Source organism: Chelonoidis abingdonii, chromosome 3 (assembly GCF_003597395.2).
Source record: "Chelonoidis abingdonii isolate Lonesome George chromosome 3, CheloAbing_2.0, whole genome shotgun sequence".
Lineage (NCBI taxonomy): Eukaryota > Metazoa > Chordata > Testudines > Testudinidae > Chelonoidis > Chelonoidis abingdonii.
In genome coordinates, this window is record NC_133771.1 from 113,553,095 (window position 1) to 113,625,183 (window position 72,089).

The window sequence follows — 72,089 nt, forward strand, 5'->3', positions numbered from 1 at the left end:
TCTGTGCAGAGGGCCAGCACAGGCATCTGTCAACACTAGATACTTTTAATTTTTTAATTAAATAGGAATGTATGTTTTTGTAGATAGGGAGAAGGAAGTAATGAAAAATTATCACAAGCATATTTCTAGGGTGTTCTCCAGTTTTCTACTCCAGATTGGGCCTAAACATGTGGTCACTATTCACTAGGGGCTGGGTGTCACAAGATGCTGAGCACACTGGCCCCAATCGACTACACTTAGCACTTTGCAGGATCCAACTCTAATTGCAAAGAAGGTTGAAATGTTATTCCCCGATGTGCCAGAAACAAAATCACTATTGCAAGAACAGTGACAGCTATTCCAATTGATGCTCACACATGGTTTAACATTGACATTCGAATCCATGTGGCACACTAAAAGATGTGAAATTATTTCCTGCCTTTTGGGAAAAAAACACAAAGACAATTAAAGAACTTACTTTCAGGCTGGTCTTTACAGTCATATGCCACTCACTCTATATGAGCAAGGGACAAGTGCACATCAGGATCAATTGGAAATGGCTTTATAAAAGTATATTTAATCCATATATCACATACACACATAGCACAAGGACTGATCAGTCCAATCAAATTCTGTTACAGTTCCTTTCTTTCCATACATAACAATTACAATTATTTGGGGGGGAGGGGAGTGGCAGGGGGCAAGTGAGGAGGTTACCATTATCTAAAAAGTATTTGTCCTGTCCTATGCTAGTTAACTAGTCAGTTACATCAGCCATAGTTGTTTCCATCCCTTGGCTCTCTTATACATGCATCACCGTTTAAAGGTTCTTTCTGAATGACTCTTTACTGCAGAATTGATTTATATTGTAAATGAAGAATGGAATCTTGCACAGATTTCTGAGTCATAAACTTACTTACATAATTTAAAAGAATAAAACAAGCTCGTCCAGTGACTCAGCTGGATATCAGAGTGTTTCACACATGCACACACACCTGTAACCTGGAGTGGAGATCAGATTTAATTACAACATGAACCATTGCAGTGACGCATCTACTTCAGATATGCTCTTCTGTCCAAATTTCTGCTAAACGAGGCATGATTTATGACTTCAGGTACACAGTATGATCATGCAGTCAGGAAAATAGGACTTGTCATACTGGATCAGACCCATGGTCCTTTTTGTTTGGTTTCATGTCTCCAACAGTGACCAGCATTAGATGTTTCAGAGGAAGGTACAAGAAGCAACCCCATGCTCACAATGTCCCTAAATCTCCAACTGATAGAAGTTGGGACTGGATGACAGGAATAGATCATCTGAAGTTGCCCTGTCCTGTTCATTCCCTCTGAAGCATCTGGCACTGGCTACTGTTGGAGACAATACAGGGCTAGATGGACCATTGATCTGACTTAGTATGGCACCCAGATGTTCAGGAGGCAGGGGACCCCTGTGCGCAGGGGACCTCTGTGCGCCAAGTTCTCGCTCCTCCCCACACCCTCCTGCCTCCAAAACGCCGCAAGCCAGCTGATTGCTGCGGGGGGAGGAGGGGGAAGGTGTTGAAACACGGGGTCTACTGGAGGTGCTGTGTATGTGGGGGACGGCGTAGGAGAGCTGATAAGGGGGATGCCAGCTGTGGACAAATCAGGCAGCCAAACGACAGTTAGCAAAGCATTACACAACTTTAAATGGATCATGTTCTGTAACTGAGCAGGGATGTAAGATCAAAACAATGTTAAGCGAGAGGACCTTAAGTGGGGAGTTACTGTACACAGGAAACATCTACCACAAGACAAAATGCAATACAGTCTAAACTAACTGTACAGAGTCATGCAGAGTAATTCCAAACATATAGAGAATACAATAAAAGTGTTTTGTGACACATTGGTAGGAAAAAAGCTATACAAAGTTTGCAAAATAAACTTTACTCCTTATGGAATAATGCTTGTAAGGACTGACAAAAAAAACTAACAATTATTTCTTTGCAGTTATGGAAATATGCTCCTCTATACAAGATGTAGGAGTTTATGTAAATAATATTTTAATATACTATGTTCAAATTTAGCATGCGAACACCATTCCTAGAGTCAGAGTGGATGTGCTATATATTTTTCATAATTTGTCATGTCATCGGATGTATAATCCTTCACCGTAAAACATCACCTCCGCCCCCAAACACTTTTATAAAAGCATTCAGGAGCAGATAAACACAGTTCATTGATACGGAAACCCAAAACATGATTTCTTAGGGCTTATGTACACTTAAAAACACCATCGTGGTGCTCCTGTAGTGTTTCAGGATAGACACTACCTACACTGATAGGAGGCATTCGCCAGTCAGTGTAGGTAATCTGTCTCTCAGAGAGGCGGAAGGTAGGTCAACATAAGGATTCTTCCATTGACCTAGTACTCTCTACATGGGGACTTAGGTCATCTTAACTACATGACTCGGAATGTGGATTTTTCACACCCCTGAGTGACATAGTTATGCTAGTGTAGACCAGGCATTAATCTAAAATGTAAATGGAAAAGTGCTTTAAATGTTACTTTCATGAGTAAACAATGCTCACTATTCAGCTATAGATGGATTATTTTGAACAGGAGTAAGTATACACTTTTAGCATCAAATACTTGGATACCCAACAGACACATAGATCACCCCTTCATACACAGATCTTCCTTCTTCACCAAAGAATGAGGTTCAGCTGCCTTGGCAGCACTGCCTTCCCCCTCATTCTGACCCTGTGGAGGATATCAGGGAGAGAGACTGGACAGCGCTAGGGAAATCCTCACCTTCTCCCTTCCAGCTGTGTGGAGCCTATCCTAAGACTGTATTATCTTTTCTCCAGAGCCCCTCCATGGGGGCTGGAGCCTCTAGACAGAAAGAGGATTCCTGGGAATTCACCAGGTGGAGTAGGTTCACCTCTGAGTCAGAATTGCTCCACTGCTTCAACCTTATTTCTGAGGAAAAGTAATTTACTGCGGGGCTATACCTACTGCAGAATGGCTCAGCTACTCTGGCCACTGAGCGTGCGTATGCACATTGGGGAGAGGAAACAGGGGTGAAGCCACACTGTGCCCATTCTTTGGTCACCCCCACTCACTTGCTCTGGGGAGGGAGTAAGTAGCTGAGTAGCCTCCCTTACCCTAGATCGTTGCACCCACGGAGCATTTTAGAAGTTCACAGCCATATCTGAACGTTGTGGTTGGCGCCCGTATTTCATAACCAATGAAACCAAAATTCCGGCTCTAATGCACCCAAATTTTGAAGAAATTTCACTTCAGATCTGAATCCAAACTTAGTGACTCCCACCACTACCAGATAAACAAACACAGTACTAGTAGAATAAATAATAATATTTTGCACTTAAATAGCATCTACACCTAAGCAACTCAAAGCATTTCAGCATTCATCAGCACCAATGTACTCTTCAGTATTTTAAGATATACATGTGTTGTTTGTACAAGGTACATTGATGGTACTGCTTTAAAAGTGTATTCATATGGACTTGATGCTGACTAAGTGAGGTTCTGACAAGGAAGTGACAGTTTCTCATTTTGCTGTAGAAGTGTTAGATTTTACTGGGGTTAAACACTTGACTGGCTTTGCATACCTATCTTAGGTTACAAAGAAGTTGTAATGCTTAAAAGTGTGAAGGGTAAGAAATGTGTCAGTGACAGTGTGGGTTCAGCTTAATGACTACTTGAGAATGTAGGAGGAAACAGAATCTTAACTGATAATGAAATTTTCCATAGGGCTAATTTACAAACAGCAAGCAGTTATATCTTGTGGTCATGTTTTTGCTTGTAGTCATAAGCAAAGCTTATCTGGACATTATGTACTGTGCTTGGGCATTTAGCTTTTGTGACTCACAAGAAAATAGATGGGCTAGACTGGGGAAGCATAGTCAGATGTTTAGCACAGGAGAATGGGAATCAGAGGATCTGGGTTCTATGCTTGATCTATGCCTAACTCTCTTTGGGCAAATCACTTAAATGCTCTCTACCTCAGTTTCCTATTCTATAAAACAGGGCTAATAATACTTCCTTGCCTCACAAAGGGGTTGGGAGTGTTAATGAACTAATGTTTTTAAAGCATTTTGAGATCATTGGATGAAAAGTACTATTAAAAAGTTATTCATTTGCATTATAAGGAAGTGGTGTGATTGCCTGGCTGGTGGTTACCCTTCATATGTTTTTTGCCAGATGTAAGGCTCCATGACTCTTTAATCATACTTTAGTCGCTATTGTTTCTTTGTTTGGAGAAACATTCCACAGACTAATTTTCCTTAGTGTAAAGAAGTTTCTCCCTAATTTTCCTTTGCCCTCTAGACCTCCTGAATTAAAAGCTAAATTCTGCTTTCAGGTATTCATACCAGCTATCACATTTGGCTCTCGGTTTCCATTCCATCATTTAAAAACTTTACACCAACTCAGATATTCCATCCTATTTTCTAGATCTTACTTATAAGTGAACATATGATTCTGTCTGTGCCCTTTTCCATTTACTCTTTTCTAATGGAGTATAAGTTTAGTATTTCTACTCCTGTTCAGAAAGTCCAAAAATGCAGCAAACAAATGCAAGTGAGAGGTGGGTGGGTTTTATTAAAGACATTTTCCAATTACCATTTTATTTCTACAAAGAGTCACTATGAAAACATTAGTTTCTCAGCTACTTCTAAAATATGTAACGGTATCTTATTGAAAAAGCAAATGCTTAGGGTAGTCCAGTAATCACAATCTATATTTGATGGATTTGGGGGCCAGATTATCCCATATCTGCCTATTGCAAGTTTTAGAACATAAGAATGGCCATACTAAGTCAGATCAATGGTCCATCTAGCCCTGTATTGTCTCCAACAGTAGCCAGTGCCAGATGCTTCAGAGGGAATGAACAGGACAGGGCAACTTCAGATGATCTATTCCTGTCATCCAGCCTGCGCGCCATGTCTTGTTTGGTTTCATGCCTCCTGAACACTGCAAGCCTGAACATCGCAAACCAGCTGATTGCTGCGGGCAGGAGAGAGGAGGGAGGAACAAGGATGCGACACAACTTGCCCCTCCCTCCCCGCCTCCTGCCCACCGCAACCAGCTGGCTTGCAGTGTTCAGGACGCAGGGCAGGGAGGGGGAGCCTGCGCGCCATGTCTTCGCTTCTCCCTCCTGCCTCCTGAACGTTGCAAGCCAGCTGATTGCTGCGGGCAGGAGGCAGGGGAAGTAGGGGGGGAGGAGCGAAGACACTGCGTGCAGAGTAAAGGGGAGGGGGGGGAAGAAGAGGCAGGTTAATAGTGGGGGCTTGGGAAGGGGGGGCATGGGTGGACTGAGAGTTGAGCCCCCCCGCCCCTGGTGCTTGCAGAGTAGGGGAAGCTGCTGCTGCACAACATGCTTCTCCTAGCCTACAGCACCTTCAGCCTCCTTGCCTGCCTCACTGTCTGCAGTGTCCGGGGGCTGTGCCTGTGTGGGGTAAGGCGGAGACACCTCCCAACTATAGTACTGTACAGTATATGGCAAAAAAAAAATTCCCTGGAACCTAACCCCCCTATTTACATTCATTCTTATGGGGAAATTGGATTCGCTTAACATCGTTTCACTTAAAGTCGCATTTTTCAGGAACTTGACTACAATGTTAAGTGAGGAGTTACTGTATTATTTACACTATTGTAGTGCCTCGACCAAGAACGGATGCTCAGTGTGCTAGCCACTGACAGTTCCTGCCCCTAAGAGCTTCCTTTGAGTAAAGGAGAAAAGTAAGAGCAAAAAGATTGTACAAAAATACTCCCCAGAAACAAAGTTCAGTCATTTGAATTCTCTGTTGTAGCTCTAATATGTAGCTTTATATTAATAATGTGAAATTCATTGCTTCTAAAAATAGTCTTTTCTCGTCATACATATATAGTAGACGTTATCCCTTGCAGGTAAAAAAAAAAAAAAAATTCTGATCAACTCTGTGTGGATATTCTGGAATAAGCGAGTCCACACATGGAGATAATTAGGAATAACTCCATGTGTAGACAAGCCCACAGACCTTGGCCACATCCAGATTTTTTTTTTTTTTACCTGCAGTTCCCAATGGGTACAGATCCGTTGGTGGATGGTGTAATGTAGTCAAGGCTTAGATCGACTAAGGTATTTTTAAAAAGAACAGGAGTACTTGTGGCACCTTAGAGACTAACAAATTTATTTCAGCATAAGCTTTCATGGGCTACAGCCCACTTCTTTGGATGCATAGAATGGAACACACGGACAAGAGATATTTATACATACAGAGAACATGAAAAGGTGGAAGTACACATACCAACTGGAAGAGTCCAATCAATCGAGATGAGCTATCATCAGCAGGAGAAAAAAAACCTTTGAACTGATAATTAAGGTGACCCTGCTGACTAACTTTACTTTGAGCCACCACCTGTGGGATTGCGCTCACTAGAAATTACTGGTCCTTGTATTGATACCGTTATACAGTTGCCCTCCCCCTTGCCACCCTACTCATTTTCATTTATAAATGGTGAGCCAGTTCCCTAGCTGGTGTAAATCACTGACTTCAATGAAACTTTTAAAGGACATTTATAACTATTCAGTGCCAATAATTCTTCACTTTCTGTACTCTTGAGTGCTTGACTGTGGCTGAAAAACTATTCGCAGCATCTTTTAAATAGCCACAACTTTCTACAGCTAGGTTTCAAAAAATAAAACACAAATCCATGTTTTCCTCAGATCAGGTTCATGACTTGTTTGACATATATCCCTGCACCTCAATATGTACCATTGATTTTTATTTGTTTCCTTGCTAGAAAAGTCTAGGACACAGCTACCCCCATGGTACCTCTCCCTTCTGATCTGCCAGGCAATCTGCCCAATCACTTTCCTAAGGGTGACAATTGAGGGGGCTAGGGGCAGGGCATTCTTGGTAGCAGGAACTATCCTCTAGAATTCAGTACTGCCAGAAGTACACCTAAACCTGAGCCAGGCTGCGTTCAGAATTTGTTTGAGCTGCACTTCTCTGATCAGGATTTTTGCTATCTTCTGGCTCTGGTATTTCTAATATTGAGACCGTTGGCATGGTTTTTCCATCTCTACTCTTTAAAGCTGCAGTATCACAAAGGGCTGTGCTCCTTATGCTTTGAAAGTTTTATTGTTTGTAAAGTAAGCCATATTATGTGCATGCAGATATACTGTGATGCTAGTTATGGTAACTTACTTGTATTGTACTATGGTGATAGGTGGTGGATAAATACCTTTAATAAAAATAAAATGTTCACTCAAACAAAAGCTTATCCTTATCACACATATAAGGATTTTATTCTGCATCCAAAAGCTAATGAAAACAGTGCAAAAATCCAGCGGTTTATTACTAGCCCATTATCGGAAAATACTTTGAATTTCCATTTACTCAGCTACTAGGTTAGTCAAACATGCTGGCACATGCCATCTCTTCTATGTCAACACAAGACACAAAATTCATCCAATCTGGCATTTGATACAGTCTTAACTGGCTCTGCAGCTATTAAGAATCCATGTAGATGCAATGAACGTAAAAAGCCATGCATGGATGCCAAGTTGTGGTTCACAAGGAATTCAGAAGTTTGTTTCAAATGCTTTTCAGGTGTAATTGAAAAAGAATGCTACCCCCATTCCTAAATAAACAAGAGAAAAGTCTCTAACATTGGAGCATTATGTCTGTAGATCTTTCAACAGTCTATTCTTTTTCAACAGTTTCTCTTAGTCTAGTGGTCCTCAAACTTTTCAGGGTCATGCCCGACCCACCCCTTTCTGTGCCCCCAGGAGCTGGGCTGCAGCTCCCAAGAGGTGAGGCCACAGCCAGGAGTAAGGGGGCTACAACTAGGGGAGGGTCTGGGGCCAGGAATAGAGCTGTGGCCAGAAGCAGAGCCACAGCTGGGGGCTGAGGCCAGGTGTGGAGCCATGGCCTGGCTGCAGTTGGGAGCCAAGGTTGTGGGCTGGGCCAGGCATGGAGCTGGGGGGAAGCTGGGGGCAGAGTGGGGCTGGATGGGACTCCCTCCCTGCCCCCCATGGGGGTTGGCCCAGACCCCGCCACACCTCCCCAATGTTTCTCTGTGCCGCCCTAGGGGAGCATGTCCTACAGTTCAGGGACTACTGGCTTAGTCCATCTAATGAAGGACTGGAAAGTACGTAGAACACCATTCACTCGGCCAAATACTACTCTCATTTATTCCCTTGTAAATCCATGGGTTTCAACTGAATTAATCTGGATTTACACATGTTTAAAAGTATTTGGCTTCTGAGTTCTTTTCAGGAGAATTTATTTCACACAGAATGGTAAGATTTAAAAACCCAGCAGTTTGGTACATTTGACAGTCTCTGTCCAAGGCAGAAGACTAGTGCTGAAATAGTAGGTGTTGTAGGTTCAGATACAGATCCATTGGCAGACCAGTGTGGTGAGGAAGTTTCCAAAGCATCTACTCCACATCATATTCCACTACTCAACTCAGCAGTTAGTCAATGTTTCAGCTCCATGAACACTTAAATTCACCCAGAAGAATAAAAATATGGAAATTAATTAATCTAATGGTATGTGTTCAGGGGCTTGGAGTGCTAATATCTGTGATTATTTATATGGGCTAGATTACATTTTCTGAACCTCACTTAAACTAAGGTGACTTTACATTGCTCTGGCAGTATAAATGGGATTACAAGTAAGCGTAAATTGTGATGGGGCAAGGCCAGGTGGCTACAGTAAAGTACTGAGAAACAGGTGTGTTAGCCCCAGGCTAAACAAATCCCTAGTACCCTGGTAACCAAATGGCAGTTGCTCTAGGTTAATCAAAGCACCTGGGGCCAATTAAGATCTTTCTAGAAGGCAGTGGAGATAGCTACTTTAATTAGAACACCTGCAGCCGATCAAGGCAGGCTAATCAGGGCACTTGGGTTTAAAAAGGAGCTCACTCCAGTCAGGCAGGAGCCAGAGGAGAAGGAGTGTGTGTGAGGAGCTGGGAGCGTATTGCTGGAGGATTGAGGAGGACAAGCATTATCAGACACCAGAAGGAAGGTCCTGTGGTGAGGATAAAGAAGGTGTTTGGCAGGAGGCCATGGGGAAGTAGCTCAGGGAGTTGTAGCTGTCATGCAGCTGTTACAGGAGGCACTATAGACAGCTGCGATCCATAGGGCCCTGGGCTGGAACCCGGAGTAGAGGGTGGGCCTGGGTTCCCCCCAAACCTCCCAACTCCTGATCAGACACAGGAGGAGCTGATCCAGACTGTGGGTTCCACAAGAGGGGAAGATCACTGAGGTGAGCAAATCTGCCAATAAGCACAGGACCCACCAAGGTAGAGGAGGAACTTTGTCACAAAATGTAGTTTACACTCACTTTGCACTGCAGTGTACTGCCAGAGTGGTGAAAAGGAGTTTCACATAACTAAGAATTGGGCCCATTATGTAGTAGTTGATTGCTAGCAACCGATTATGTTTAAAATTAAAATTTACCCTGACCCAAAACAAACAAACCAAACAATTATAGATCCACAACACAGTAATTCACTATTTGAAATAGTTACAGGTGTGAGAAATGGAGTTTGATTTAGCATCTGATGATCCCTGCAAGCTGATCCATGCAAATGGCTGTTTAAGCTTCGGCACAATTCTAGTGAAGTCAGTAGGGCTCTACACAGGCTTAGACTATCTTGCAGAATTGGGGCCAGGCGTGTAACTACAGATAAGAGTTGGAGAAGATGTATCTGTCTTGTCTAATACTGCTTCAAAGGAAGGTGCCAGAAACCTCACAATTGAATTATGGAATATCTGCTTGTGAGAGAAGACTACAGAAAGAGAAATCTTCATGCTTCTAGGCATAAACCAACCATGAATATATATGATTTAGGAAGAAACTTCCCTATGTGCAGGGTATTCTATGTTGGAGTTTGTAAACCATCTATTGAAACAAGATACTGGACTAGAGGAACCACTGATCTGGCATAGCAATTCTTATTTCCATCCAGTGAAACATTCAAAGAGTACAGTCTATCTCAAGGAACTGAGGGTGATATTTTTCAACAGACATGGAACAGCAGTGATTTGGGATACAACTATGACTGTTTCCATTATCCATATAACAATACTTTATATGTTCAAAGCATTAGTAAAGAACATTAACTCATTCATCCTAACCACCTCTCTGTCAGATCTGAAGGTGGTCATTATTATTTCCACTTTACCAATGCAGAAACTGAACAAAAGTATAACTTGCCCAAGGCTACATAGTGAGTCAGGTCACAGAGCCAAGATTGGAATTAGGAATTTCCTCATTCTTCGAGACCACACTGCTCGTCATGTGTAACTTTAAAAAAAAAAAATCCTAGTATGATCTTGGTATAAGTGATACTCTTTGAAAATGAGTCACATAGTTGAACTATCCATTGTGTAAAAACGTTATCGCAAAGGGGACCCAAGATAATGTGGAATGTATAAATGGTGTAGGTATCAAAATAAGAACAAGCCCCTTTTTCCCAAAAGGGCAGTTTCACCCTCTGCTGTATCTGTCATCAGTGGACTGGTGCACATTTCCTCCCCTCTTTCCTTGTGTGGTGTACAATAAATAAAAACTGGCAAAGAAATAAGAATTAAATAACAGGTAAGTATATTAAGGGATAAACTACAGATAAGGGAAGGGATAAATGTGAACAAGCAATAACTATATAAACAACACAAAACCAGTGACACAGCAGCCCTTCCTATAAGCATAAAGCAAAATTGAAACCAAACCCATCCTGGCATTCAAGAAAATATAACCCCAATTAAGAAACGCTAATTATTTGTCTCACTATATTCCCAGCACTTCAGTGGCAGTGAAGTCCAGGACCTCTACTCTGTGGGTAATTGGAACCTGTGGAGCAAGAGCACTGGAGAGTCCCTTGATGACTGTTGGAACTGAAGGAGCAGACCGAGAACCCTCAGAATATTGTAAAAGCAGCAGAGAATCCTGTGGCACCTTATAGACTAACAGACGTTTTGGAGCGTGAGCTTTCGTGGGTGAATACCCACCTGCGTCTGACGAAGTGGGTATTCACCCACGAAAGCTCACGCTCCAAAACGTCTGTTAGTCTATAAGGTGCCACAGGATTCTCTGCTGCTTTTACAGATCCAGACTAACATGGCTAACCCTCTGATACTCAGAATATTGGTGTCTTCTTCTGTCTTCTGGTATTCTTTGGTAGTGTACTAGTGCCACGAAGACCTAAACCGCGCGCACACAGTTGCTGTGATGGACTGCCCCACTGGTCTGTGATTACCGTTCTTTTATAGAGTCTGTGGTGGGAAAACATGGTATGATCCTGGGAAAGGCGGGAAACAGTCTGAAGTGGTGTGACCTTGGGATCGCCTAGTGGAGGGAACAAATAGTTCAATCCAGTTACATCCAGGCCAGGCTGACAGTGCACAGAGGGGGTCACAAGATGATAGTTCAGACTCCATCTTGGATTGCTGCAATATCCTTAAAACTGATTATTGGGTCTGATACACACATGTAACTCAATAAACCATAACAGCTTATACCCAACATATCCCCTCCTTGGAGCCTTTTACTTAACTAAGTACAAAGGTCCCAAACAACCTTGGTACAATGTAGACAATTATAAAAAATGTAAGTATCAACATAACAATGCACATATTAAGATTCACAGATAATATAACAGGCAAGTATCTAACTGAATAACTATACCTAGGTATTAAGAATAGAGATGTCAAAGGGAACTTGCTTAGATATTTTCTTAACCTTTCTGAGCTCGCATAGATAAACATTTAGTACAACAACAAATGATTAAAAGAAATTGTATGATTAAGAATACCATAATTGGATGGAGCACGGTGATCCAAACAGCATGAGCTTCACCCGCATTGGTTGGAAAAATACCTTCCCATTGTTGGTGTCACTAGGCATAACCCTAGGTAACTCAAGAAGGTGGAAGATCATGAGTGCCGATGAAGCCCTCCTGCTCAGGCCTCAATGAACCATAGTTCCTCCATATTAAACACTTTGTGTAACCTAGTGTAACCTAATGTGTTAACAGCTGCAAAAGTGTAGTATCAGCAGCCAGTGATTTGTTTAACAGACTGGAGTTAGGCTGAAATGAACTCAAGGCCACTTTTAGATAAAATGTATATGTCTACAGCTGGACGGAAGAGGGAGGGGGGAACGCGGGATGAGCTAGTTAGCAGGTTTTGCAGTAAACAACTCGGGTATAAAAGAGAAAAGCCGCTTGTTTTAGGTGTGCTTGATTTGAGGTATCAGTCTCCTTGCACTGCTTTGAGATCTCAGATAAACTTGGTTTGCTTCTCCACCCCGATGTGTTTATTGGCGCTACGCACACCAGGCAACGGACCCCGCTGTTGCTTGCCTCGGACACCCTGTGCCGCAACACCACCAATGTAGAGATGTGGTTTCATCCTTTACTTTCTTAAGGATGTTTGATTTTATCCACCGAATGGTGGACAGTGAGAAGAGTCTTTAGACCTTGTTTTTAAGTTGTTGATATAATAGGTGAGCTGTTTCTCGTGCAGTAATTTCCTGATAGCCTCTAAGTCAGCTCCAATATGTATAGGCTCTATGTAGTCGTATAGTTGATATTCACACTGAATGACTTCTGACTCTAGTCTAAGGGGGTGTGATATAAATGTGATGTTGCATGACCTAGATACTTGACACAAACAAATATTTGCAGTAAAATTGTTGATTATATGGTAAAACCTTTTACAGTAAACATTGGACACAGACTTCTTACACAGACACAGTGTCTATCTACCTGCACTATGGCCAACTGGTGGTGCAGCTCGTAATTACATGTTCCTGACAAAGAGTTTAGGCACACATGGGCCTCCTCCCATATGCCTGAGGTGCAAGTGTATCCCAACCCTTTTTGCTTAGTACAGGGTTGTACATTAATGAGTTTATACTCTTTTTCTCTTTAAGATGCACCCATTTACTTTCTTCCACAAAGGCACCATTAGGGATTGGTTGGAAAAAATTCCTAGCGGAATGAGAGGATAGATATTTTCCTCAACAGCTGACCTTAAGGTGAGTACAAGGGCTATAATAGTCTCATTATGGGGATAGTACATAAAATTAACGAGTCTCCACCATTCATGATGCCTTTTCTCAAGTTCATTGGAGTTATTTCTGATTTTTTTTTTTTTTTTTTTAACTCCAAAGGCATGGTTCCATTTAGGCCATCTCTTACAATTGATTTTGCCACACTTAATAACCATTGCTGGGCTTCCATACAGGTAAGTGCCTCAGGCAGATTTGATTTCAGGATGTCAAGAGCTCCAATACCTGTAGATGATATTGTTCCTGAATATCCAACCAATAAGGGAAGATATTTACAATATTGAATTTGGTGGGTCTTAATCCCATCAGCGCTGACGATAGTGGCTTCAATAAGGTTGATGTGTCATGACCTAGATCACCTATTCTTTTGGCAAGGAAGTTTTGATCGATGGTATTAATTACCCTGTAAACAGGTTGGGACTCACCACCCACGGCGCCTCCTGCTGGTGATTTCGGGAATTAGCTCTGTCCAGCAGAGAGCCTCCTCCTGGTGGTGTCCCGTCCACCTTTCCACCTTCCGTTGGCGTCTCTGGACTCACGTTGCTCCCTGCTCAGCAGCATCCTGTTCGAGGCCACTGCCCTCTGGCAGTGTCCCTTAGTCCATCTGGACCCGCTTCCGGGGATTGGTGATCAGCAGTCCTCCACTCCAGCCACCATGTGCAACCACACACCCCAAAGTCTAATCCCTCTTGTCAGGGATTGGGCGTAGTCTATAATGGCCGCTCCCTACGGCCAATGGCTGGATGTACTGCAAGGAGGAAGGTGGGGACCCAGGCCCGCCCTCTACTCTGGGTCCCGGCCCAGGGACACTCTGGCATCAGCCTCGCTGTCCTTTCTTTCCCCTCCTCTGTCTGTTTTCCTGGGCTGCTTCCCCTATGGCCGTTGCACCCGCTAGGCCCTTCCCTTCAGGGCCTGCAGCCTGGCGGCTATGGGCTAGAGCCTTCTAGCCTCCCTGAGCCTGCCTGGCACTGCTCTGTCCACGGTGCTAGTCTCCCCCCTGGAGACTGACCTTCCCCTCTCGAAGACCTGGGACAGACTGACCGCTCCTGTTCTGGGCAGCCTTTAAATATGGGTGAGCCTGGCCCTGATTGGCTCCCCATAAGCCCTTTTTTGATTGGCTCCCGGGCTGCGCAGGCTCCCTGACCTGCCACAGCCCATCCTCCCAGGGAGTGGGGCAGTCCGCCCCACTACTTACCCCAAGTCCAGCTCCTACTCCTCCAAACACCTTTACTGTCACATCTCTTTTCTTCCTTTGTTGTAAGGAGGATGGCAAGATTCCTTGTAGCCATGCTCTCCATCCCATTAATAATGGCATCACAAAGGGTGCACACAGAAGATGTAGTGGAATGATAGAGATTTGAATAGGCATTATGATCTTCTTTAGGGCGAATTGAAGTTCAGTGATCATAATTCTTGATACATCCTTTTTGACAATAAAAGGTCCCACATACAGGGGCAGCTCTATGTATTTTGTTCCCCCAAGCACGGCAGTCAGGCGGCTTTCGGCGGCATGCCTGCGGGAGGTCCACCGGTCCCGCGCCTTCAGCGTACCCGCTGCCGAAGCCATGGGACTGGCAGTTTTCCCACAGGCGCACTGCCGAAAGTCGCCTGCCTGCTGCCCTCACAGCGACCGGCAGGCCGCCCTCCCATGGCTTGCCACTCAGGCATGCACTTGGTGTGCTGGTGCCTGGAGCAGCCCCCGCCCACGTAACTAGTTTGTGGTGGTGGAGCAATGGTCAATTTGAACAATGTTTTCAGTTCAAATGGGCCCTTAACAATCCACACCCCAGAGTGAAAAAATACTAGTATTAACCATGAGAATTCCTGTGCAAGTGAAGTTGTCATTTTACTGAGTCATCCAACTTGCAAAATTTAGGTGAAACATAATTAGTCAGAGAGAGAGAACACTGATTTCTGCATACTTGACAGGATAGATTCATGATTAAATGTTTGTTGGTATAAGGGAGTACACATGTAATTTAATTGAAGTGGATTGAAAAATTATGATGATGTAGGCTAGAAGTAATATTTATAAAGCCTGGTGTTGTGGTAGAAGGTGCACTGGTTTTAAAATTGATACACTTGGATGAGTCCCAGTCCTTTATGTCCTGTGAACAACCTGTGAAAGGGGAAAGGTCCAACATCCATGCACATCCATTAGATAACTTTTTAATATATTTTAGCTGTCCAGTTGGATTTAGCACTGGGTCATGTGTTCGATTGTCGTGTAGGGTGAATGACACCAGTGAGTTGTTGCCTTTATTCTCCTTTATAACTAAATAACAATACCCTTCCATTACGTAGGAGTAAATGCTGGATAATCCAGCCATACATCCTCAGCGACCACCCAATACGCAGGAGTGAGAGGGATTTGAGTTGCTGACAGATCTTGTTTTCCACATTTAAATCCAAAAGTGTGTATTTTAAATGGTGTCTTAGGCAGTGTTCTGCCCTAATTTCCTCCTGGAAAGGGTTTTGTAGGGGCTTTAGGTGGTGCCCTTGGCATCATTTGGATTCTAGTTCCTTTGTTTTCCTTCTCATAATTCTTGTCATACTCCTCATCATATTCCTCATTTTCAAAGTCCTCTTGTGTATATACCCCTTTCTGAATCCTCGTCCTGGTCATACTCAGAAACAGGAATCTTCCATTTGTAGAGTAGACTCTTATTCACTTTACAAAACCAATGCTCGTTTTCTTAAACTATTAGACTTTGGCAAATCCATAGGCATAACCATGCCATAACTATAGACATCAGATATTTTCCAAGAGTGTTCATGCTTTCTTCAGTACCCTATAAAAGAAAACATGAAAATATTAATTTTACCTAAGGTGGTTTATGATTATTTTTCCTCTCTTTTTCCTTTACAGTGTTGTCTGCGCAGATGTTTCCCTTCCACGCTCTGAGTTGTGCGCTGTGAAACCATTTGGTGACTCGTTTCTTCCTAGACTTTATTCCAGCTGGTAAGTAGTCAGACTTGCTTCGTTTATAATGGTAACAGGACCAACCCATCTAGGACTGAGTGGATGGTTTTATTCTGAATAATACTTGAACAGAACTTGATCACTCACATTCTATTCAATGAATTAAAGGTTATTATTGAGCCTTTGGTCCATCTTCCTACAATTGGCTTTTAGGGTGACAGCTACTGCCCTTTGCACATCAGTGATGACTCTTAGCATGGATTTTATATATTGGTCTGTTATTGCTCTTGGTCAATATTCATCAGGAGGTACCCCTCCTGGCACCCACCATTGTTCCAGCGTTACCATAGGTCGTCCGAATAACAACACTCGAGGAGTGGGATCCTATGGTGGATCTCATTGCCATGAGAATTAATGGGGGGTATCAATCCCAGTTTTTGCCTGAGAAATCAATGACTTTCCAGAGTGCAGTTTTCAGACGTCTATTTGATCTTTCTACAAGGCCAGATGCTTGAGGGTAGCCTACTACATGGTATCTTTGATGCACCCCAGGGCTATACAGAGTTGTTTGCTCATTTCCCCGGTGAAATGAGGACCCTGATCAGAATCAATGACTCTTGGTAGACCAAACCGGCTGAATGCATTTTCCGGCAATAACTTGACTGTAGTTTGAGCTGTACAATTACATGCTGAATAAGCCTTGATCCACTTTGAGAAGGGGTCAATGCACACTAAACAATATTGATTTCCCCTATTTGTTTGAGGTAGAGGACCAATATAATCAATTTGTACCTTAGCCATGGACCATCCACTGGTTGATAGAGAAGAGGTCCTTTGATGATTTTGGTGTCTGGGTTATTTTGAGCACATCTCAGACAGTTGTTGATATAATGCTCTGTATCTCTTGCAATCTCTGGCCACCAGGCCACAGTAGCCAACTTACATAGTGTTTTCTGGACTCCAAAATGACCCTCTCTATGTGCCAGTTGTATCAGTTCTTGTTGAAGCACATTTGGGATTACAAGCAATGGAATACCATCCTCTGTAGATTCCTGGTCTCCAACCTTGTTTTTAGTTGCCATAATTAAATCAGATGAATGATGTTTAATGGTATAGGATTTGTATTTGCCATCCTTTACTACTAGCTGCTTAATTTCTGGGTCTTGTGATTGTAACCTTATGATGTCCTGATGGTCAGTGGGGTCTGTTGATGTTAAGGCATCAATGGTTGCTTTTACCTTATCCCATCTGAACTCCGGTCCCAAACTTGCAGCTTGTTTTGACAGTCAATCCACCTTGCTATTCAGGAGAGTGATTTCTGATTGATTATTTCAATGGGCCTTAACCTTAAACAAGAAAGTGTCACCCCTCCTGGACTCAGCTAACTGCCATGCATATTGCAGATATCGGGCATAAGCAACTGGCTGGTTATCTGCTTTTCTCATTTCCCTCATTTTCCAAATAACCATCCAGTCCAGCAATGCCCTCATTGTCCAATCAGAATCTGTGCAGATGGTAATATCTGTGGAAGATTAAGCCTTTTCCAAGGCTACAATGATTGCCACTATTTCTGCAGCCTGGGCTGAGTTGTGTGCGATGGTTCCTTTTCTATGCTTTGTCAGATGCAACATGTAAATCCATAAACCCTGTGGCTGCTTTTCCATTGATGTACATGCTGCTTCCATCCACAACCCACAGGTCTCGGTTATAAGTTTTAGCTTCTTCAAGCACTGATTCTAACTTGAAAGGTGATATGATCTCAGGATTCATATTCTCAGGAAGAGGACACTCATGATTTATCAGGGGCTCTTTTGATGCAGGAATGCAAAGTGTGAATGGTGCCAGGCTGGGACGTGCAACCTTTTCTACCTGTACTTCTTTGTTGATCAAAGCTAAGGTCCACTTAGCTAGATGAGGATGGCTTACTTTTCCAGAGTTGGCTCTCTCAGTCAGCACATACTTCACAGGAGTGTGCGGGGTCTTTAACACTATAGGAGCCATGCCCACTATATACTCCCAATATATGCCCATACAAGAGCCAATACCTCTCATTCACATTCAGTGAATTGCTGTTCCACTGCTGATAACATTCTGGACCCATATGCTATGGGCTTCAAGGAAGTTCCATGATGTTGCAGTAGGATAGCAGTGATTGCTGTGTTAGTGGTTGCTAGTTAGAGGTGGAAGGGTTTGTTTACCTGCAGAAATGCCAGAGCAGATGCTTCCATCAAGGCTTGCTTCAGCTATTGTACAGATCTTTGCTCTTCCCTTCCCCTCTTCCATAGTTGGTCTTTCCTAAGTAGCTGGTAAAGTAGCCTTGCCTTCTCACTATAACCTTCCCGGGAAAAACCAACCAGGCCTAGGAAGGACCTGAGTGTGCTATCATCTGTTGGAGCAGGCTGTTTAGATATTAGCTCTATTCGACTGGTATCAGGTTTCCTCCTGGCAGGGCCCAGTTGCATCCCTAAGTAGACTAATTGTTGTTAAACTAGCTGGGCTTTGGTTGGGTTTTCTAGGAACCTGCTGTTTTCAGAATTCCTAGTACTTCATATAGAGCTTTGATGTTGTCTTGCTTGGTTTTGGTAGCTATCAGTATGTTGTCTACATAACTGACAATGTTGTCATGGTAGGAGGCAGGTTTCCATAATGCTGCTACGATGCAATGACGTAAACTTGGAGTATTGTGATACCTTTGGGGAACCCTTGTAAAGGTGACTTGTTCTTAAGAGAAGGCAAATTTATAGTAGTAGAAGGGATGGAGTTGTTTCGAGAAGAAGGCATTAGAGATGTCTAGGACACTGTACCAGCATGCACCTTCAGTGATTAAATTCATCACCTCTGGAAATTTAGCAACAACAGGGGCCAACCTGAATGTCACCTTGTTTAATCCCCTAGAGTCCACGGTTAACCTCCAGGAGCTTCCATCAGCCTTTCTGACCGGCCAGATAGGAGAGTTTCAGACACTTTGACAAGGTATCAGCACTTCTTGATTCAGTAATGTCTCTATTGTGGGTCGAATCCCCTCCTTCACCTCTGCAGAGTACCGGTATTGACGTATAGGCTTTGGATCAGGACCTTCTACCTTTATTGAGGCTTGAACCTTTCCACAAATTAGTTTGTTAGGAGCAAACACTTCCTTGTGGTTTTTTTGATAACTTGTTGGATTTCTGTCTCCCATACAGGAATCTGCAATTCTTCTGGAGCCTTGACAGCACAGATGTGGTATGTTGCAGGAATCAGAATACCTGCTTCTCCATGTTCGGCTTGAATCAACATCTTATCAGGTAAGTCAATAGTTATATCGAATTGTTGCAACAGATTTATTCCTAATATGCCTGTACCATCCAATTTTTGCAGTCCAAATGAGGCCTGTGTACATAGAGAGACAATATGGCATGTAACTTCATAAGTAAAAGGAATGACATTTTCTTTACCATTATATGAGACCAAAGATTTCAGTTCTCTTGCTGGCAAGTACTTTGCTGTAGGACTTCCCTTGAGACATGACATAAACTAGTGGAGTCCCTGTATCCACCAACATTGATTGTTCTATTTTTCTGAAGCTTCCCATTATTTTAATTTTTACTGTAGGCCTGCCCCATTCGTCGTTAACTGCAGTAAGTACTGCTAGTGGAGACAGACTCTACAGGAGCGTCAAAACTTGGCCCTCCAGCCTTTTGCCTAGATTCATATTTAGCCAATTTTAGAAACATGTCCTCTGCTGACAGTCTCTGTTTATTTAGCTTGTCCCATGGCTCATACTGAGACAATCTTTTTAGCATAAGCTTTTTAAAAATCCTTATTTCATCTCCAGTTCCTCTAAACATAATGTTTCTGTTGTCCAGGGGTTTCGTAGTGGCGGAACTTTGTACTATGTGGCCGCTTTTACCATTTGTTGTCTCCTTACTATTATATGCAGATACCTTCATTTTTGCTGATGTTCCTTGATGGACTAATTGCTGGAGTTCAAAAATCTCCCATGCTCTTGCTTCTAGTAAAGGCAGCTAACTGTTACGTGTATCTATTGGACCCATAGCTAGTCGTATGCTAGGAGATAAACCCTGCACATAAAGTTCTCTTAATTCTTGTGTATCATAAGTGATTACCCCATTTCAGTTCACCCTTAGTCTAGCCAACCAGAATAACAATTTTTTCCTCAGAAAATATTTTTCTGGCCTTTCATCTACACTCTGCTTTTCTGAATATGCCTTTCCCATTACATTGTCATGTGGATAAAACAATCAAAACACAAATGAATAGATAGCAGATGGTTCATTATTTGCATCAATTAATACATTATAAGGAAGAGTTGCAAAATCATCATTAGACATACATTCCCTTAGTATACATATCACATCATCTTGAGGTAAATGTGGTGTAACAGATAATTTGGCTAACCAGTTAAGCACTGTATCTCAGTCACAAGGCCCCATGTGCTTTCCCATGGCTCTAGCCTCCTCTGGTGTAAGAGTTTTACTTCCATGTTTTACCAAGGGGGGTTGTCCAGTGTTTTCAAATTGTGTAACTGTGGTCACCACAGGAGCCAATGGGCATCCTTTCTGTGCCACCTCCACCTCCTCGCAGCTTGAAGGTGCAGAGTGTAGCTGCTCTTTCCCACACCGATTTTCTGGTGGATGTTCTCACACTGACCATTCAGATTGTTTGTGTAGTTCCCTCTGAAATGCCACACATCGTCTTTAGTCTTAACTAATTTAAATTATTTTATTTTCTTCTAATTATGGCATCTCACTGTTCATTCCCTTTTCTAAAACATTAATTAGTAACAGTAATACAGCATTGCAGCAAATCTATTGAGGAGATAATAAAAATTGCATAGATCATGAGAGAGACAAGAGCCCAGGAGGAGCCTCAGTCCTGACCCATCTTATCTTTCATACCATATCTGTAAGGCTAAGGCCTTTATCTGCAGCCATATGGTAAGGCCTAAGGCCTTCGTCTGCGGCCAGATTAAAAGAGCAGCTGAGCAGCAGCTGTTACCTGAGAAGCAGGAAGTCACGTCCTCACATTCCATCTAAATTGCATTAAAACAATGTAATATCAGGCTGTTAAGAAGGAGACTCTATCCTAATAGCACCTACTATCACCAGATAAAGAAACAGATCTTAAGATGGCTAAAGAAAACTTAGTTTGATTGCATTCTGTCTGCAGGGGCGGCTCTAGACATTTCGCCGCCCCAAGCATCGCATCATGCCACGGGGGGCACTCTGCCGGTCGCTGGTCCCATGGGACCAGCGGACCCTCTGCAGGCATGCTGCCGAAGGCAGCCTGCCTGACGCCCTCCCAGCAACCGGCAGAGCACCCCCCGCGGCATGCCGCCCCAAGCATGCACTTGGTACGCTGGGGCTGGAGCCGCCCCTGGCTGGCTGGCAATAAATCACTTATCAATAGTTGTGGTTGTGAAATCCTCATTTCTTTATTGTTTTGTCATTATGGTCCCCACTTCCCTATTGTTTATCTGTATGGCCTTTGTAAGGTTTTTAAATTGTTTCTGTCTGTTACATAATTAATTTTTGCTAGGTGTAAATTAATGAAGGCGGTGGGGTACAGTTGATTAGAGAATTTTGTTCCACTGTGTTAGGATTGGTTAGATAGATTTCAGTATGATGATTGGTTAAGGTACAGCTAAGCAGAACTCAAGTTTCACTATAGAAACTGGGGTCCAAAAGGAAGTTCTACTCCAGGACACAACCCCAAAGTTCAGAGCTGCCAGACCTCAACACTCTGCTAATGACACCGTGCAGAAACTGGAGTCCCTCAGATGAACCTGATCCTGACTGAACATCAAAAAAAGTTCATCTGGCTTATTGAGAGTGGTGAGCACTGTATGTGTTGCATGTGCAGTCTGTTTTTGGTCATTGTTAATAAATAGAGGTTATGTAGTATATTATTGTGTAAGGCTTTCTCACCGGTAAAAGGTCCTGCAAACCTGCAGTAGTAGTATACGCCTAGAGCCCTACGAATTGGGAAAAGATGGGGGTACCTAAATTTACCGGGTTATGCTTGGAGCCCTAGGGCCTGGAAAAAGATGGGGTGCCCTAATGTGTGCAGGTAACAGTCTCCACCAATGAGGTTACAGGCAGCAAATGTTTCTGGACAAGCACCTCTTTCCTCGCTTGGTCAACTGGCCTGTCACAGAGTGCATTGTTCACTGCAGTTTTGCTGGAACACCCTACGGGTTTGCGTAATTCTCAATCAATGTTTTATGTTATACCAGCCAGAGTATATCCTTGATTACCCATGCAGTTACATTAACAAGCAGTTTTATTTCTAGATGTTTGCTATATTGGTTTTTATTTTCTAAATTGTTTCATTTAGTTTCTTCAGTGCAGTGTAAAGGAGAAAACTGTGTCCTTAAAGTCTTGTGATGTAGTCAGCCTTATGAAGGAACACTATGTTTGAAGAGAGAAGCAAGAAAGTATCCAATCCTGTGATCCTGCAGATACCCTTAAATGGATGCTGGGATCCAGGCCTAACTGATCAGTACTACCAAAGAGATGGATCTAGGTGGATGTGAAAAAGACAGGGAAGAGGAGGAACAAGTCCTGTATTCAGAAATGTAGGGTTTTCTTTTGTGGCTGCTTAATATTATTTATAGAATGCTTTTGAAGTGTACGCCTTGCTTCACATGCAATAAACCTATGGTCCCTCCCACTCTGATTCAGAAAAATATAATGGGTGAAATCCTGGCCCCTTTGAAGTCTTTGGAAGTTTTCTCATTGACCTCACTTGGACCAGGATTTCACCCAATAAATGGAATACTCTACCAGGGGTCCTCAAACTTCAACGCACTGCAATCTCTTCTGACAACAAAAATTACTACAGGACCCCAGGAGCAGGGGCCAAGCCTGAGCCCCACCATTCCAGACAGGGGGGACCGAAGCCCAGCAAGTCTAACACCAGCTGGTATCGCATTAAAACGGGGTTACGACCCACTTTGGAGTCCCAGCCCATAGTTTGAGAACTGCTGCAGAAAGATTTCATGAATAGGGAGGGAGATTAACATAGGAAGATTATATAAAAGCAGTAATTTTGGACAGAGATTTAGAGGATAAGAGAAGAGGTCATATAATGTATGAAATTACTTCTTTAATATAAACTTTTAAATAAATTTTAGTTAAAATGATTTGTTTGCAAAATCAGAACAAAGCCCCAACTACATCATGTCAAATGGAAAGTAATTCTCTCCAAGAGTGAATAATATATATAAAGTGTGTGTGAGAGAGAGTGAGCTTTAACTAGGCCTTTGAATATCTCTGGAAAAAGCCATAAAATGCTGTTTTGTTTCTTTCACAGCTTGATTCTGGCTTTGACTTCAAGTTGTTCTTATTGCACTTCATTCTTTCATCAGTTCCTTATCTGAAACTGTAACATGGTTTTGAGAACTAGATATTGAGTAAATGTACCAATTTAAATAGGGTCAGCATTGGAACATATTACATAAGATTACAGATGCAATATCAACACATTGTACTGTGAGTTATGTGACTGAGAGGGCCAAAGATCCAGTTCTATAGCTTGTACTCATATTGAATGTGAGTAAGGGCTGCAGGATCTGGTCCCAAATCTTTAAGTCTTTATTCAGTCAAAACTCCTGTTAACAATTTCTGTGTCTGTGAACTGACTTGGCTTTCAGTTCTGTTGGTAGGTAAGTGTGTCAAGGAATGAACAGTCAAGGTAAGATATTTAAATATTCAAATTCAGTCATAGAATCTGAAGATATAAACTATTACATACATCAAAAATATGACCTTCTTATTTACTATACAAGAAAGCATAAAAATATCAATTGTAAGCCTATATCAGTTATTATGCGCACAAAGTTACATTAAAAGAACACTAATGTTGCAAAATGAAGCACTCAGGCATTAGAAAATGATAGAACTAAGGTTGCCTGTTCAATCTTAATTTGGCCCCTGGTGGATAGCATAACAATAGTTTTTAATTACATGATCATGTAGTATTTCTTAGGGTTTTTTAAAAAGCTAACTGAAAAACAGAAATTCCATCATGTGGACACTCACATGGTGCAGCCATGTGTCTGGAACCTTTAGATCCACTGCACATACCTCAGTTACTTGAGCTAAGGTAGTAACGGATGATGACAATTTCCTCTGCTATGTGGACCAGCACTTAAGGGAGAGGAGACAAACACTTTGCCAGAGGGGTTTCTGACAGCAGAGGAAGGATGAATCTTGGGTTCCAGTCCAGGCTCCGCAAGGAGTGTGCTGCAGTGGGCACAGGCTCTTCTGCCTGTTTCCTCCTAAGCCTGACCCCTTCGGCCCACCCCTCAGATCTATTCCTCTCCCAGTCCTGTCTGTTCCCTACTCCAGCTCTTGTTGCAGTGTCATTGCCATTGCCTACTTCAGGGGTGGCCAACCTGAGCCTGAGAAGGAGCCAGGATCTACCAATGGACATTGCCAAAGAGCCACAGTAATAAATCAGCAGCCCCACTCCCAGTACCTCCTGATCAGCTGTTTTGAGGCAGGGGAGGGGGGAGTGGTGGAGTGGGGGCAGGGCCTGTGGCAGAGCCAGGGGTTGAGCAATGAGCCCTCCCCGGCACATTGAAAAGTTGGCGTCTGTAGCTCCAGTCCCAGAGTCAGTGCTTACACAAGGAGCCGCATATTAACTTCTGAAGAGCCACATGTGGCTCTAGAGCCACAGGTTGGCCACCCCTGGCCTACTGTGATAGGGTGCCTACCCACACAAGACTGGAAAGCGTTAAGATGGCCAGGCAGGCTAATTAACTCCACTGGCTGCACCTGGAGGAGGAGCCAGAGAGCAGGGAGTTTATTGGGAGCAGGCTCAGAGGGGTATGAACAAGCAGGACTTCCATAAAGCCAGGGAGCAGGCAGCAGTCACTCCCTGGGAGGAGGGTGGTGTGTTAAGACTACAGAGGGTTGCAGACAAGTGCTTCGTTGCTTGTGGTACAAATTCATTGGAGACCACACTTTCACCAGTGCCCTTTTATTTCCCAGTATTTTCCCACCACCACATATATACAGTAAAATACCAGTCATGTAGCCCCTTAGGGAACAGCTTGCTCTTCCAGCAGCTGGGAGCAACAGGCCCTCACTTTCCTGTTTCCCCCCTCCTACTTCCTGCCTGCAGACTTTCTAGGCCTTCTTCTCAGCAGGCTCACACGTGATTGCTCTCAGGCTCCTTTAATGAGCCACATCCTGCCAGCTCCAACCAGTTCCCCTTGATGGGAGCTATGCTAGCAGCTTCTGAGCTAACAGGGGCTGGTTCAGTGCCTCTTAGGCCAGCACCCATGGTTAGCAAGTTTGTAGAAATTTTGGTGGTGCCCAGAACCTGCCCCCCAAACATCCACCCCCCACTTGCCTAAGGCTCTGGGAGGGGTTTTGGGTGGGGGGAGGAGGTCTGGGGTGCAGGTCCTGGGCTGGGGATTAGGGTGCAGGCTTTGGGATGGAGTTTGGGTGCTGGGTTAAGGCTCCAGGCTGGGGTGGGTGTGCAGGCTCTAGGAGGGAGTTTGGGGGTGGGAAGGGGTGCAGAGGGAAGGGATGCAGGCTCTGGGAGAGAGTTTGGGGGCCTGAGCGCCACAAAAGTATATAACCTGCCGCCTATGCCAGCACCCTGTTAAGAGGGTGATCCACAGTTTCTCCCTGGGAGGAGGGAGTTGGGCCCAGTGAATAGGGAGACACAAAGGTAGGAGAAGGCTTGGGGCATAGCAGCAAAGAATAGCAGTGCAGGCCTTGGCTGTTAACTGGAAGGCCCCTGAGCTGGAACCCAAAGTAAAGGATGGGCCCAGGTTCCCCTACCAGTCACTGAAGACATGGCAAATACCAACAGTGTTTAGCTTAAAGAGTTTTTAAAACTGGTTAGAATTTGGGGGAAGTTTTCTTCAGTAAAGACCCAATTTAAGGCAGAGTATGTTAGTACAACTTCTCTGACTGAGTAAACTATGCTAATCAACTCACAACTGAATTTGGCCCCAAAGAGTTGGGGCACTGTCCATGTAATACTTTTTCATCTTTATTTGATAAATGGTTACAAGTAATGGGGTACAGTTTGTATTCCCAGCAGTTTTTCTGCCATCATACTGTGTTTGCATATCTGCCCTACCATGTTTGTATTAGTGAATTCTGGGAAAATCTGGACAACTCTCCCATAGTGCCTCAGGCCCCTGGTCAGTAAGGTATTCAAGCACATCTGGTGTTAATTACCCAAGTTGTCCCATTGAAGCCAATGACACTATTCACATTTAAATACCTTTCTGAATCAGGATGTCACTAAGGGAAAAAGCAATTAGAGGACATGCACACTGACGGATTAGTATCAGCAACATATGGGGCAATGTGTGGGCTTTGTACTTCACACAGAGCAGTGAAGGAGGACTAGCCAAACTGGTTATACACATTTAGTTAGGGTGTCCACTCCACACTGCAAAAAAGCTGAACTTGTTACAACATGATGCTTTGTCTACCCCTAGGCCTCTGGTACAGCAAAATACAGTTAGCTCAACACAGTTAGTATACTTACCACAGACACAGAGTTTTAACCTTGTTGTATTCAGACACAAGCCATGTGTACAGCCAAACATGCCAGCAACTGATTACAAGTTATAACATGAACAGGGCCCAAAAAACTGCAGTCTGACTTTCTGCACTTCTGTTGCTACTGGTGGTTGTTCACATTCACTGAGGCAGCATCTGTTCCATCCACAATTCTCAGTCTATCACTTACCTCTTTTCTCCTGTATCATTCTGCGTAGTGCCACCTACTGCCCATCAGGGGCATAGCCACCCCCCAGCCCTGGCTCTGCTTCAGCTCCAGCTTTATCCCACTCTGTCCACCCAGTGCTCAAGCTGGGGAGCAGGGTTGGGGGCTTGCCTAGTTCTGCCCACCTGGTGCTTCAGCTGGGGAGCATGGTTGTGACGTGGGGGTTTTCTCCACCTGCCTGGTGCTCCAGCTGGGGAGCAGAGTCAGGGCATGGGGGCTTGCCCTGCTCTCCAGCCAGGAAGCAGGTGGAGCAAGGCAAGGTCTCGTGCCCTGATCCCCAGCAGGAGCACCAGGCGGACAGGTAGAGCAGGCAGGATGTCCATTTGTCCCCCAGGCCCACAATTGGCTCGGGGCCCTGGGCACGCCCCTTTAGCCCAGTGACTAATCTGCCACTGGGAGGAGGGTAAGCTTCAGGCAAACCAGTGGTGGCAGAGGAATCCTCAAAAAAGGTAGTCCTGCCACTTGGGAAGCCAGGACCGGTGCGGGACTGGGATGAAAGCCATTGCTGCTGGAGAGCGGCTTCTCCTCCCAGAGCGGGGTGCATGCATGGGGCCCCAGAAGGCCCTGGCCAGAGCATCCATTGCCCCCTGCAAGGCTGGCTAGAGGGAGTGTGGCCCCCCCCCCCCATCATTGCCTGCCCACCCAAATGTCCCAGCCTACCTATGTCATTGCTTCTGATATCCCATGCTCTGATCCATCTCCACCCACTCTGGTCCCCAGGAACTCCTGTGCTTCTACCCTTCCCACAACTTTACTCTTCACCCCCTCACTCCTTCATAGCTCCCCCTACTCACCCAGCTGCTTCCTGCTCTGATACTCCCGTCTCAATCACCTGCCCTTTCATTCCTCTCCCCCACATTGTTATTTAGCTCCCCCACCTGCTCTAACTGCACTAACAATGAGGAGTCCCTGTGCTACCTTAGAGACTAACAAATTTATTTGGACATAAACTTTCATGGGCTAGAACTCACTTCATCACATGAATGGAGTGGAACATACAGTAGGCAGGTATAATTTACACAGCACATAAAAGATGAGAGTTGCCTTACCAAGTGTGGGGGGGGGGGGGAGGGTATCAGTGCTAATAAGACCATTCAGTTAAGGTGGAAGTGGCCTATCCTCAACAGTTGCCAACAAGGGGTGAATACCGAGGGAGGGGAAATCACTTTTGTAGCGCTAATGAGGCTAAAGCAATCAAGGTGGCCCATTGCAAACAGCTGACAAGAAGGTGTGAGTATCAGCAGAACACAGAAGGTTTAAAAGAGCCGCTTAAGAGAGGTTGTGCTGACCCGTTGCACTAGGCACCCACTTACGGCAAAAGGCCCCTTCTGAGCTAGCTCACCAGGAAGGGAGCAGCAAAGCACAGGCGGGCTCAGCAACCCCAGCAGCTGGCTACAGCCAGAGCCACCCACGCTTCCTAGCAGCTGGGGAAACCCCCTCGGCCTGTTCTCGGCTGTGACCCACCGCCAACTCTCCCCTGAAGCAGGCCTGGGGGGAGTAGGAGGGGACTGCACCTGTCGCTCCCCGAGTCATCCGCGGCTTTCGCAGCAGAGCCTGGGCGAGCCCGGCGCACCTCCGACCCCCGGGCTTCCCTCCATGCCGCGGCAGCCACTGGAAGACCCCTCCCTCGGCGGGCTCCCAGACTCTGGAAACCCCCAGCGCCCCGCAGGGCTGCGTCCCGCGGCTGGTCACTGCCTCGACCTCGAACTGCGGCTAATGGACCCGGACGGGGGAGGAGCCTGGGCGGGGCGCATGAGGGGCTGGGGAAACTCCCCGCGCCCAGCCCGGCTTGACAGGCTCCGTAGAGGCAGCGGCAAGTTTCTCCGGGAGGACGCGGCTGAAGCAAGCAGCGGGGACTCTGCCTCTCGCCCAGCTTCCTGGAGCGGTGAGTTCCGCCGGGGTCCTCTGGGGCTGGAGGGTTTGGCGGCATGCGCCCCTCTTCGCTATAAAGCCATCGTCTCTTTCGGCTGCTCGTGGTAGCCCGGAGTCTGCCTTTCTCCTCTCAGCCTCCCGGGTCGGGACGCGCTCCTCTCTCGGCTGGGTGGGGTGGGCGTGAGCCGCGCCGCCCGCCGCTCGCCTCGGGGGAAGTTGTAGCATCTGAACTTTGCCGAACAGGCCAATGCGGTACCTGCTGGGAAGGGGTGGGTGGCAGGGGACTAAGGGAACAGTCCTCACACCGGGCTAGGAAGGGGGCTTGGGGCGCCCGGGACGGATGATGGTTTTAATTGGAAGATCATCAGCCAGTAAGAAACTACACACGTTCAGGTTCCCTTCAAATTGTGCCACATTCGGAAACCTCCGGGGAAACTAATTTCTTTCTATCTTGCCGGAGAAGTGCTTGAGACGCAGGTAAAGTACCATGGCCCGTTCAAATAGAAGTAAAAGAGAGAACAATATTAGGGTATAGAAACCAGCTAGTGTTGTGAATGTGGGTGTGCTCTGAAATAGTCGTTTTGTTTTTTTTAAAAAAAAACAACAGAACACATTTTGGAAAAAGAGATGCAGTGTGTCTGTTTTTCAAGAGAGTACAAGGTTTAGAAGGTGGAAGGTGAATTTATGATATGTCTGAAAGCTCTTTTCAATCATATATATTCAGCTGTAATTTCTTAATCTTGTCACTAAGAACAAAATCAGGATCTCCCTACTCCTCCAGTTTATGTAACCTAACATGCTAACTTTATTAACAATTCAAACCCAGCTAATATGTGTATTACAGTCCAAACCCAGCTAATATGTGTATTTGCCTTTAGATCCAGAACATAAGTCATTTTGCTCTCCCCTTAGCCACCCCAGAATTACCTGAGTGAACAAGTTTAACTGACTGAACAAGTTAGCTTTCTTTGGCTCTTCCTACTAACTGATTGGAATTGATGTTCTTGCTAAAATGGATAAAGTACTTCCATATATTTGGGATAGACTTTTGTAATACAAACAGTATGATAGTGGGACAGGAAGTGACTAGAGGACTGGCATTGGCCTGAAAATTGTAACTTAAACTTCCTGTTCCTACTCTTGAATTGTGATAGTAGGAATTAGAATTGTGAGGCTTCCTTTTTTTTTTAAAGTCTTCAGACATTGAAGAAGGAAAATCAGTGGATTTTGTATGTGGGTGAATAATTTGAGGAGAACTTAAACTGGGGCATGATTTTTCTGATAATACTGTTACTTGCACCTTAAATTTTCAAAGGGCTGTGCAAGTGCGATGCTCCTGTATGATAGGTAACACAGTATTCTTATGCAAAACTGAGGCTGAGCCTTTGGTTACTCTTTCTTATGGTTCCCTCCACCTGTGAATAATTCACTTTTCTTCTGCTTAAAGCTTGAGATTAGCTACTGCTCACAGACTAAATATGGCAGGTGTGTTTATGAACCAAACAATGGATTTAGCCAGCTGGTCTCTCTGGCTTTTTTTTTTTCTCCTTTAGTCTAAAATGGTAAGGTAACAAGTGGTGTTAGGGTTACGTTTTGATTAATAGAGTGGTGAGACACAACATCTTCTTGTGGATAATGTGTCTAATGTTTCAGATTATCATTTTCTGTGGTAATAGTAGCTTCTGATAATTGCAAATAACTGCAACACAATAGCATACAAAATCACATGCCATACCATGCTGTCATGAAGGTTAACCATCTAATTTGGTTAGATTTAATGCTATAGTTTTAATGGTAAATAATAAACTGCTGCTATTTTTATAGTGCTGCGAAGTCTAGACCTATACTTCTATGTCTGGGGGGGCAGAATGTGAGAAGGAGAGGACTTCTATTTGACAGAAATGTAACAGTAATTTAACATTAGTCAAAGTCACTAATTGCTTTACTGTAGTAGTTTCTTTGCATGTTTATGGGGCAAACTAGTGTGGGGGGGACAGTACAGTAGTACATTACAATTTCCTGTGGGTTTGTGGTGTTGGAGCAGCAGGAATAGAGTTCCACACTGCAGGCAGGATCTAGTAGGAGATTTAAAGCCATGTTCTATATCAGGATACAGAGTAATAGAGTGGCAGCCTGGTAATTTACATGCTTAAGTTCACTACAACTTTCCATCAGAAACATTTTCAATTATTAAAAAAAAAATGCAGTGTCTCCTTTCCTCAACTTCTTTTTTTAATTGAAAATGGTTGCCTAAAAATGAGAATATTTTCATTTGCAATTTCCAAACTTTTTTTATGAAAAGTCAAAATGCTTGCAGGATGATTCCAGCCATCTCTCACTACTACTGAGTATTGGATTGTTTCACTGAATGTTTGTATTTGAAAGAAGTTTTCAAACTGAGACCACACACAGAGGGAGAGGGAGGGGAGGAGCCCTGGTCACTAATGGTATTTGATTGTCTGAAATCATCTGGAAATCTGACCAGCTCCTCAATTTGTGAACTTCTTTTAACAAACAGACCCGTGGCCTGCCTGAATGAATGAAAGCAGAACTAATAGTTACTTTTCCCCCCTCCACCATAATCATCTGAGTCATATTTGGCTCAAGTCTGAACCAGATCACTGTTATCCATTCCTCAGGGCTTGGCTACACTTGAGTTAAAGCACTGTAACTTACTCCCTGTCCACACTGGCAAGGCGCATACAGTGCTGTATCTCCCTGGCTACAGTGCTATCTGTACTCCACCTCGGCCTGGGGAATAATGACTATAGCGCTGCTCTTGCAGCGTTGGGGTGCCAGTGTAAACAGTGATTAATCTTACTACTGTAACTGACCTCCAGAACCTTCCCATAATGCTTTTTAAGTAAAGATAACACTTTGTTTTGTTGTGAATGCTCCTGGACCTGCTTATCTAAAAAACAAACACAGCTACTGTTTGCTCCAGCAGTGGCAGGCAAGGGGCTGAATGTCCACAGCTAGTGTTTGTTTGAGGAGAGAAGCAGCCCTGAGATGGGAAGGAGGGAGTCCATTTTGGAGCAGCTGCTTATCTGGCCTGAAGGCTATTTGCATTTAGTGAAGGAGAGGGGTGGGGGAAGGGTCAAAATTTTTAAAATGATTGAAGGTTGGTGCTGTATATCTTCCAGTCCTTAGAACTTGCAAGGCAGGGAGCTGACACAATGTCAGCTCCAAAAATCCACACTCTCTTCTGTCTCCCCCACGCTTTCTGTCACACTCCACCCCACCCCCTCTTTTGAAAAGCAAGTTGCAGCCACTTGAATGCTGGGATAGCTGCCCATAATGCACCACTCCCAACAATGCTGCAAATGTGGCCACACTGGTAGCTGTCAGTGTGGCCACACTGCAGCGCTTTCCCTGCACAACTGTACAAAGACAGCTTTAACTCCCAGCGCTGTACAGCTGCAAGTGTAGCCAATCTCACCTAAACCACAAGACACTCAGCTACACTCTCCAGGCCCGCAATAAAGCTGATGAATGTTGCAGTCATTCTGAGAACAGTTCAGTCCATGCCTCCTTGCTAAGTCTTTCGTACATCTAGAACAGGAAAGTACCCAAAATAACCCTCTAGAATCTATTGGAAGGAAGGAAACAGAGAAACAAAAATTACCAGGGGCAGCCCCATGTAATTCTGCAAATCAGCACCTCATTATCCATAGATCAATGGCTACTAATAGATCTAACAATATCAGCACTGCAGAGCCTTTTAAGATACTGACTTGTGTGGCTGCAGTTGTGCATTAGAAGTCAATTTGTAAATACAAGCAAGAAAATCCACCTTAAGAGTGTCCCTTCCTGATCAAGCATATAACCTCACAAGTGCCATATGCCATAATATTCCTAGTTAGGCTTTTGCACCATTTTCAATGTTGCTGGTGTCCACGAATATATAACAAAGAATACATTTCCCCCTCTCTATTTAGGGAAATCTTTCTTTTGAAGGATGATCTCATTAATCAGTGCTGGTGATTTTAATCTTTGATTTGCCTTTACACAACTCTGTATGTGATAAGTGGCCAAGGCAGATTACAAGCTACTGCTTAAACCTCTACATCTTCTTGTACATTTAACTTCCTTATGGTGGTGGCTTTCTGTTTTAACTCAAATTGCAGGCTGGGAGGATAAAGTGGGGTGACTATGGGTCTTGAACATGGCTGGACTGAAATGAACTAGAATGCAAGATCGACCCTCTGCTTCAAATTAGTTTCAGTTTACTTCTCAAAAAATATCTGCTCTAGAAGAGTATATATGCATTGAAGACACAAATGAGATAGGGACAACATGCTCCTGCCACAGAAAGAGAACAATTTATGAACCCACTCCTGGGCTCTCAGGCATGCTTCCCATTAACTTTAGTCAGGGGCTTGCCTTGGGAAGAAGTGCAGAATTAGACCCAGTGTCACAAAGCAGGAGTGGTTACATTTTCTGTATTTGGAGTGGAATGCTTGTCAATATTTTGCCACTCTAGACTAAAGGTCAGGATCTTTGCTCTCTGAGTGTAATAGGGCATGTGTAGAAAAATGCGTGGTGGGAAGGGAAGGTTAGCATTGCAAAAGTGGATTTTCACTTCCAGGATTCATTCTTGTTACAGGGGCTGGCATGGATTGGTATGCACTACAGAATAATAAGTACAAAGCATTCCAGCTATTGGCATGTCCCTGCGCTGAGTTCACAGGGTGTGAGTGTAATTGCTGGGGGTATCTCCTGCGGCCAGTTAAGCTGGCTTTTTGGACCCTTTGTAGCTCTTGAGCTGCTGTAGAGGTTGCAGTAAACTCCAAAATTGGTCCCTAACTGTGTCAAAGCACTAATTTAGATTAATACTATTGAACAATAATCTGTTGTAACACAATATGTTGGTTGGAGGTAGTTTTAAAAAATGCTGTCAGATCAGCAGCATAACTGTATGAGAATACAAACCTCCCCATTGTGCGCCCCCCCCATGATATTCCAATATGTGCATTCTAAAGTGTGTTGATTTTATTTGAAACTTAAAAATTTCCTCCACTCTTATCCTCAAACTTGCATCCTGGTGTAATGTGTGGTCTATGGGCTTAGACTGTTCAGAATTGTCTATCTTTAGAATGCTTAGTACAAATGGGTTTATCTAACTCGTAACCACTGACAACCTCATTTTACTACTCCGCTGTATGTTTAATGTCCCCTTGCTTGTTTATACATTCTATTTCATAATAGAAATAGCATTTCTATGATCATATTGTACTTATGTGGTGCGATGTTTTGGGGGATCACCCAGACCAATAAATGGTTCTGTCACATCTGCTTTGTAAATTTGAGTATCTTAATACTGTGCTGTTATGGCTCAGGGCTCTGACAGTAGCTAACTTACAAGCATAAGGTCCCACTCTGGCTTCCACCAGCCTTGTTACTACTTGCATAGCAACCTCAACAATCCCTTTTGGTCCAAGTTCCTCCCCTCCAAATCCATCTCCCCAAGTTGTCAACTATCAGACACTCAGCATTTTCCCCTCTAGTTCATCACCCTCAAGACATGAAACCTGTCACCAATTATTAGTGCACTTTTTGGCACACACTCCATACAGTTTGCCCAATAGAGATCTGCTTGGGGTAAAAATAAACAAAGTTTATTTAGTAGAAAAATCCTTGGATTCAAAGATGAAATAATAAGGAAAAGCAAATGCATCTGAGTTGCACAGAAAATAAAGATGTAATCTCAGGCTTTACACTTCTGTATTAGAAAAGGGAATATAGGTTACCTATTGCCTTAGAACAGTTTCCCATATGCCCTTGGTCCTAGAGGGGATCTAGTGCTTTCCAGACAGTAACCTACTTTCTTGTTGGCTCTCAGTTTCTGGATAGCCTTCACTTCAAATCCCTTCCCTTTTAACAGGGTTTGCGGTTCATTTGTTCTTCTCCCCCCCGCCCCTTCCCTTTTTCTCAGAGGGCTTGGCTACACTTGAGAGTTACAGTGCTGGTGGTGCCTTTACAGCGCTGTAGCTTACTCCCTGTCCACACTGGCAAGGCACATACAGCACTGTATCTCCCTGGCTACAGCGCTGCATGTCCTTCACATCGATGAGAGGAATAAAGAGAACAGCGCTGCTCTTGCAGTGCTGGGATGCTAGTGTAAACAATGTTTAATCTTACTACGCTGTAACTGACCTCTGGAACCTTCCCATAATGCTTTTAAGTAAAGATAACACTTTGTTTTGTTGTGAACTCAGGGCTCCTGGAGCTGTTTATCTAAAAAACAAACACAGCTACTGTTTGCTCAAGCAGAGGGGGATGAATGTCCACAGCTAGTGTTTGCTTGAGGAGAGAAGCAGCTGGGGGCGGGGGTCTGCTTTGGAGCAGCTGCTTATCTGGTCTGAAGACTATTTGCATTTAGTGAATGAGTGAGGGGTGGGGGAAGGGGTTGAAACTTTTAAAATGATTGAAGGTTGGTGCTGTGTATCTTCCAGTCCTTCGAACTTGCAAGGCAGGGAGCTGACACAGCGTCAGCTCCAAAAATCCACTCTGTCTCCCCCACACTCCCTGTCACACTCCACCCCAACCCCCTCTTTTGAAAACCACGTTGCAGCCACTTGAACACTGGGATAGCTGCCCATAATGCACCATTCCCAACACCGCTGCAAATGTGGCCACACTGCAGCACTGGTAGCTGTCAGTGTGGCCACACTGCAGCGCTTTCCCTACACAACTGTACGAAGACAGCTGTAACTCCCAGTGCTGCATGCCTGCAAGTGTAGCCAAACCCAGAGTGTGGTAATTCATGGTGACACAGAGCAGGGGGTTTCCCAGACTGGGATTTTCTTTGCAGGTTTCAAATTGTTTTCCCACAATGGTCCACCATTGTCTCTTACTGGGTGGACAATGTAGGTGCTTGGAGCTGGTTTTGTATAAACACCTGGCCTGGGAGAGAGCTTTTCTGCCTTATTGTCTCACCACGCTTCTGTGAGATGATGCTCTAGATGGGCTATAGTTACAACTTTCTGCATACGTTTATAACAATAACCTGTGTGTGAGGATGTATCCTAATGGCCATTGAGTTCAGGACATTACAAGCTTTCATAAAAGATCTTACTTGACTTTCTTTTTTATATACACAGTAACAGTATGTACAAACAGCTGATTCAATTGCTTATTCTTTGGGATTCATTTTCTCCTTGGTGTGTCAGGGCCCTGATTCTTATACATGGGTACAGTCACTTGATCCTGTCTTCCATACAGGGATATCATGGTGACTATATGTTCTAAGCATTGCAGCAACATTTCATTATGTGCATTACAGTATGAGTAAGTGCTTAGTATTATTAATACCTTGCCTACTGAGTCATAGTGAGCCCAAGAAGTATAGTAGTTGCCCAGAAATGCATGGATGGCTGTCTTACTGCTTGTATTAGTGGTATGTATGTAAGTGTTACTGTATGATTTGCATAATGTATGATTTCTGTGACTCTATTCAAGTCACTTAACTCCTCTGCTCTATTTTACATAATTGCCAAAATGGATATAAAGATAAATATATTTTGTGAGATTATTTAAAAAAAAAAGTCTACAGTAAGATCCCAGAACACTGCATGAGTAGCTATAGTTGTATTTTTAAAACATGGAAGAAATATTTTTTTCAGGAGTTCTGTGATGAATAGCTGTTTATAAAGTGCTGTGCAAATGCTAAACATTTTACTAGAATGGGTCCACTAGCCCCAAGCCTTCAGTGTTTCTGATAATTGCCTCTTGCAAAACCATTTTAAAAGTTGGTAGACGTGCACAGTCTCCAGTACAAGCCTGTAGAATTACTTTCCTGTACATCCAAGGGCAACCAATTAATTTATCCTCTCCCCAATCCTCACCCAAATCCTTAGAATGCTTTTGGCATAGACATATTATCTTCAGTCGAAAGAATCAGCAATATGGGGAGGGAAGAGGACAAATGCTAAGGGTAACTCTGTTTCATGGGCCTTATAGTGAGGGTGAATAAAACTTTTTTTTTTCCTCAATCACCGCAGCCCTGGTGTAAGACACTCAAAAACCAAACTTACTTAGCTGTAATCAGTCAAATTCAGAGTGACTTCCAGCATGCTAGACTCCACTATTCATACCCTCTTTCCCATATTAGTATACCAAGATGACCAAGGAACTCTTACTACTAATACAGGTCAGAAGACTGTCAGAGGATGCTGGAAACTGGTCAGTAGTGATGCATGAACTGCACAGAATTCTCCCACAGAACTTGGAAAAATGAGTTTTATGGTCTCATTAACTCTTGAAGAGATTTGAATCTTTAGCTGAGTGCCGTAAAACAGGCTTTCTACTCTGACTAGCTGGAAACCGACTCTGTGGGTGCTCCAGGGCTGGAGCACAACGGGGAAAAAAATTGGTGGGTGTGGCAGCTTCCCACCCTGCTCCATCTTACCTCTACTTCCTCCATGAGTGCACCGCTACATTCTGCTTCTCCCCCTCCATCCCAGTGCTTGCACTGTGAAACAGCTGGTTTGCGGGGCAGGGAAGGAGGGGGAACATGGCATGCTGGGGGAAGAGGTGGGGCCAGGGGGGATTTGGGGAAGGGATCCAATAGGGACAGGAGGCGGAGTTAGGGCTGGGACTTTGGGGATGGGGTTGGAATGGGGGCAGGGCCAGGAGCAGGAGGCACAGGCACCCACCAGTGCCAGATAAAGTTGGTGCCTATGTCAGGAACTATGTTAACTTTCATGTTGTGGTGCTACTAGAAAACAAACAATAAATACTTTTAATTTCAAATTCTTGCCCACTGCTGGCATATAAATACATCAAGGAAGGAAACAAAGCAATTATACATGTAGCTATATCCTCGCCTGTTCCTGGCCCCCATTTACCACAAGCCTTCTGGATAAAAAGTCCAATAAAACTTTTTCCTTGCAAAAGATGGCTGGTACCACCTGTAAGGGACTCATTAATACTGGCATCCAGATAACATGATAAATGGTATGTTGGAAATATCAAGATAGGCGGGGTCATGGAATAAGCCTGGAAAATATGAGAGATGAATAGAAAGACCTGGAAAATGTTACTCAGGAAGTGCAATTCAACCTTACTCTGAAGTTGTTGAACACTATTACAGAAATGTGGACTAGTCAAACAGGACACTCAAAGGCAATTAACATTCAAGTGGTTAGTGCTTCATTTCATAGTGCTAGAGGCACCAACCGTTTGAACGTTTGTTTTTGATTCCTAATTCTTCTTGTCACCTGGGGAAGACCTAGACATCCTGAAGATGGATTACTGGATAAACAAAGCCATCAAAAGTTGGAAGCACCATTGAAAGCTAACATGTCCAGGGAATTAGATATGGCATTTAGACATGGGTAATTAACTTGTCTGGGATGACATCATGCTCTGAGATGGGACTCAGTATTCAAGAACTTCACTATTTAGCTATTCCATTGGGTGAAGGGAAGCAAGCTTATCCTGAAAAACTTAATTAAATGTTGTTAGGAAATGGAAAAGAGAAGTGTGTGAGCAAGTCTTTAAAAGAGAATTGGCCTATGACCTTGTCAACTGGACACACTCCTAGGTAGAGTAACTTAAAACATAGTGGTGGATAGGATGATCTCTCTCTCTCTCTGCCTATCAGAGAGGAAAGGAAGCAGGTCTTAGCTGTAACATGAAATGGATAACCAATATTCTGGTTTTTTTTGATAGTTGTATGAGATTTCTGTAGGTCTCTAAATGTTAGTGTTAAAGGATGACTTTACTTACACTTACATCTCTAAATTTGGGGAGAAATGAGATGATTAAGGTTTCCTTAATTCTCAATGTTTAGATAAAATGCTCCACTTCCTGGTTTTGGAGACTGTATGTTCTACTCTGTTATGAGCAAGAGATCTTAGAACCGCTCCAGGGCAGACAGGCAGAGTCCCAATTACTAGGGTATGACTTTGCCTATGTATATGTAGCATTGTCCAGAGCTAGTTTTGGGGGGAGAGGAAAAACAGCTAAGTGGCTTGAGGGATGAGAGGCTCCACAAGCCTGCTGGCTGTGGTGGAGAAATGGCTTCTCTAGGCTGTCAGGTAGTGATGTTTTGGGAGCTGACAGAGTTGTGATAATTTCAGAAGTACAGGATGCTTTCCCTACGCAGCCTTTGCTTCCCTGCTTACATCCCCTTCTTTTCCCTGCTACTGTTAAGTTCTAAAAATGCTAAAGAAATAGTTAAATAGCTAGTGATCTTCTTTTATTCTTATAATTCAAAGGCCATAATTTCAAAACATTTGATTTAGAGTGTACTGTGATCTCAAGAACTAACTTCAATATCAACTACTACTTGCTGTGCACAGTGACTTTTTAAAATATACAATATGCACTCTACTCAGCATTGTGATACCTTTGGAGAGATGATCATCGTTTTCCTGTGAAAGCCTTCTTAGCTTTTACAACATGGATTTGTTATCTGTTCTCCCAAGTTTGTGTTGTATCGCACTTTTGCATTAACATCCACCAGACAAATTATTTAAATCTACTGTACAAATAAGTACTAATTTCATAACAGAAATATTTCATTAGAAAATTGTCACAAGGTCAATGTCAACATCTTTTAAAATGAGCGTTTCAGTTATATTGTTTCTCTTATGTAAAATCAAAATAATTTAAGGAACAGTGAGAGACTGTTGACATGTGACTGCATTCTAATCTACTGCCAGACAAAGGAAAGCTCATCTCCCCTCACCAACAGAAGCTGGTCCAATAAAAGATACTACTTCACCCACCTTGTCTCTCTAATATTCTGGGACCAACACAGCTACAACAACAGTGCATATATACATAAAGGAATGCTTGGACAATCAAATTATCTAGCTGGGTGAAAGCCCATCAGCACTGAATTGTCCACAAACAGTGTGGGAAAACTACTGAGATGGATTATAAAACAAATAATCTGGTCACAAGGGAAGTTCATAATTGTCCACTGCAGGGTTTCTTGTATCTTACTCTGACACATTGGGTACTGGCTATTGCTGGAGACAGGATACTAGAGTAAACAGACCACTGGTCTGATCTAATATGGCAATTCTTATGTTACAATGTGTATTAGCTCTTAGCTTCGTGGAAGAAGTTACAGATGAAAGAAGAATGTATATTGTTTCAATGCATTTTACAAATGTTTGTATTTTATCTTCTTAGATGGCAACTGACACTGTTTCCATATATCAGGTTGCTATATCCACATCCATTTTAGTATTATGATTTTCACCAGTACTTGAGGAAGTAAATGCAATTAACCAATTCTCATTAATACTACTCCTGTGGATTAATTTATTAATGCTACAAAAAAGGAACAAACATACACTGAATTTCCCCAGTGCTGTTTTTGATCTTTGGAGCATTGAAGGCTCTGGAAATTTCACTAATCTTTCTTCTCAAAAGTCAAGGGCACTGGACATGTACATCTTAAAATTTAAACAAAGGTGTGGTTTGTTTGCATGTGTAAGTTCCTTTATCAATTAACTTTTTTGTGCTATGTACCATCCAAGATCTGGCCTGCTGTGATACGCATCAGAGTTTAGTTGACTGCCTGAATTAAGCAGTAATAACTCTGCCTAAACTGAAACTAGTCCTTTGCCGTTTCAGAGACAATTGTTTTGGTTTTTGCCTCTTTAAATTTGGAGGGTGAATGCTGCTTGGAGTTAGGATAATTAGTGAAGCAGCATGTGTAACACTGGAGCAATAGTAGAAATGAATGCTTGCAGCACTGTGAATAATAAGTCACCTGTGCCACTGAATTCCATTGTTTAAAATTCCTGTCTATACAAGATATTTGCAACTGCATCAGTTCAGAGCCCTCATTATCTGACACGCTTTTGCTTGTATGTAAAGTGTGCTCTGCTCAAGCCACTCAGTAACCAGGCATTTCGGAGTGCTAAATGTAGTTGCAATCTTATTGCAACACATACCACATCAAGAATTTGTAACCCTTCTGTGCATCATGGGAAAACTGTTTGTGGTTGCTAATAGACAGAAGTTTCATTCTGTCATGGGAAGATCACTATGGGACAGATTCTCAGCTCGCTAAATTTAAAATTTACACCAGGAGAGGATCTAGCTTCAGTCACCTAACCTGATTGTTGCAGACATTAGGTAGCCTACTGTGTGTGTGTGTGTGTGTGTGTGTGTGTGTGTGTGTGTGTGAACAGTTGAATTGCAAAAGGAAAATACTCTTTACAGGGACAGACTTGCTGAAAGTGTACATTTCAAAATGAATATTAAAAATTGCATATGAAATAAATGAAGGCTAAACCAGGACATTGAGTCAGCTTTTTCTATAGAATCATAGAATTGGAAGGGACCTCAAGAGGTCATCTAGTCCAGTCCTCTGCACTCATGGCAGGACTTAGTGTTATCTAGACCATTCCTGACAAGTGTTTGTCTAACCTGCTCTTAATCTCCAATGATGGAGATTCCACCACCTCCTTAGGCAATTTATTCCTGTGCTTAACCACCCTCCCAGTTAGGAAACTTTTCCTAATGTCCAACCTAAACCTCCCTTGCTGTGATTAAGCCCATTGCTTCTTGTCGTGTCTTCAGAGATTAAGAACATTTTCCTTCCTTCTCCTTGTAACAACCTTTTATGTACTTAAACTGTCATGTCCCTCCACAGTCTTCTCTTTTCCAGACTAAACCCCAATTTTTTCAATCTTCCCTCATAGGTCATGTTTTCTAGACCTCTAATAATTTTTGTTGCTCTTATCTGGACTGCAGTTTGTCCACATCCTTTCTGAAATGTGGCTCCCAGAACTGAACACAATACTCCAGTTGAGGCTTGAGTAGAGCGAAAGAATTACTACTTGTGTCTTGCTTACAACTCGCCTGCTAATACATTCAGAAGGATGTTCGCTGTTTTGGAACAGCGTTACACAGACTCATATTTAGCTTGTGGTCCACTGTGACACTCAGATCCCTTTCCACGGTACTCCTTCCTGGGCAGTCATTTTCCATTTTGTATGTGTGCAACTGATTGTTCCTTCCTAAATGGATTACTTTGCATTTGTCCTTATTGAATTTCATCCTATTTACAGTACTTCAGACCACTTCTCTGATTTGTCCAGATAATTTTGAATTTTAATTTTATCCTCCAAAACACTTGCAACCCCTCCCAGCTTGGTATTGTCCACAAACTTTATAAAAGTACTCTGTATGTATGCCATTATCTAAATCATTGAAGATATTGAACAGAACCAGACCCAGAACTGATCCCTGTGGAACCCCACTCATTATGTCTTTCCAGCATGACTGTGAACCACTGATGATTACTCTCTGGGAATGATTTTCCAGCCAGTTTTGCACCCACCTTATAGTAGCTCCATCTAGGTTGGGTTTTCCTAGTTTGTTTATGTGAGAGCCATGCAAGACAGTATCAAAACTTTACTAAAGTCAAGATATACCATATCTACCACTTCTTCCTCATCCACAAGGCTCATTACCCTGTCAAAGAAAGCTATCAGGGTTGGTTTGATGTGATTTGTTTTTAACAAATCCATGCTGACTGTTACTTCTCACCTTATCTTCTAGATGTTTGCAGATTGATTATTTGCTTCACTATCTTTCCAGGTACAGAAGTTAAGCTGGTCTGTAATTCCCTGGGTTGTCCTTATTTCCCTTTTTATAGATTGGCACTATATTTGCCCATTTCCAGTCTTCTGGAATCTCTCCCCCATTGTGCTTGATCCTCACAATATCACAGCATTGGACAGTACTGCATATCCCTAAGTGAACCTTTTATGCTAGTGTACAAAATATTCACACCAGTTCACATAGGGCTAAATGAAATCAGTTGGAGTATTACCACTGATTTCAAAGGGTGAATGTTTAGGCCAATACTTATGTATGCAGTGTGACTGTAGTTCTGTTGGTCCCAGGATATTAAAGAGACAAGCTGGGTGAGATAACATCTTTTACTGGACCAAATTCTATTGCTTGTACTTATCAAAGAATAATATTTTATGCCCTAGTGCTAGTTAGTTATAATGCCACCCATAGCTAAGGTTGCCCGATACTCTCCATTTTAAGACCCTGCTTTCAGTTGCTTATAATTAGATAAAATGGTTCGGCTGTTTCTGAGAGTAAGATTGGGGAAAATGCATTGGTAAAACAATGCTAAAAGCATTTATACCCATTTTGCTGAGATACTCTAGTGTGTCTGTGCCTTGGAGCAGGAATTTGAAATATGGCAGCTGGGTTGCCTTGGTGTTGGGGATGTGCCTTTTGCAATTGATGTGAAAATCTACCCAACTTTGACCAAGTTACAAGCCTTTGAAAATAGTAATTTACACATACATGCGCAATAGAGATTTGTATGCTGGTGGCAAAATTTCCTCAATTCCAGCTGCAGTGTGCATGCTCCAGCCTGACAACTCTTGTGTGCTGATTAGACTCTGCATGTGCCAGCCATACAGAGTGACTGAGAATGTTCCATCCCAGAGCTGTTGGGGGGCCAAGAAGGACTTTTCCTGCAACTGCTGCTCCTTATAGCTACAGTCTGGTGTGCTTTCAGGTACCAGAACTGAGAGCAGGAATACTGTATCTGTCTTGTGCTCTGCATACCTCCTGGTGGTGCCCAGGTAGTGTGGTGAAAGGGGAACATCCTGACATGCTTGAACGTATAAGGGTGTAGTGGGGGAGACAGGCAGCATGGAGGATGCGTTCTGGGAATAGAGGGAGAAAGGAGAGGGCTCTGGGAGGATTGGAGCAGAGGAAGGTGAGTGGACAGAAGGGCTCAGATGGGGAAGGAATGGCAGGGTCAGACTGGGTGATATGGGGCAGCAATCTGCAACCAATAAAACATGCTCTTTCAGAATCTGGAGTAGAACCCAGAATTCCCTAGTCCCAACAGTTCTTTGTCAGTCAGTAGCAGTAAAGTGGTGAAGTGTGTGTCGTCCTCCTCTAGTGGCCTGCCCAAACAGCACATAACAGCCTTTTAATGCTACCAGATGACCCATTAACTGAAGTGGGAGAGGGTCTGTTCTGTGGATCTGCTGATGACCTACAAAATTGCACCAAAACAAAAACTATATTCAAAGAACATTATGGTTGCTAAGTCAAGCAGTCAAAAGTTAGGAAATGCCAGGATTGAAGTTGCCTGTGCAGCCTTAATTCAGCTCCTTTGTGCGTATGTATTATGATCCAGTTTTTAATTACATGATCACATACTTTTCAGAACTGAATTCTGTTCCTGCCTCTGCCACAGAGTTGCTCTGAGATGCTGGGCAAATCTCTTAAACTAAACTTTGTGTGTAACCACTAATTGTGTGTTCCTCATTAACTTGTGGCCTACTTGAGACCTTTGGGGGTCAGATTCACAGAAATATTGAACAGTCACTGCTGCATCTGAAGTCAGTGGGAGCTGTGCTTCAAATATGTGAAGTACCACAAAAGCAGTTATCTGAAAAATCAAGCCCTAGGCATCTCAAATTGGGCACCCAAAACTAGTGCACCAATGACAGTTTTGCCCTTAATCTTTGCCTTATTGCCCTTTTATAGATGAGGATTAACACCTTTCCCCACAGAGTTATTCTGAAGATAAACTATTAATGTTTTTGAACACTCAGCTATTGCAGTGAGTACCATGGAAAAGCCCATGAGGAAATTAATACTATATTCAGTGCATGGCTCAAATGATGTGCAATAAATAAAACTTGGGGTCATACATGGAGTATAAATATCAAACAGCTGCTCATTCAGTGAGCACTGTCCGTCCTGTTCAGTGAATGTGGCAGGGGCACTGTGTGGTGGGTGGGGGGGGAGAGGAGGGAATATTATGTGATAGTATAATTACAGACTGGATCACAATGCTATATGCACAAGAGGGGAGCAAATGAAGGTTGCACAGACAATCATCTTGGCACTTCCCAGGTTTTTTTAATGCTTGACTTTGCAACTTTAACATATATCTGAATGTAGTTTTTTCTGTATGTTAACGTGACAATGGCACTTTAACCAGGATTCTACAAGCTTGCCAGGAAGGAATTTTGGTGCAATAGTTTCATATTACATGTTGTCTCCATAAGTGTGAATTGGCATCAACCTCTCTGACATGATATTCCAAGTCATTTTCAGTCGACTGTGGCATTACAATAAGTGTAGAATTATGAACTATATCTCTTGTTTGCTCAGCTGTTTGCAAAAAGTTGAGTGTGAAAATTTTTTCCGCTTCTTAAATTGACAACACTAGTTACTGGGCTGTAACAGGAGGTTTTGACCACCACCAGGTAGGGTTTGTTTGGTTTTTTGTTTTTCTTTGTTGGTCTGTTAAATCCGATGTTCACATGCTGATTAGGGAAGTTAGGTGCCTAGTGAGATTTTTTTTAAAAGTATCTATCTGCATCTTTAGGCACCTAAATAAGCACTGAACATCTTGCCCTAGACTAATTGTTGAGCTGTACAATTATGATGATCAGCCTGTGCATATAGACCCATATCCAGTTCTCTTTCCCTCTGTCTAGAATTTGGGTTTGATTAGCTTTACTCTTGTTTACCTAATTTATGGAGCACTCACTATATGGACCAGAACTGCAACCCTCTATCAAATACTCTGTGTGACAGAGAGAGAGAGAAGAGTTGGCTAGTCACATAGTGCAGGCTTTCCTAACCTCCAACTGCTGAATCATATTAAGACTACTAAAAATACACTCCTTGCTTGACTTCGTTTTTTAATGTAAGTACAGTAACTTCTCTAGTTACTACAGGGATGTCATGATGACTGACTGAATGGGAAGGAGATGATCCTCAAGACAGTCTCTAAAATTGTGGTCCACACTATAAACAAACGTGAGAATCTCAATGTAAATAAATCTAGCTATGTAATTCTCTTTGCTCTCTTTTGAAGGAATTAAATCTTGGAGCATTTCTTGAAGATACTTTGATAGCAATGCTGGAGCCGTGTTGATGGTTGTGAAGTGAATAACTTTCAAAAACCAGTGCCCTTGTAGAGGAGGTGTGTGTATTAGCTTTATAATATATAAAATCATGACCCCTCCTTATCTCAAAAGGGTGTTAAGCTAATTCATTAAAGTTGGAGCAGTGCTCCGATGGAAGCCACTATGTCTGCATGTGCTTCATATTGCCTCTTATTCACTAAGGGATTTTAAATGAGAACATCTTTCTCAGCTGACACTGTTTTTAATACTTTTGCATCTCACCCAGAGAATTAGCTTACCATTAATAGTGATTTTATTTATTTTAGATCTAGTGAAAGCAAATCAGCATCACTATATATTTGACATTTGAAATTGAGTATGGACTAGATGATCGGCAGTACAAGATTTTTGCATCACTGAACTCCAGTGTACAACCGTACTGGAATTATTGCTGCTAAAGTGACAGCATAGTTAATAGATTACAGTGGTGACACTCGATTGAGATGAATGTGGTTCATTTTCACTCTTTACATTTTGCAAGAACAGCTTATATTAAACGCAAATCCAATTACATTTTAATTAAAATAATCATTCCCCAGCAATATTGGGAATGCAACTATTACAGCATGGAGGACCCAAAAGTGAGAATCTAAACAAACATGAAACTGACCTCATTGTAGTCAAGTTCTCTGTTTTGACAATGAAAATCATACATACACACATGCATGCACACGTGCGTGTACACACACACACACCTTCCAACAAGCAGTAAGAAACACTTCTAGTGATTTTAGATATTAGTAACATAGGTAAAGAAGTGTGGTCATAAGTTGACAATGTTCCTTTAAGTCCATTCTACATACTAAGGTGTGAAACTAGTGGTGAAGGCTGTAGGCGAGCTGTAGTTGGCCAAAATGACATCTCTGGACTTTTATTTAAAGTTAGTTGGTGGTACTTAAGGGTTCAAAGGTAATCTGACAAAACCCAAAGCTATTCTGTCTTATTGAGTGCGCAGACAACCTTTAAAGAGACACACATTTTTTTAAGGGTTAGTTCTCACTAAAGAGAGAAGTGGGTATAGCTATTTATATTTCTCTAACATGTTTTTTTTTTTACTTTTTATGTATTTTATTTTTAACTTCAGTTGCTGTTTGTGGGTTTTTTGTCAAATAGTCTCCTGTGGTGGCTATCCCCAAACACTTTAGCATTGTGCTAGTGCATGATAACTGAAAAAGGAAACAAATTTGTAAGCAAAACTATAAACTGTCCTGTTTGTGTTTCCTCTAAACTGAATGAAATATAGAAAATAAACAAATGGTGCACAGAGTGAAGCATAGTTTAGATTCTCTAAAAATGCTCTTGCAGTTTAAAAAAAATCTTCAGATCCTTTTAAGAGTAAGGAATTAATTTTTCTGTTTTTTATCTTGGATTTATACTACTGTAATACTCCATGGGCAGTTTGATCCTTTCGTGTGGCTCAATCCGTAGTCTGCCTCTCCAGTACTTCACAACAGTGCCCAAGTCAATTTCATATTTCATGTTTTCCATTTCATTAAGGGTGGCATGTAGAACTTGGCTATAAAACCTGACCATGAGAACAGGAAGACAAACTTCTTCTTCTTTTAAAATCATTAGGAGTAAATCATTCTGTTTCATGAGAAGGTGCTCTGGGCCTGCTTTTAAAGCAGAAAGAGGCAAAAAAATATCCTAGCAACAAAATCTTACGCTAGGTCCCCATTTTTACTTTGTCACAAGCTTTTTGTGGAAGACTGAATTCTGTGTCTTAACAGGACCAAAAATATCTTTTCCTTTTTCTTTTTGGTGTTGGGAGGGGATGTCTCATGCAACACTGCATTTAAATTAACAAATTAAAAACTGTTTTGGCCTCAGAAAATGAGGTTTATGTGCCTTAGCTCATTTCTGCTACTGTAGTGTGTATTTTTAAATCACCACAAACACCTTGATGCTATTAGCTATCTGTAGTGTAGAAAAGTTGTGCTGTGTAACCACTGTTTGTCAGTTCTCCTGCTGACAAAAAAAAAAACTTCCACCCCCAAAGAGTGACGTTTGCGGTGTCAACAGGATAGCGCTCCTGCCAACAATGCGCTGTTCACATTGGTGCTTATCGTGGCAAAACTTTTGCCTTGGGGAGCAGGGAGGGTTAATACTTCTGAAAGACAGAAGTTTTGTCGTTCAATTGCCAGTGTAGACATAGCATTATACAGATGTAAAGAATGTGGTTTTGTTTTTGTTTTGGTGTGGTTTTTTTGTTTTGTTTTTGTTTAGCTTATTGCCTGGAAGGGAATAAAGCTAAACTCAAAAAGCCACTATTATGCCAAAGTAAGAGTGTCTACCCTGGAGCTATACTACTATAATTTATATATAATCCTGCAAACACTTGCATGTGTCTAGCGTCTTTAAATAGTTGTTCATGTTCCATGAGTAAGTGTATGCATGAGCATTTGCAGAATTGTGGCTTAAAAGCTCTTTAAAATCCCTAGCAAGAGTCCTGCTAAGCCGGTTCTACAAACCTTTAAGATGTGTGTCAGAGGGTAGTAACTGTGTGAGGGGGCTGCAATTAGGGTTTTGTTTTTGTTCCTTAACTTTTTAAAAACTATGCAACAGATCATAAATCTGCATTTTTTGACTGTCACTGTCTTCACTGGATCCACACGTATACCCTTTGGCTGTGTCTGCACTAAGTTTTGTGTTTTTTTTTAAACCTTCTTAAATAGCTGACACTAAAGTAATTCATGGTAGTTAACACCTTTGTAAAGGCTAGTGTGGACATGCCCTTGAAAAATAAAAATGTAATATTCGGTTTAGTGTCAAAACATAGAACATAAGACATAGCATGCCTTTTGTATTATTCATGTACGTATCTAATTCAGTAGTCACTCTTTAATCTAAATGGCTTTGTCATGGAATTCCAGCTTCTAAATTGCAGTGCCACAGAAACCTTGCTTTAGTAAACTTAATCTCTTGTATTTGCTTTTGATTTGTCTCAAGTACCAAGAATTTGAAAATAAACATACAGTGCTGCAATAATGGAAGAGACGTGCCACTAGGATAATCTGATGTTTAGTTTTAGTTTTTATTCAGCTCTATGAAGAGTTGGTTCTGCGTCTTCTCCACATTTAGTGCTCACTATATTTAACAGAAATTCAGTGCATTGAGTGATGCCAGAATTGGGCTTTAACTGACATAGATTCCCTTAGGAACTCTACTTCTTTCCTAAAATTCCAGCCTGAACTTCTCCATATCAATCCTTGTAACTAGAAGCATAGAATATCAGGGTTGGAAGGGACCTCAGGAGGTCATCTAGTCCTACCCCCTGCTCAAAGCAGGACCAGTTCTTTCCTTTTGTGCATGTGTTTGTACTCTGCAAACATGTTGACAGGTTTTAGTGAGGCAAAAACAGCAAAGGCAGAAATTCTAAGGTTTCTGATCATTGGAGTTAGTGATTCAGTAAAGGGTCAGGGTACAGAAGGCATCTAGATGCAAAGAAATCTTGAGGGTTTTTTCCAGTTAGATGTGTACTGCTGTGTGTAGAACAGCAATGACTGCAAGCTTCTTATTAAACCTTAATTATTTGTTTACAAGAATCATAGCAATGTTTTTTTATTTTATCTATTGAAAGCTGAACATCCAAAAACTTGTCAATAATGCATGATTTAAGTGTGTGTGTGGGGGGTGTGTATTACTGAGCCCTATTGCCACCACAAGGGGACTCGGGTGTCAATGTCTTAGCACCTCTATTCCAGTGACCCGTGTCAAGCAATGCAGGGAAGTTGAGAGGATGGTATTCTGTGATGTGTTTTATGCAAAGATACTTTAAATGTGAAACTTAAAAAAAATTATTTAATATATTCTTTAATTTTTTTGTTTTTTCTTCCCCCTTCTCCCCAACCCTCTTTGCTTACAGGCAGGATGAAAGACCGGTTAGGTGAATTGTATGAGTTAGCTAGGCTTTATAACCAACAGTTTCCTAACAATGAGGATGATGAGAGTTTACCTCATGAAACCCTCCTGTTTGAGACTGATTATGCCCTCGCAGCTCTTTACAAAGATATCCAGAGTATCAGAACAGACAACGTCCACCTGAAAGAGGACGTCAAACGGCTAGGTAAACAAAATAATCGCTTTCTTACCTCCATGCGGCGTCTTAGTAGTATCAAACGAGATACCAACAGCATCGCCAAAGACATCAAGGCCCGTGGAGAAGGCATCCACAGGAAACTCCAGACAATGAAAGACTTCAATGAAGATGCAGAAACAAAACATGGCACGATGTCTGTCATAACCCGTGTATCGAAGAATCACTATGTTGACCTCATGCATGCCTTTCAGGAAGCCATGTTTGAGTACAATGAGGCAGAGATGAACCAGCGGGAAAACTGCAAGATTCGGATCCAGAGACAGCTGGAGATCATGGGCAAGGATGTTTCCGGAAACCAGATTGAAGACATGATCGAGCAAGGCAAGTGGGACGTTTTCTCTGAGAATCTCCTGTCTGATGTCAGAGGGGCTCGTGCAGCATTGAATGAGATAGAGACGCGACACAAGGAGTTGATGAAGTTGGAGAGTCGCATCAGGGAGGTTCATGAGCTCTTTCTGCAGGTGGCACTACTGGTGGAGCAACAGGCTGACACCTTTGACATCATTCAACTGAATGTGGAAAAAGTTGAGGACTATGTCGGAGAGGCTAAATGTCAGGTGAGGAAAGCTCTGGAATACAGGAGGAAACACCCATGTCGAACGCTCCTCTGCTGTTGCCTTTCATGCTGCAAAAGATGATTCTCCTACTCAAGCCATTACAGACCAACTTGAATGTGCCCTAAGAATGTACAGTTTAAATAGGGCTTTTAAAATGGGCTTCTCCTTGGAACAGGGTTGTTTTTGGTTTTAGGAGGTTGGGGTGGTTACCCCTTGTCTTAGACGGAGATGCCTTAAGCACATTTATGTGCTAATAAAAGCCGAATGTTGCTTTCAAATCACTTTTATTATCTTAAAAAAAAAAAAAAAATCAAGCCTAACCTATTTGACTGTAATCAAGGCTAGAGTGCTTAAGAGAGCCTCATAAAATGATACATGCTCCAATCTGACACCACTTAATTTAAAGAATGAATGAAAGGCTCATAGCTTCCTCAATGAAGGATGAGTGTTGGTATACCACACGGTGGCTATTTTCTATCTTCCACAGTGAGACTGCATGGGTGTACAGCTCTACTGCTATAGTGAAGTAATTCTGTGGTGCTTTGCAAGTTTGCCTACCTTTAGGAAACTTGGAGCATACATGATGCAATCCTTAACAATTCATTGCCACATTCATTTGAAGAAACAGTAAGTCTGTTAAACTATTAACAGAAAATATAGAATTAGTTTCTTAAACCTTTTTACACAAGGAGCTTGATTCTGATCTCACACTGGTTTTACACCAGTGGAACTCACTTGAAATGAATGAAGTGAATTTTGATCTATTCCAGTGTAGATAAGATCAAACTCGGTCCCAAAAAGTGGTCATTCCTTCCTGCCCCCCCTCCCCCCAATCCCTTTCATTGTGAACACACCAGAATTTTGACCAGGTCACAGGAAACACTGAAAAATTAAGACCTCTCTCTTCAACTGATTCTTTACTTTAGTCATTTAAAGAACAACATTACAAATTTTAAATACTCTATTTAAATGTAGTCTGCTGGAGGACTGAAAATGGTCATGGCAAACTTTTCAAAGATTTTTAGCCCTGTGAATAAAATTAATACAACTATCTCCTCTCAAATGTGACTTTTAACACCTATAAATGGACACTTGTCTGGAGGGCAAATGCAACATTTTAGAGATTCACATACACACATTTGAAGTTGTAGTGACAGATTTACCTTGTAAATAGATGCTTATTTTTGTAAGAATGTATTGCTATTATGTTTGTATATGTTAACATGAAGGTATTAACAATGTTTACTCTGGTTAGTATATGAAGACTGATGGGGCTGTCTTGTGCCTCTGGGACAACTGCACAAATAGACCCCTTTATTCAATACTTCTGTATGAGCCAACATTTTGGAGTCAAAATGACGCTTCCTTTTATTAGGTTTGAAAAGTTTTCCCTTCTCCCTCTAAAACCTTCTCTGATTGACCATATTAGGTTTGGACAAAAAGGGAGGAAGATAAATTTAAGGCCAAATTTTGCAGTCCTTAATTGATTACAGTTCCCATTGGTTTCACTTGATAGAGAGAATTTGGCTCTTCCTTTTGAATATGCACAATATTCCAACTACAGTATTTCTAAGCAGCTTTCTGCTACATTGTGATTTTATTGGTACTTTGAACTCATAAGACTTTTTTTTTCCAGAAGTTAGTGACTTCAAAGGTCTTCTGTTTGGTTAACTTATCCCCCTTTTGTCCTTTTTAATATATATTTTAACATTTCACATTTGTATTTTGGTGATTTCCTGCCCAGATGCACCTAGCTATTCTTTTGCACCCTTCATAATGAAAGGTTTCTCTGTCTTTTGCACACTAAATGTATATTGTAACATTCTTTTAAATTACTTATAAAACAATAAGGCCTTGCGAAAACAAATTGATACTCACTTCTAAGCTTTCTTTGCCTAGCAAGAAAATGTTTCTTGCTGGTCAGGCTTGTCACATGGAGGATGAGGGAGTTAAATGAACTGTGGACAAGAACATTTTCTTTTCCTCAAGTTGAAAGTCACTTTGCTTTGAACTAAATATTATATGAAGCACCTGTGTCTGTATTTTCATGTGTTCATTAGTTAAAATTTATGTAGGGGACAAATGAGCCTCAAACAAGAGTGTCTATGGTATACAGTGAAGTCTTGAAGCCATCAGTGTTAGATTTGGTTGGGGAAATTCAAACAATTCAAATCTGAACTGCAAGGGGGGAAAAGAATGGGGTGTAAAATGCACTGGCTGGCACCCTTTACTAATATTTAATAGCTGTTGTCATGTCGAGTAGCACCTTACGCCATAAGTAGTCCCAATCAAGTCAGTGAGACTGTTCCTGAAGAAAGGTACATGTGCATGAGGATATCAGAATCTGGACTTAAAACAGGCCACAGAAAACCTGAATCTATTTGCTCTGTGTATTGTAGCTTTTTCTGCCCCCTTTATGATAGTTATGTAAATATTCTAATTGTATGTTTTTTGTACATGTATGTATCTGGAAATGCAATAAAAGTATTTCAGCATAATGGTAAAGATACATAGAGTCAGACCTTGAATCAGCAGATCCAGATAGCTTCTTGCACGTTGATATTCTGTGGAACTTGGAAAAAGTCACATTACCAAACTGTCTGTCCCTCTTTCATCAACTCTCACGTGCCTGAAATATTAATGTGAAAAAATGTTCTATTGTTCCCTGCCAATGTAATTCACACTTCATGTTTTTTCAGAAATCTTAAACATTCATCCAGAATGTTAATACAAATTAAATCCAGCAGTTCTGAGATCCTTAAGATCATATTTAAAACATCACATTCTGAATATCCCTTCTAAGGCTGCATCCTCAGTGGCACACAGGAAAAGGAACTGAGATAAGCAAGAAGAAACAACCTATTTTGAAACAAGAAAAATACAGTTAAGGCTTGCATGCATCCAAACAGGCTCTGATTGGCAGTCCCCGATTATATAGTTTTTCTACCTTGGATAGTGTATAATGGAAAGGTATATTAATTTTATAGTATATATCTTGTAAAATATATTTTTAAGAAAGCTAAAACTTGCAAAGTTGCTTTTTAAACTCCTCCAGCAACAAACATTTTTAAATCTCTTTTGAGTGCTGTAGTCTGTTTGAATGTGCATTGCAGAGTCAATACAGGCCTGGGAGAGTGAGCTAGCATCTATTCAGACTTGTGCATCATCAATAAAACTCTTAACAAATTACTGATTGGAGGGCCAGCTTTGGCCATTAACACTCATATAAGCACTACAGAACACAATGGAGTTGTACATGTGTAACTGTTGTCCAAATTTGACCTGCAAAACACTACTTGTCTGTCATGGTGATGTTTGAGCCAAAAAGCATTTGAATACAAAACCCATACAGAGAGCTTGACCTTCAAATCTTGGGGAGTTGAGATGAGGCAGAGAAGAGAACATTGTTTAGCTTCCAGATGGTGGCAACTAGAGCTGGAAGTTACAGAAACAACAGCGTGGAATTTCTCAAAGTTAACGGCAGTTCCATTTTTGTTGTAGAACCATGTCAAGGTTCCTTTCCCACTCTGAACATTAGGGTACAAATGTGGGGACCTGCATGGACACTTCTAAGCTTATTTACTAGTTTAGATCTGGTAACTCTGCCACCATCCAGAAATTTTAGTGTCTGGAGTACTTCCTGTTCCCCCAAAACTCTCCCCTCCCTGGGTAGCCTTGAGGGACTTCACCAATTCCCTGGCGAACTCAGATCCAAAACCCTTAGATCTTAAAACAAGGAGAAATTAACCATCCCCTCTCTTTTCCCCCACCAATCCCTGGTGAGTCCAGATCCAATCCCCTTGGATCTTTAAAACAGGAAAAATCAATCAGGTCCTTAAAAAGAGAGGTAAAAATCATCTCTGTAAAATCAGGACGGAAAATACTTTACAGGGTAATCAAATTCGTATAGCCCAGAGGAACCCCCTCTAGCCTTAAGTTCAAAGTTACAGCAAGCAGATGTAAAATCCTCTCAGCAGAAAAAGGACATTTACTGGTTGAGAAAACAATAAGACTAATCCGCCTTGCCTGGCTATTACTTACAATTATGAGACTGATTCAGAAAGATTTGGAGAGCCTGATGGACGTCTGGTCCTCTTAGTCCCAAGAGCGAACAACAACCAAAACAAACAGCACAAAGACAGACTTCCCTCCACCAAGATTTAAAAGTATCTTGTCCCCTTATTGGTCCTCTGGTCAGGTGTCAGCCAGGTTTACTGAGCTTCTTAACCCTTTACAGGTAAAAGAGGCATTAACCCTTAACTATCTGTTTGACAAACCACATGTTAAATAGGGAACTATTTTCAGGAATTAGAGTTCTGTTTCCTGTAACTAGGTATTGCTTAATGCTGTGCTTTTTGACTTTACCCATCTGTGACCTTGCCTTGTCCTTGCATAGTATTTTGGAAAGGATGGATTTCACTGTAGTTAGAGAATGAAACACAATGTCATGTCCTTGTAGGATGAGTGGGGGAAGAAGATAAAAGGGGCTTGATAGCATGTCAGTGCATTTATAAAACAAACTAGGCAATGGAAGCAATCATGGGGAAAAATGAGCTACTAGTAAATCTAGAGCCATGCTCAGGGAGATTCAAACAGTTTGATTACATGAACCATCCTTTTCCCTATGACACAGCAATACCTTCTAAGCCACAGGATTGGAGCCAGGAGCAATGGCATTAAAGAAAGAGGGTGTTTTGGTTTGTTTTGGGTTGGGGGGGGGGGGAGGAGGCAGTTAATGTAAAAGAGGAAGTGATGGGAATGACAGAAGCTTCATGAGGAAATTGGTGACAGTGACAGTATCCTCTTGATACTGGCAGAGGGGAACTGAAAACCAGACAAGCCCTAACGCAGTGCCACATTTCCTCTAAAATTATACACTTGGCTTTGAAGAAAAAATTGTATTACTCATACCACACGCTCACTAATAGATGAGGAATATTCAATGCTATGTGTTAGTGGTTACTCCATAGCACCTTTTGGGGGTTCAATGTTTGTTACACTGTATGAAACTTGCTTTGAGTTATTGGGGTAGAACTTGTAAATTGTAACTTCAGCATGGAGGGTTCCAGCCCTCCCAAGAACTGCAGCAGTCTAGGGGGCATCTCTGTGGCACTTGTTTTGAGAGAATCTTCTAGAAAAAACTCTTGTACAGCTTCTAGGTGCTGTGTTCTCTTCCCCCGCCCCCCATTTAAACAATAAAAAATAGTCATTGGGCCAAACTTTTTTTCCTCTCTTCTCTAAAGCTACTGAGGAGGGGTTGGGCTGAATGGAATATATTTATTGGCAGCCCTCTATTTACTTTGTACTATTTAATTTATGGGATTTGTGGCCAGCACACCAGACTGTTGCATTAATTTACATTTAGTTACATTTTAGAAATTTGAATAAACTTTCCAGCACTGTCAGAAAGCCAGTAACAACTGGAAGATAAATGAGATGGGCACAACTGCAAGACTTAATGCTTCATATCTCTCTAAAAATGAAAAGGATATGACCATGACAGGAAATGAACTATCATTTTATAGACAGTTTACATGACTACCTCTAAAGCAAATAAAACACAATGTGATTTTTCATGTGAACTAATACTTTTTTCTTCACAAATGTAATAAGCAGCCACTGTGCCCTATTCTCAATTATTACCCTGTTGTTTAAATGTGCTGACAAAATTCAGATATTTAATTTTAGTGCTATAGGTGCACACTGTGCACAAATAGGATAGTTTTGCAGACACACTGGGAAATATACAATAATGAGAGAGTATTGAAGAGACAATTTTACACACTCCATTTACCAGTTTCATTGTAGGTCCTATGTATATTGAACCTATGCTGTGGAAGAGCAGGGATATTTTATAAAGGTAGGGGGCAAGTGTGTTCCCCAGTTATAAGCCCCAAATCTCACTATTGTGCTACTTTTTACCACCAGCAGCAATGGAGACTTCTACTAAAGATGCCAGAAAGTTGCAACAGTATCAAGAAAAGTGAGCAACACGCATTGGGATCAAGCAGAAAGCACAGCATGGAGAACACTCAAACATTGTGTGTTCTAATTGTGAGAAACAGTATCACCAAGCAAATAATTGTTGGTTCAAGGAGAGAACCTGCAAGAAATTGGAGCCCACACACAAAAGACAAAGGTCAACACAACACACTCGATATTAAAAAGGCCATGTCAGCAAATTTCAGATTCACCAGTTTGCAGGTGCCAACATGGAATCCCCACAGAATACTGAAGCATCTCTACAACTGTATAATTTAGATGACAATAATTGTTGTAGTATTTAATTTAGAAATAGAAGGAACTTAAAATGGAGCTTGCTGTGTGCTGTTTCTGTAATTTCAGAACAGGGTTAGCAGAGCCTACTTAAAAGTGTGAAGTTGCAGAAAACTTCAGTGCTTCTAAAACCACACACCAGTGGAATCCTCACTCCCTTGGATGTTATTACAGAGAAGGTGATAAATAATTGTAAACAGCTGTGAAGTGCAGTGCTTGGGTACACATCTATAGGGAAGCTTTTCAGTATTCAGGTTCCTGTAGATGCTGATCTGAAATGCTTAAAAGATCTTATCTTGTCAGGAAATTGCAGAAGAGTGAAAATGTTCTTAAAAATATTTATCTTGTAGCCTCTCAACTTTTATTATCAGTCATTTTCTGTTAGCTAAAGAGGTTACTTTTAAGGATTGGAATTTATACATACAATATATGTTGCTGTGGCACAAACTGTAAAATATAGTTTCCTTCAATAATAGACAGCTATAAACATTCACTATAATTCAGTTCTTGAGAACGAGAGGTAATTTTAGTCTGATTAAAATGAGTGATCTTAATTAAAAAAGTAATGAAGGAGAGAGGTGGAGAATAAATAATTGGATATTTTAGATTAAGAATTACAGTAATTGAAATAGTGTTGAATTGGGGTGGGCTAATGACTGAAATATTTATTTTTATCAATTGACAAATTAAAACATTAATACCCCATTGTTCAAATAGTGATTGAATGTTACTTAATGAGACATTTATTCAGTGCAAACATATTCACAGGTGCACGCACCCAGCTGTTTAAATCCTAGTTTTGCATAGGCCTGTGATTTGTTCATCTAGGAGCAAAATGTCTCTGAAAGGTATCAGCATTTCATTGCACTATAAGGAAGAACCACTCCATCTAAGGAAACAGTTGTATGTGACTTTTAACCTAGCCACATATCCATAATGCTAAGGAAATCTTAATTACATTACTTATCCAACTCCTTTTCACTTCTCTCATAGTCATTATCTTAATGATTTTGCAATTTGTAAAAGAAAGACGATTATCAAGATTAGTTCTGGTGCCTAGCAACCAAGAACATTTATTTTTATCCAAAAAAGATGATGGACAGTGATTATTGGATCTAGCCATTTTAATGCTTTTTTGTTTGTTGTAAAGTCCTGTCCACTCCTACTGAAGTCAGTGACAGTTCCCAATATATGCATGAGGGAAGAGCCCAAATTTGAGTGACTCAGACTGAGGCTATGTCTACACTACAAAGTTGTCCTGATGCAAGTTTCATCAGCGTATAGCTGCTACATTTAACATATCACTTGTGCCTATGCATACTTGATTCCTTGCGTCAGTGCTGCATGTACTCACTAGGAGGGCTTGCGCTGATGGACAGTGCGGTGCACCATAGGTTTGCAACCTGCCACCATAAGCACACTAACTGTTGGAAAATTGTGACAATGATTGTTGGGGCAGAAACAAGTTGCCCTGGAAAACACTGGGAAAAAGAGGTCAACTTCTCATAATGCATTGTTCTTCATTTCATTATGTTATCTCTATCCTATAATTTTTTGTGCCTATTTTCAATTTCCCATGAGACCACATGGGACTTGTAGCTGTCCACCATACAGTCTGCACATCTGTGTGGTATTGTTATAGATGTAAGCAGAGTGAGGATGAGCTCTACCCTGACATCTGGTGGTGAATTATGGGAAGTGCGGAAAGAATGTCAAGAAGGTGAAATCTCAAATATTTGCATGGGCACACCCAGCAAGGCAGCCTGGGATGGTTATTTTGACAGCTCTGGGATCCCCAATTTATTTGTTATTGGGGCAGGATAAATAAAGTGTTGCCACCTGATTACGTGAATGAGGAACTACAAGACTGCTTTATGACAGAGATGTCTCAATATAAATTAAATGACACTTACTAGACAAGGGACATGGGTTCCAAAATTGAGAGAGGTTGGGGACTTGTGTGTGTACCTGATGGTATGGGCCCCTTTTGAGGGCCTGGAACACCAATTGCACAGCCTCCTCTCCACTGTTAAAGGGTGGCGCTAATTTTGATTCCATTAGGAGTCCATCTAGAGACTGCTGAGCTGAATTTACATTGGGCCAATGGTGCACCAGCACCAGGGCTCCCCTACTAAGAGCTGAAATCACTGAAAGAACTGAGCTGAGATCACTGAGTGCTGTGTTACCTAGTGGGGGAGCCTGAAGACCTATTGTTAAGTGGCTGGCAGAGTGGAGCAGTTTGCAGGGTGTTGGAGCAGCCCATGGAACAGTGAGCAAAGTGAAGCAGTTTACATGGACAGCTGGAGGAGCGGCACAGCTGGTGTGGTGGAGCTGGTCGTGGTGAAGGCTGCAGCAGAACTCCACAGAGAGGCGGAGCAGTTGGCCCTGGCCCACGTAAGGTGCCCCTTAACACCGTAACACCCAGGCTAGGGGGGGAAAACTCTGCAGATAAACTTTTGAACTCTGGGGTGGCACTGACCAGAGACTTTTGGTTTGTTGGACTTTGGGGTGATTGGACTTAAGACCCTAAGGGGTAAAGGACTTTGTCAAACGTACTTGGAGGTGGGTTTTTGTTTATGGTTTGTGTTATAATCCTGTTTGTGGTGTTTCTCCAATGGGATGCCACATTGTTTCCTTCCTTTATTAAAAGGATTTTGCTACACTCAGAATCTGTGCTTGCGAGAGGGGAAGTATTGCCTCCTAGAGGCACCCAGGGGATGTGGTATGTAAGTGTCCCAGGTCACTGGGTGGGTGCTCCAGCCAGTTATGCATTGTGTTATCGAAACGAAACCCCTGGATACTGAACCCAGCCCTTGTTGCTGCCAACTCAGAAGGGCAGAAGGGTTACATAAGCATTTCAAGCACAGGAAGCATGAGCCTCTGTATTTGCAGAGCTGCAAGAAGAACTATGGGGAACATGATGATTTCCTGGTGGTCAGTTTGCTGTGGGTCATTGCGAGAATCAATTCAAGGTTATTGGTGGCATTCATTGAGGAGCTGCAAATAGCGGAGCGCTACTTCTGGGCCCAAGAAACAAGCACTGACTGGTGGGTTTGCAACGTAATGCAGGCTTGGGATGATGAGCAGTAGCTGCAGAACTTTCAGATGCACAAGGCCGCATTCCTGGATCAGTGTACTGAGCTTTCCCCAGCCCTACAACACAGGGACACCAAAGTGAGAGCTGCACTGGCAGTGGAGAAGCAAGTGGCTATCATGCTGTGAAAACTTACACGCCATTTTGCTACCAGTCAGTGAAACATCATTTTGGAGTGGGAAGATCCACAGTGGAGGCCATTTTCATGCAAGTGCCTAGGGCCATTAACTATCTCCCACCATACAGGATTTCAACTGTCGGCAACATGCAGGACGCAGTGGATACCTTTGCAGCTATGGGGTTCCCAAACTGCAGTGGCGCAATAGAAGCATGCACATTCCTCTTTTGGCCCCAGAGTACATCAGCAGAATGGGCTACATGGTTGTGCAAGCACTTTGCCAACATCAGTGTGCACTGCTCATAAAAGGTATATGACACATGCATCTTTAAGAACACAGAACTGTTCAGAAAGCTGCAAGCAGGGACATTCTTTCCTGACCAGCGGATTACCATTGGCAATGGTGAAATGCCAATAGTGATCCTGGGGGACCCAGCCTATCCCTTAGTCCAGGGGTAGGCAACCTATGGCACGTGTGCCTAAGGCGGCACGCAAGCTGATTTTCAGTGGCACTCACACTGCCTGGGTCCTGGCCACTGGTCCGGGGGACTCTGCATTTTAATTTATTTTTAAATGAAGCTTCTTAAACATTTTAAAAACCTTATTTACTTTACATACAACAATAGTTTAGTTATATATTATAGACTTGGAGAAAGAGACCTTTTAAAAATGTTAAAATGTATTACTGGCACGTGAAACCTTAAATTAGAGCGAATAAATGAAGACTCAGCACACCACTTCTGAAAGGCTGCTGACTCCTGCCTTAGTCCCTGTCTCATGAAGCCATACACTGGCCACCTCGACAGCACGAATGAGAGAGTCAAGTACAGGCTCAGAAGGTGCAGAATGACAGTTGAATGTGCTTTTGGTAGATTGAAGGGACAGAGGTGGTGGTTCCTCACCAGATCAGAAAGAATATTGCAGTGGGTATAGCTGCTTGTTGTGTCCTGCATAATATTTGTTAAGCAAGGGAGGAAAACTTGTTGCAGGGTTGGAGAGTGAGCGGTTGTCTGCTGCGTTTGAACAGTCAGACAGAAGGGCTATCAGATGAACTCAGCGCAGAGCTATACAGCTCCAGAAGACTTTGAAAGAGCACTTTAACAGTGAGCCACAGTAATGTGCTGTGATGTTCAGGCTCAACGTAGTGCTGCAGTGCATATATCGCTGACAGTGCACTTATTAATGGTGGGGGCTTGCTATACATTTATGACTACACCGTTTGTCATTGATCCTATGGGTTGTGAGTATACAAGACCATTACTTTCACTGCCAGCAGGCATTATACACTATGTGCTGTAAATTAATAAAGATGACTTGCTTTCAAAACGAAAGAGTTTTATTCACTTATGAAAACAGCTCAAAAAATTTCCTGAAGAATTTAAAAGTAAATACATTTTAACTTAATTTTTTTTAGGAACTTTAATAAATAAAGCAGAAGAAGGAACACTGATGTCCATTGTAGCTACACATACATGAACCATGGTTCTCACAAGTCAGTGTAGATGAAGCGGGGATTGTCCATGCTTTCTCCCAGCACAGTGTGGAAGCAGATGTGAAGGTGCTGAAGCCATGTGGAACACTGGGTGGGGGCGGAGGAGTGCTGTAGGGAACTGCTATGCTGCAGTTCTCCCCAGACTGAATGGGATTGCGGAACCTGGAGGTCCACAGGAGTCTACACTACAGCATCTGAGTTTGCTGATGGAGAGGACCCATTAACTATGTCCTGGTGTATCCCGCTCTCCTTTTCCTGTGTCTTTCTCCTGTCTTCTCTTTCCATGTCCATACAGTCTGCAGTATTCACCCTCCATGCTCTCTTTCGAGGTCTGATACTGCACTGGCATCCAGAATCTCAGAGAACATGTCCTCTTTTTCCCCCTCCTTATCTGGGTTAGTTGTTCCAGTGGTGTGGAAGGGGACCCCTCTCAAGGCCACAGCTACAGATAAAACTCACAGAAGTACTATTGTTAAGAACATAAAAATATTAGAACATAAGAACAGCCATACTGGGTCAGACCAAAGATCCATCTAGCCCAGTACCCTGTCTTCCGACAGTGGGCAATGCCAGGTGACCCATTGTTAGTATAAACATGGAAAGCAAAACATAACATTCAGAACTTCCCCCTCCCCTTGATCCCCTAAAGTGTTAAACAAGATGTGCTTATTGACACTTCTACTTTGAGTGCTTGTGCTGGTACCACGCTCATCTCAAGCCATGGTGAATATGACCCACCTGAGTAAGGGAAATGAGGACAGAATTGCTTAGTTCCATGAAACTATTAGTATAGGACACTGGCTATGAATACTGGCACCATTTTCCACAGGCAGTGGTTCTAGCTGATATCTAACTCCTGAGGGTAACAATGGCAGAGAGAGCACAGCTGCTTCTGGCATCTTAAAATCAACTAGGTCCATATGCCATTAGCTTGTTTACTGCAATGATGCCTGCTGGAGTTATCACTGACTGGCATGGGAAAGTGTCCTACAGTGGAGGAAGAAATAAGGCTGCCATCCGCAGAAACCTCCACGGAAGTTTCATTGAGATCTCTCAGGAGGGTTCAAGCGACATCCCTATTTACAGAAACAAACTGCTATGCATGCCCCTCCCACCTAACTCTAGAGGGGAATGAAAAGCAGATAACAACTAAGTTGGGGTGGGAGGGGGGCACCGTCACTATAATGAGAAATGTATTTACATATTTACCCAAAGTTCCTTCCCCTCTATTAGGATCATCCACTCTCGACTGCAGGGACTGGCTGAATCTGGTGCAGTTAAAAACAGGTCCTGGCTCACAGCTGGACTGTCTGGTCACCCAACCCCCAAACTCCTCCTCCTCCTTGCAGTTCATGACAGTGGCCTGTGACTCAAGCTCCTTGGAGGTATTCACGGTGGTCTGCAAGGTGGTGGTAGAGTCTTCTCCAAGCATGGCACACAGTTCTTTGTAAAAGTGGCAGGTCTGTAGCTTGGCATTGGATCAATAGTTGGCCTCCTTGGACTTCTGCTGTGCCTGCTGCAGTTTCTTGTCTTTCATATGACACTGCTGCTAATCCCCGTCATACCCCATCTGCTGCACTCCCCAAGCAATCTGTTCAGAGATGTCAACATTTCTACAGCTGGTTTGGAACTGTGCTTGCACAGTATCTTCTCCCCACAGGCCCAGAAGATCTAAAATCTTCTGTCTAAACCAAGCCAGAGCATGTCTGGAGTGTGTAGCTGGTATGGTCAGCTGGGCAGTTACTCCGAACAACAGAGAGCAGATAGAGGTGTGCTCACCATGCTCAACAACCAGAAGACGACATTTCAAACATTTGTGGGGGTTTAAGGATGGAGGGAGGTGCTCCAAGTACGTGTGACACCTGGGGAGTGGAATTCACAATTGTGAACAGAGTGGTCAGTGCTGGGCATTGTGGAACAGCAGCTGAAGGACTGTTAGGGTTGACATAGGTAACATAGGGTCTACACTCGTGCTGTGTTGATCTCTGTACGTTGACCATGGCTCAGTGCTGCTCAGGGAGCTGATGTTACTATGACACATACATTAGTGGGGCACATACATTAGTGGGAGAAAAATTTAAGTATAGCTATATGCACAACTAAGTTAATGCAAGGTGTTATGTCAACCTAACTTTGTAGTGTAGACCAGACCTGAGTAAGTCTCTCTCTCTCTCTCTCTTATATATAATATAAATGGGGCAGAGGGTTTTTTTGTTTGTTTGTTTCTAAGGGGGGGGCAGGGCAGGAAGAGGTGAAGCGAGGATGGGGGGCGCTCAGGGAAGGGTGTGGAATGGGGCGGGAAGAGTCAGGGTGGGGCCTTGGGGGAAAGAGTAGAGTGGGGGCAGGGGCAGGGGTCAAGCACCTCCAGGGAAATCAGAAAGTCGCCACCTCTGCAACACTCTCCTGCCTCCCTATGCCCAGATTCCCCTGGACCCCCTATGCCCAGCATCCCCCCCCCACACAAATGCACAGTGCCTTGCACACCACCCCTGCACAGGGCCCCCCAGCCCACAGCTCCACCACAACTGCCCAGCACCCCACACAGAACCCTCACTCCCTAGTGCCCCAACACACACAGATCTTCCCTGCCCCCTCACAGCCCAGAACACCCCCCACAGACCAACTCCCCCACTTTCTGCCTCCTGGATGCATTCACTGGCCCTGCTGGGAGGCGACTGTGTCTGCTGGGCTGAGCCACCAATGCAGCCAGGGCTGGTCCCGGGGCAGGGAATCGCTCCAGTTCTTGGGAGTGGGGGAATTAGCCAGGCCAGGGCCTGCCCTGGCCAGTCTCCTGTTATACCAATAAAAACTAGCAGGATCTTATTAAAGGGGACAAGACATTTGTCACATTTATTGTAAATACCATAATAAAATAAAAGATAAAAGCAAACAACGTTGTTTAGCTACTTATTCCTATATATCCATTCACACAATCATTCATACAAGTTCTGTATAGATATTATAGTTACCAGCCTAAAGTTGCTTGTGACAGAATACTGGCCAGGTACCCTATACACAAGAGTGGAGCCGAGTCCGGGTCAGGTGCACCTGATGCTCCTGGAGGCTGGCAGCAGAACCATAGACTCAAAGTCCTCAGTCTTCAGAGTCCAGTTTTATAGGGATTTTTCCCTATGTTAGTTCATGGGAGTTGTTTCATTCTGCTGTTGCCAGATTAATCAGCAGGTCGCTGGCTCTATTCTGTCAGATGTTTGTTTAGGTGCTTGGGGTGGTCGTTCTGCTGTTGCAGAATCAATCAGCAGGTGTCTGGCTCCATTCTGTCAGATGTTTGTTAGGTGCTTGGGGTGGATCCCAGTTCGCCCTCCGGGGGTCACCTGGTTGATTCCACTTGACACCTTCTTCGGCCGACACTGAATTTTTCAGGCTGGTAACTCCCTAACCATTCATTCATCATTTAAACTAGGCACTCATTCACATACACTCTTTATCTTAATTACATTTATTTCACTGTCTCTTTACCTTTTGGGGTGTGAGACTCCCTATCTTTTAACAATTAAAAGAAGGAACATAAAGTGAGATAAAAATGAATTTACAGAGGTGGAGGTCTCTATTTGTAGTGATTACAAAGTGTCACTTAGAGAAGGGCACTTAGAGTCAATTAACCTTTAACAAGTTTTATACAAAGTATTTCTGTGAGCAGGCTTCACACAGACACAGCTGGTGGCTTGCAGGTTAGAGGCTAAATCTGGGGAATCACATTTATTTCTAACATAAACCTTTAGTTATTAAGTATTAATTAACATTAAATCATTTCTAACAATAAATCATTTTTCATATAAACCATGTCTAATATAAACCTTCTTTAGTATCCCTACACTCCCTCAGACCTATTTGCCTGGAGGGGCCCAGCCAAGCCCCCCCCACTATCCCCCATAACTGGTCAAGACTGGCCAGGCTTCTGCACCAGTTCCAGGTGGCTCAGCTCCGGGGAGACAGGTAGGGCCCCACAGGTGGGGGGAAGCAGAGACTGCCTGGAGCCTGAGGTGCACTGGGGTCCATCCAGGGGGCAGAGAGGAGCCGGTAGGTGGGGCCAGAGGGTGGAGAGGAGCAAGTGGTGGGCATGGGGTCGGGGAGCAGGCTGGGGGTGTGTGTCTTGGGGCACAGTGTAAACAGAGCAGAACGGGGCACCTTCTGAGCATGGGCCCAGCTCCATGGCACCACTGCAAATCCAGCACTGCAGTGACCTTAGGATCCATTAATATAAACAGCATATGTTATAGAATTCTAAGAACATCAGCTAAAGGAGTTATAGATGGTTAGAAGCAATGTATTGACCTGTGCGATACTAGCAACTGATTAATGATTTGTTAAATAATTAATAAATGCTATTTATAAATGGAATCTCAATATAAAGTGTCCTACGTATTTACAGAAAAAGAGGAACTGAAAGACATGAAACATTTTGAATGGTCAAATCCTGCTTTTTCCTTTAGTTATTACATACAGAAAATATGCCTTTGAAGGGAAAGGTGTGGTGACACTGTACAATTTCAGGAGTAACATTTCCCCCCCTAAAGAAACCTGTTTAACTAGAGAAGCCTGTTTCTATCAGCCCGGGCAGGTATGTTCCAGCATATAATTAAATGGGGATAAATAAAATATCAGTAAATAATAAAGTTAGTGTCTGTTTTCTACTCTTTCTTTCCTTTTTCGTAGGCTGAGGCTCTCTTCATTATCACAATTGATTGGGACTTTTCCTAAACAGTTCTTCGTTTCCTTAAGGAAATGCTTTGCACCATAGGGTTTCACTGCCATAGAATGTGACTGTTTTGCCAACTTAATCTCATTTTCAGAGCATTAATTAAATGACCAAAGAACAAACAAAATGTCATTTGTTCCCTAAGTGTGAAATAGAGCAGGAAAGATTTGTTTTCAGTTTCAAATAGGCCCAAGGGCCAGTTTCACATGCAGGACTAAGAGGAAAGGGGAGACATCTAAAACGGCTTTTATTACATAAATTAAACAGAAAACGAAGGGCAGCATTTCAGCCATGATACCTGCTTCTTGCTGGCTTTGGGCAAAATGGAGCAAGTCAGTAGCCTTTATGGTTCTTAAGAGTGGCACTTTCATGACACAGCACCAAGAACATAAGAATGGCCACACTGGGTCAGGCCAAAGGTCCATCTAACCCCATATCCTGTCTACCAACAGTGGTCAATGCCAGGTGCCCCAGAGGGAATGAACAGAACAGGTAATCATCAAGTGATCCATCCCCTGTCGCCCATTCCCAGCTTCTGGCAAACAGAGGCTAGGGAACCAATCTCTGCCCATCCTGGCTTATAGCCATTGATGGACCTATACTCCATGAATGTATCTAGTTCTTTTTTGAACCCTGTTATGGTCTTGGCCTTCACAACATCTTCTGGCAAAGAGTTCCACAGGTTGACAGTGAACGCTGTGAAGAAATACTTCCTTTTATTTGTTTTAAACCTGCTGACTATTAATTTCATTTGGCGACCTAACAAGAGCACTGGAATGATGGGGGTGGAAGCACTTCTAAACTCCACAAATTGCAACTTTTCAGAAAAATTTACCCTTTAGCCAGGCAGAAGTTTCCATGTTCTCTGTCTGGCTGTTTGTGAGGGAGGGGAGTGTGTTAGTGAATTGGAGAGGGGGTACAGTAGTGCAAATGTTTGTGTACGGAGAATGTAATGATTTGTATGGGGTGCAGGTGTACAGGGAGGGGCAGTGAGGGGCATAGTGGGTGCAGAGGCATGTGGGATGTAAGCCGGGCTGCATATAAGGGTGCAGTGCCTGCAGGTTAATTTAGTAAAGGAGTGCAGGAGTAGGTTACAGTGTGGGGGGGTGCAGTGTGGAATGGGGTGCGGATTGGGGATGGAGTGTGGGGGGTGCAGGGGAGGGGTGGAGCAGGGGATACAGTGTGGGGGTGCAGTATGGGGGTAACTGTGGAGTGGGAGTGGATTGGGGATGGAGCGTGGGGGGTGCACGGGAGGGGTGGAGCAGGGGGTACAGTGTGGGGGAAACAGTGTGGAGTGGGGGTGCCACGTGCGGTGTGGATTGGGGGGATACAGTGGCAGTGTGGGGGGGGGCGCTGTGGAGGCACCGAGCCTCGGCCTGGATGTGGGGCCGGGGCGCAGCTCGGCGCTGCAGGGGTAGGGGGGCAGGTCCAGACGCTCCCCTCTCGCGCGGAGGTGAGGCCGTGACCCGGCGCTGCCAGGCGGAGGCAGCGACCCCCGCTGTTCTCACACTAAATCTCCCGCCCGCCTCTCCCCGGGCGGCCGCGGCCCGCCCTCCTCCCGGCGGGCGCCGCTCGCTGCTGTGGGTTCTGCGCCCTCCCGCGCTGACGATGACAAGTTGCAGGGGCCCCGCTGGGGGGGTCACAGCCCCGTTCTCTTGTCGTAGATGGGGCAGGCCTGGCTTGGCGGCGGCAGGAGCTATGTAGCAGTGTCTGCGTGCCATTCCTGCACCTGTACCAGGATGGCCGAGTGGTTAAGGCGTTGGACTTAAGATCCAATGGACGCATGTCCGCGTGGGTTCGAACCCCACTCCTGGTAGCTGCTGTTTTTTTTCCGCCCTGGTCTGTTAAATTAACAAGGAGGGAATGGAACAAACGCCGAAATCCCAGTAATGCCCCAGGGAGACTACGAGCCTCTGCCTGTCACCCAACTAACACCAGGAGGAGTGGCATGTAACTGAGCTGTGGCTACTGCTTGCACATTGGGATGGGGACTGGGCAGAACTGTCTAAAGAAAAATCTTCTGCGATCACAGCACCCCCAGCGTCACCACAGAGTAAACATGGCTTCAGACATGGTCTCTGCACACAAACAGGGGCAGATATGACAGATGCAGACATACAGGGACTGATACACAGGGATAGGTACACAGACGCTGAGACTGAAACACTAACATACATACAGAGATTGACAGACATGCACACACACAGACATATGGACAGGCAGAGAGAGGTGTAGAGCCCGACACACACACTTCTAGAGACCCAGACATGTAGGGACAAGCATGCAAACACATAGGGAGAGATGCATGGAGATGCACAGACATGCAGAAACAGATACACAGGCATGCCATGACAGAAGTAAAGACTTGCACGCACAGGCAGCCACAAACACACAGCAAGAGTGAGAGAGACACACAGAGTCTGAAAATGACGGCAAACATTCAGCGACAGATGCACAAGCAGGAAAAGACAGACAGGCGGTCACTGACACAGGTATGCATGTGAGGACTTACATACGCAGAGGGACAGAGACACAAGAACATGCAGTAATATACACACGTAGAAAGAGACAGAAAAATACAGGGACAGACAGGAGTATAAATGGAGACAGAGAATCAGTTGGAAACATATGTATTGAGACATGAAAGACATGCTGAGAGGAGATTCCAGGCCCAAAGCACCTGGGGAGGCAGCAGCAGAAAGGCTGTTAAAGCTAAAGTCTGGAAGAAATGGCCCAAGAAGGGGGTCCCAACCCAGTTCAGAGGAGACAGTGGGTGGCCTGTTTTTCCCAAGGTTGTGGGATCTAGAACAGGGGTTCTCAAACTGGGGGTTGGGACCCTTCAGGGGGTTGCAAGGTTATTATATGGGGGGGAGGGGTCATGAGCTGTCAGCCTCCACCCTAAACCCTGCTTTGCCTCCAGCACTTATAATGGTGTTAAATATTTAAAAAGGTGTTTTAATTTATAAAAGGGGGGTTGCACTCAGAGGCCTGCCATGTGAAACGGGTCACCGTACAAAAGTTTGAGAACCACTGATCTGGAAGAACATATAATGATGTTCCTTAAGAAATGCAGGGCAAAGAACATAGCCAGAGCCTAGTTTGTGGCTGGGATCAGGGGTGGCGTGGGATGGGGGGTGGGAGGGAAGCTGCTCTGGCCTGGCAATTGAGCAGAACCTGGGGACCTGACCCTGAGACAGGCTTGGAGATAAAAGGGGCCTGGTAAGAAGCAACTAAGGGATATAACAGCAATAGATTGGAGTCGGCAGTGCATGAGGGTCCCGGGGTTGGACACTGTAGTAGTGGGCAAGCCTGAGTTTCCCCACAGGCCACAGGTAAAGGGGCATAAACTCTAAGAGGGGAACAGGCCTTATTTGGAAATAGGGTGACCAGATGTCCCAATTTTATAGGGACAGTCCTGATTTTGGGGTCTTTTTCATATATAGGCTCCTATTACCCCCACGCCCATCCCAATTTTTCACATTTGCTGTCTGGTCACCCTATCTGAACGAGTGGCCAAATTTAAAGGTCCCAGAGCTGAAGACCCTAGGGAGGGCAACTAGTCTGTTTGCTAGACTCTTTCCTGCCCTGGGCGGGGTGCATTTGGACTTTGTGATGTGGCCAGAGGGTCAAGCTACTGAGAACACACCAAGGTTGGCTGGCAAGCTGCAGAGGGTACCAGAGTTGAGAAAAAGACTGCAGAAAAAGGTTGCACACTCCTCCATTAGGAGACACTCAAGAAATATGTTCCCTGTTACAGAAGTCAATGGGAGTTTTGCCGTTGACTTCAACAGGAGCAGGAACTGACCTTTTATTTTAATTTATTCCTTAGATTTAGAGAGCTACTATACACAAGCTACATCACAGAGAATACTCTAAAAGTGCAGCGGTACAATTCAGCATAACTCACTATGATTCCAGTCATCGTGCCATGATTTTTGAGATATTTGAATTGCCACATCATGATAGTGCTTTATGATGGGGGGGGGGCATAAAAATCATGGAATGACAATATTATGCTAGCCCCAAAGAATATGTCGGGATAGCCAAATGCAAATCAAGAATGCCCCACTATAACTGAGATGGGCAACCTTTACTATGAGTTTAGCCAGAATATTCAGGTCTAATTCCAGCTGAGGTAATTACAGTTGATCCTGCTGAATTTTTCCCCTATAGTTTGACTTAGATATGTGATTTTAAGCTTTCAGTCTAAAACTGTGGTGCAGAGTAGAAAATGTTTAAAAAACTCAACTTTGGTCAGTACTGAAACTCAAAGGACAACAAAAGACTCAATGTAGTATAAAAATAAAGATAATTTATTTCATACAGTCAGTCTTTATTCTGTACCATACAACGTGCTCAGATATCACAGACATGCCTACATATGTTTGATTGTTTAGATGAAATTAAGGAGGCGAACATATCCTGTTGGTAAACTTCTAGGGAATATGAGTATCTACCTACATGGTTTAATTATTCATCATTCGATCTTCATTGAGGTCAAACTCCAAAATTTAAAAACACAACAGCAGTTCTTACAGGTTAAAACTATGCCAGGCTGACAATATCCTGAACAAACCTTATGAAATTAAGATAAACTGTATTGAATTAAGTTAAACCTCATTGAATTAGGGTTAATATCTTTGAGGCTCTATTGTACTAAAAATGCAACTGTGTATGTGTTGTGGCATTGTATGTACCTTCTCAAGTAGGGAGGGGAGATGCTAATGAATGTCCTTAGTTATCTGTCTTTAAAACTCCCCCTCCTGGGAAGATATACCTATACTAGTTCAAACTTGATTCTCCAGAGACCAACAAACAAATTAAAAGCCTTTTGGGTAAAAGCCTGGGTTTTAAGTGACTCAGGGCCTTCTTCCTGACCCTGTAAATGGACAGGACCTCTGATCTATGGAGATCTCCAATTCTTAAGTGTTGATTGGAAGGACTTGGCCGACCAAGACTTCATAAGACTGTGCTTGTTCTGAGCAGAAGCTCTGATAAATATATAACTGCAACTGTCTATGCTGCAATTTTTAGCAGCTCAGCTCTCACAAGCCTGAGTCAGTTGACATGGGCTCTGAGACTTCGTGCTGTGGGTTTTTTGTTGAAGTATAGCTGTACCCCTGGTTACCAATATTTGATACTAAAATGAAAGATACCAACTCCCCCCCCCCCCAAAAAAAACAAGAAAAAAACTTATGAGATATCTGGTCAGTTGTGTAATGGGAGGAAAAATAATTCCTCCTGACTCTGCGACCCTAGTGCTGCAATTAACTTTACAGGCTGACTGCACAATGTGTAAAGAAGTATTTCCTATAATTACTTTTAAATTTACCTTCATTCAATTGTTCTCATATTATGAGACCCTAACCCTAACCCATGGAACCCTTCCCTTTTCATTGCAAACTAATCCTTCTTTGGATCACTTCCCGTTGTGTGTGAACCCTGCTTTAACGATAATCACCGCCAGTTCCCTTCTTTAGATCTCTTCATTATCACTTGACTAAACTCAAACTCACTATTCGACAGGGATGCATATCATTATTAGCATATGCATTAGTTTCTATCACTTGAAATGCACCGTAGCCTCTTATTTTCATTTTTCTGCTGCTGCACAAAGAGCTGAGATCTTCAATAAACTACCAATACTAATGCCTAATTCTTTCCTTTGCAGGATACCTGTGCGGAGACCACCGGTATTCGAGTTTAGAGTATTTTTTGCCATTGTATATAATCTTGCATTTATCTAAAATCCGTTTCAATATCTGTAGTGTTACTCAATCCCTCCAATGTGTCTAATTCTATGTGAAAAGAACAGGAGTACTTGTGGGCATATATATTTCCTTACTATATGTTCTATTCTGTGCATCTAAAGAAGTGGGCTGTAGTGCAGGAAAGCTTATGCTCAAATAAATTTGTTAGTCTCTAAGGTGCCACAGGTACTCCTGTTCTTTTTGCGGACACAGACTAACACAGTTGCTTCTCTGAAACCTGTCATAATTCTATGTGGAGTTTACTCAATCATCTATGGGATTTAATAGCTGCAACAATTGAGTGTTGTCAGCCAGACTTCATTAATTCTTTGGCTACTTCCTACTCCAAATCCATATATAACACTAGTTTCTAAACAGACCTTTTAAGAATTTTACTACTTAATCCCATTACTCTTTGGCCTGTCTTGAGAGGCAAAAGAGGATGT

The 72,089-nt window shown here is 43.0% G+C and overlaps 1 protein-coding gene, 1 long non-coding RNA gene and 1 other non-coding gene across 9 annotated transcripts; all 3 read left to right on the plus strand.

Annotated features, from left to right (window-relative positions):
- The first annotated feature begins 12,764 nt into the window (after positions 1-12,764).
- On the plus strand, positions 12,765-19,251 carry LOC116833294 (uncharacterized). The gene is made up of 3 exons (XR_012655432.1): positions 12,765-13,463; positions 14,257-16,012; positions 19,156-19,251. It is a non-coding gene; the product is annotated as an uncharacterized LOC116833294 (long non-coding RNA).
- Positions 19,252-21,676: 2,425 nt separating this feature from the next.
- STX11 (syntaxin 11) lies at positions 21,677-52,701 on the plus strand. Of its 7 annotated transcripts, none has more exons than XM_075064015.1 (3): positions 21,677-21,807; positions 22,310-22,550; positions 49,406-52,701. In XM_075064015.1, exon 3 carries the CDS (start codon positions 49,411-49,413, stop codon positions 50,275-50,277), a length of 867 nt encoding a protein of 288 aa, XP_074920116.1. In that variant the 5' UTR covers positions 21,677-21,807; positions 22,310-22,550; positions 49,406-49,410; the 3' UTR covers positions 50,278-52,701. The 7 variants fall into 7 exon arrangements, with proteins under 7 accessions (XP_074920116.1, XP_074920115.1, XP_032650582.1 ...); XM_075064017.1 differs by having other exon boundaries at positions 21,733-21,807; positions 22,434-22,550; XM_075064016.1 differs by having other exon boundaries at positions 21,750-21,816.
- Positions 52,702-67,626: 14,925 nt separating this feature from the next.
- TRNAL-UAA (transfer RNA leucine (anticodon UAA)) lies at positions 67,627-67,709 on the plus strand. The gene has a single exon. It is a non-coding gene; the product is annotated as a tRNA-Leu (tRNA).
- The last annotated feature ends 4,380 nt before the right edge of the window (positions 67,710-72,089 follow it).

Bases quoted from the DNA above. Each gene is read 5' to 3' on its own strand.
- STX11 (XM_075064014.1), top strand. From the start codon at position 21,753: ATGAACCTGATCCTGACTGAACATCAAAAAAAGTTCATCTGGCTTATT. The intron at 21,817-49,405 runs GTATGTGTTGCA...CTTTGCTTACAG, and splicing joins TATTGAGAGTGGTGAGCACT to GCAGGATGAAAGACCGGTTA.